This window comes from Zosterops lateralis, assembly GCF_965231275.1.
Source record: "Zosterops lateralis genome assembly, chromosome: W".
NCBI classification, from domain to species: Eukaryota; Metazoa; Chordata; class Aves; order Passeriformes; family Zosteropidae; genus Zosterops; species Zosterops lateralis.
This window is the reverse complement of record NC_139801.1, coordinates 31,345,602-31,417,690: the sequence shown is the minus strand read 5'-3', so window position 1 is coordinate 31,417,690 and position 72,089 is coordinate 31,345,602. Positions and strand designations below refer to the sequence as shown.

General features: G+C 44.4%; 1 protein-coding gene across 1 annotated transcript; it reads right to left on the bottom strand.

Annotated features, from left to right (window-relative positions):
* Window positions 1-14,709: 14,709 nt before the first annotated feature.
* LOC310922022 (transmembrane emp24 domain-containing protein 7-like) lies at window positions 14,710-25,293 on the bottom strand. Its single transcript, XM_083882309.1, has 3 exons — window positions 24,942-25,293; window positions 23,587-23,832; window positions 14,710-22,053 (listed from the first exon to the last, which is right to left on the bottom strand). The coding sequence occupies exons 1-3, from the start codon at window positions 25,110-25,112 to the stop codon at window positions 21,817-21,819; spliced, it is 654 nt and encodes a 217-aa protein (XP_083738435.1). The 5' UTR covers window positions 25,113-25,293; the 3' UTR covers window positions 14,710-21,816.
* Window positions 25,294-72,089: the final 46,796 nt, after the last annotated feature.

The window sequence follows — 72,089 nt, the reverse complement described above, 5'->3', positions numbered from 1 at the left end:
CTCATGAAAAATTGACCGCTTTCAAAGATTTAGTTAATGAGCAGCTGGCACAAAATCATATTGAACCATCACAGAGTTCTTGGAACACTCCAGTATTTGTGATCAAAAAGAAGTCTGGTAAGTGGAGACTCTTATGTTATCTCTGCTGGGTTAATGAAGTAATGGAAAGTATGGGAGGATTGCAGCAAAGTATGCCTTCTCCCACCATGATTCCAGCTACTTGGGATGTTTGTATTGTTGATCTGAAGGATTGTTTCTTTTACTATATCCTTGCACCCAGATGATGCTCCCAAGTTTGCTTTTACTGTCCCCTCTGTAAATAATTGTTACCCCATGCCTTTAGAGGGGCAACACGTTGTGACGTGGGAGCGGACCTTCACAGAGGACAGCAGGCAGCAGCTTGGTGAACCATGGAAAGCTCTTTATTATCTGACTCCAAAGGCTTATATACATTTTGTACAGAGGGCCAAGATTGGCCCAAGGAGGTTACAACCTCCTGACTCCATTGGTCAATATGACCATCAGTCAAGTTCTCTCTCAGAGAACAAGAATGCAAAACATAGAGATAAATTCTAAGAATACAATATTATTTACATGAAGCAGCGTGAGAACCTGCTGCAAAGACTCAAACACTTGAAACCAAGAAATTGAGGGACGACAAATAATAGTGAGCCTGGAAAAAGATACCACTGGACCATATTACCTCAATGAATGAAGAACAGCCCTACCATTTGTCAGTGGTATGTGATACAAGCATTATCACAGGTTAGGAAACAATTTCCACAGGTTTATTGCTATCACTATATGGACGATATCTTAGTCGCTGCACCAACTGTAGAACAGCTCAATGTGGTAATGCCTGTAATGCAAGAGGCTTTAACAAGTTATGGTTTGTTTGTTGCTCCTGAGAAAGTACAGCAACAAGCTCCCTGGAAGTATTTGGGAATGGAAATCTTGGACCAAAATGTTGAACCTCAGATGCTGATCATTCAGCATTCTGTACAAACATTGAATGTCTTGCAAAAATTGCTAGGCACAATTAATTGGATCAGACCATTGTTGGGATTATCAAATGTGCTGTTGGCACCACTTTTTGATTTATTAAAAGGTGATCCCTTGTGGTGGCTAACAGCAGGCCTGTATAGGCCTTACAGTCCTAATTCTGATTTGTCTGACATAGCCGTGAGAAAGCTAACAGGTCTTCATGAAAAAAGAAGCCTGCAATGGCGAAAAACAACTTGTTTCCTAGCAAAAGAATTCTACAGATTAGGACTGTTTTCTTGCATCTGTTTCAACAATCCCAAGTGTCTCAGCAAAGAATGAAAACAATATCTCAAAAACAACCCTTTCTTGCATGTAGACACCTTGTCCAAGACTGACCAATTACCACAGCTTGTTACTGACCAATAGGGGATAGACACAGGAGGGTTTATAAAACTCTATGTAAAGGGATGTATACAATAAAGTTTAGCTTTTTTCATTCCTTGAAAGAATGTGTCTTGTGTCTCTGAAACAAGGTCAACAGCAACAATCCCTCCTTGTTATCTTCCAGGAGCTTGTCACCAGAAGCACTTGCTGCACTGAAGCAAGTAGAATTAGCAATGCAAAGGAAAAAAGCTTGGAGAGTGGTTACCACCATACCTCTCAGTGTATATATTTTGCTATCTCAGGACCATCCTGTGGGCCTCATAGCCCAATGGCATAGCAGTTGGCAAGATCCTTTGCATTTCTTAGAATGGGTATTTCTATTATATCCACGCAGGAAGACAGTTACCACTCACTTAGAATTGGTTGCTCATGTAATTTGTAAAGCCAGACAACGATGTGTCCAGTTGTCAGAGCGAGAGGCAGATATCATGATTGTGCCCTTGACCTCTGACTATTGGGACTGGTGTATGGCAAATAGCTCTGTTTTACAAATGGCCATGGTAGACTTTCTGGGAGAAGTATTATTCCACCACCCTGCACATAATTTTTTGCACCTACATCTCAAATTGCAAATTGTGGAATCATCACTGTATTCCTTGACCCCTTTACAGGGGTGCATGGTTTTTACTGATGGATCAGAGCAGACAGGAAAAGCAGTTGTTGCCTGAATGGAGGGAGACCAGTGGCGTGATCTTATAAGCCACCAAGGCAGATCCCCTCAGTTAGCAGAATTTAGAGCAATCATAATGGCTTTCGAAGCCTGGCCTTATGAGAATTTAAATGTTGTATCTTATTCTCAATATGTATGCATTATAGTTTGTCAATTAGATCATGCTGTTCTGAAAGAGGTAAATAGTAAGGAATTGTTTCATTTGTTAAAAGCATTACAGCATACTTTACATCAACAAACTGCACCATTTTATATTCTTCATGTTCGTAGTCATACTAACTTGCCTGGGTTCATAGTGGAAGGAAATGCCCGTGCAGATAAGCTGACAGCCCTGGCTTAGGCCACCCCAGTACTGGATACTTTACAACAAGCACTTCAGTCACATCAATTTTTCCATAAAAAGGCTCATGCTCTGCAACGTCAGTTCCATCTTACATCTGCAGCAGCATGTGATATCATTGCCTCATGCTCTAATTGTCAGCAATATGTCACTATGACTCAGGATGAAAGGAACCCTAGAGGGCTACAGACTCTTCAGCTATGGCAGTCTGATGTTACTCATATTTTGGAGTTTGGTCACCTTAAATATGTACATTTCTGTGGACACTTATTCTAAGGCCTATTGGGCTTCTGTACATGCAGGTGAGAAGGCAAGGGATGTGATCTTGCATTGGTGTGGTGTCTTCACAGCCTTACGTGTACCACGTGTTGTCAAGACTGATAATGGACCTGGTTATGTAGCTCAGTGTACCCAACAATTCTCGCAGTTTTGGGGTGTTCAGCATGTCACTGGTATTTCGCATTCTTCAACTGATCCAGCTATTATAGAATGTTTTCATTCTATACTTAAAGCCATTCTTCAAAAATAAAAAGGGGGAATAAGTGAAACTCCACAGGCAAGAGTTTGGAAAGCTGTGTTTACATTGAATCATCTTACTATTCCTCCCTTGTGTACAATACCTGTTATTCTAACGCACTTTTTGTCATTACAGTCACCAAGTGACAGGACCCATGGCCCTGCTCCAGTCTGGGTTCATAATTTGCAAACACAAGCCTGGGAGGGCCCATGGGATCTTGTTACCTAGGGACCTGGATATCCCTGCATCTCAACAGATACTGGAGTTCGGTGGGTACCTGCTCGTTGCATTCAACCTTTTTTGGATAATGCTCCTCAAAGCAACAAACCTGGCTGTGGCTCACCTGACTCCTTGGAATAAGCAAAAATGTGTGGGTGATGGGAACATATAGGCTCTATCTTATTACTGTATGTTACTTTATAAAGTTGTATAGTTATCGATGTTGTTAAAGTTGTATAGCTATTGATAGAATTATATAGCTGTTGATTTTCTTAATGTCCTAATATATAGACTTTAGCTTATTCTTCTATGTTGCTTTATAAAGTTGTACAGCTATTGATATTGTCAATATTCTATAAGTGTAGGTATAAGGATTTTTGATATGTGATGTAAGTTTGGGGAATGAATCAAGGTCAGTGCATGGATGTATTCCAGAGTTAGTGGAACCTACAAAAAGATACTTGTACCATGTTTGCTATTTCTTCTGCAAGGGCCGTGTAGAAGGATTGTAAGCACGGCATTTATTTAAAATAAAAAATAGGCAATTCTAGGCACACAGTTTGTGGTGATTGGGAATGGGGCTGTGGCCGAGCCTCATCCCTAATGGGCTACAACTGTGTAGGACAGGTGAACAGTATTGAAGGCAAGGAAACATGAAATGCTGAGGTGTACTGACCAATCACAAAAGGGTAGAGAAGGCACACAGGTGTAATGCATGTAAGATGAAGGGTATAAAAGGCTATACTGAAAGACAATAAAATGCTGATGCTTGAATCCTTCTTCAGCATCAGTTGTCCTTCCATCATCACCCTTAGACCTTGTGGAAGGACACAAGGTCCCTGTGTTACACATAGGGAAGTGGCTGGGGAAGTCAGTGTGGATTTCTTCCCCCATGGGAAAAGGCAAACCCATTTGTGGGAGTGTCTTTGCCCAAGGACCTGGGTGTACTTGGTGGGTGATGCCAGAGGATGGAGAGACCTGGTGTATACCTCAAGGAGATTTAACCTTGGGGTAAGAATAACCTATAGTGTAAGTTGTATGTTACAGGAGGTAAAGTAGCAGAAGGGACATGAGCTGACCAAGAATGAATTGTGGTGGAGCAAGAAAAAGGCAATGATGAACAGGGACAGTGTCAGTGCTCAACCATCAAGCATACTTTCTCCTGTCCTGACCCCATATACTGCTGGAATGAAAATCACCTGGAGGGATGTGAAAGGACAGGTGATAGTAGTTAATAAAATGTATGTTTGGTACAGAGAAGGCTTAAGGATTCTGGTAATGAGAGTATGTAGATTATATGGGATCCAAGCATGATGCAAATGGTATGGAATAAGGGGTGGAGATTGTATTGGGTCTGACCAAGGTAAAGTTCACAGCCCTTACAGTGCTGTGCTTTGTATTGGTAGCTGGAAGAGTGTTGATAACAAACCTGTGTTTTGGTTACTGCTGGACAGCACTGTCGCTCTGACATTCCTTCCTCCACCAAAGGCGATGGGAGTGGGTAAGACCCTGGGAGGGGATACAACCAGGCCAACTGACCCAAATTAGCCAAAGGGATATTCCATACCATCTGACATCAGCTCATATATATAAGCTAAGGGACAGAGGAGGAAGTGGGGGGCATTCATGAGTTTTCAGTGTTTGCCTTCTGGAGGAACCAATACGCGTGCTGAAGCCCTGCTTCCCAGGAAATGTCTGAACATCACCACTGATGGGAAGTAGAGACTGACTTTTTTTCCCCTTTAGCTTTTGCGCACACAGATCTCCACTTATTTCTTTCTTGTACTATAATAAAACTGCTTTATCTCACCCTGCTGGTTGTTCTTAATCTTATTCTCTCCCTTGTCCCAGTGGGAAAGGGAGTGATAGAGCAACTGAGTGGGCACCTGGCACCCAGCCAGGGTCAACTTGCTACAGTCATTTAGGGGTGGAAAGTATTGGTTTTGCATAACCTGGTTTTTGGGAGCAGGGGGGGCCAGAAAGATGGCTCCTGTGGGAAGCTGCTGGAAGCTTGCACCATGTCCAGAAGAGCCAATACTTGATGGCTCTGAAGATGGACATACTGCTGGCAAAAACTAGGCCAATGAGAGAGGTTGGTAACACCTCTGTGGTAACATATGCAAGAAGAAAATCAAAAGGGGATACAGTTTCTTCCTAGCCAGAGAAGAGGAGGAGGTGAGAACATGTGGGGATACAGCTAGAGAGCCGAGCTGGGAGCACTGCTCAGCTCATGACAGAAATGGACATGTTAGCATTGGTAGGCTGCAAGCCTTGGCAACCGAAAGCGTAAGTTTGAGAGAGGAATGTAAGAGACAGCGATGTGCTTGGCACGATACGTGCTTAGCATGCAGAACTGAGATAAGACAGTACATACCTGTGTTAGTTAGTACGAGGCATGTCTTAAGCAATGTACTTGGCAATATTACTTGTTATATAATGGAAAAGTATATAAACTCAGCTAAGTGTATCAATAAACGAGCTTTTGGCTTCATGCATGCAACCTAAGAAGTTCACGTCTCTCTGTCAATTGTCGTCAAATGGTGCCCCGTATGAGAAGCGACAATCGCCTAGCTGAGTGATGGAGGACGAGCCCTGCAGAACAAAGTGCTGCTGAAAAAAGCAGGAACGCCGACCAGCAAAAGGAACCCCTCCGGGAAATAGGAGGTGAGCTAACACTCAGGGATTTTGGAGGTTAGCCGCTGCAGGGGAAGATGGGTCAGGGAATGTCTGCCCAGGAAAAGAGCGTTTTTGAGCTTATGTAGAGGCTGTTGTGACAGCATGGTAAAACTTTGCCTTCGCATGATTTAAAAGCTTTATTACATTGAGTAGCGGTGGAGATTCTGGGAGTCACCGAGTCCATGATCTTTACATCAGATCTGTGGGACAAAGCAGGAGTTAAGCTATGGGATCTTGCTACCAAGGGAAATAAAGTGGCTGCAGAAATGTTACCCTCGTGGAGAGTGACTTTTGAGACCTTAAAGGCTCAAGAAAACTCCCAAGATACAGGGAATTCCTGTTCTTCTACAGCAGATTCTCAATGCTCTTTAAGAACTGAAGAGACTGCTGCTAAAGTTAAACAAACTGCTGCTTCTCCCTCCTGTGCTGTGGAATCTGAATCTAATAAATCCTTAACTGAAGAGACTGTATCTCCATCTCCCACGCTGCAGCAAACACTATCCATAGCCCCAGCACCAGCTATTGCGGAGACAGGGGAGGGGGGCCCTCCACGCTCTATGAGGGTTTTCGCTGCCAACTATGATAGCAAGGAAAGTGATCAAGATGGTCTGAAGGAGGATCCCTTTGATCCTGGACCTATTGATCCTGACAAAGAACCTGATTTATATTCCCCCAACCCTCATGACAACTGGGTGCGGTTAAAACGACAAGCACTAAAAGAGGGAGACTTTGAAATTGCTGAAAGAATCGTAGCTCCAGTGATATACAAGAGATCACGAGGGCAAAATGCACAGTGGGAACAGCTGTCCTTCTTGGAAATTAAAGAGCTCCGGCAAGCAGCTACAGAGCGTGGTATTGGCTCGCCACATTTTGTAAGCTTGCTGGACTCTGTGTTTGCTGCACACACAATGACTCCATATAATTTAAAAACTCTTGCCCGGCTGCTGCTATCTCCTATGCAATACAGCTTATGGGAGAAAGAATGGGAAAGAGGTTTGCAAAACCTGCTTTTAACTTACATAGGCCACGCTGATCAAGCCCTAGCCACCCTCATAATCAGGCAGCTTATAGGAACGGGACCGTATACAGATCCTGCTGTGCAAGCGCAAGAGTGCCCAAAAGAAGCCCTTGATGGAGCTCAAAATGCAGCTCGACAAGCCTTTTCTAAAGTCCCAGATGCCAAAACACCCGAGAAAGCATTTACAACCATTGTCCAGGGGCCTCAGGAGCCCTATATGCAATTTGTTGATAGCCTTAAACAAGCATTAGAGTGCCAAATTGATAATGCAGATGCCTGTGAAATTTTGGAAGTGCAGCAGTTTGCTATAGCTGTGGCAAGCCAGGCCACATTAAAAAAGACTGCCTTGCTCAGAAGAAAGCTAAGCTGAAAGCCCCTGATATATGTCCACGGTGTCACAAAAGTCGTCATTTTGCTAATCAGTGTCGATCTAAGTATGATTCTGAAGGTTGTCCGATCGAGGAAAACCGGAGTCAGAGCATGGGATGGCGCAGCGCCCCGACACAAATTCCTCAGCCGCCAATGCAGATACAGCCACCGCAGCTGCCAGCCCCACAAGTGCAGCCACTGAGAATGGCCAGCAGAGGACAGCCTCAAGTCTTCACCCAGCAACTGCAGAGAGCGCCGGACTGGACCTGACAACCTCAATCACAGTAACATTGCTTGACTCTTCTGTTCATTTACTTCTCACAAGAATTTTTGGCCCACTAGGGCCCCAGATAAGTACCCTACTGATAGGGAGGTCTTTGACTATCCTTTCAGGGCTTTTTCTTTTACCAGGAGTTATAGACTCAGACTCTATTGGGGAAATAAAAATTATGGCTTGGACTCCCTTTTCTCCCTGCACTGTTCCTCAAAGTACACACATTGCACAATTGGTTCCCTTTTCACACCATTTGTCACCCCTTTCTGCAGAGTGTGATACAAAGGTGGGAAGATTTGGTTCCACAGGAACCCCACAAATATTATGAGTGCAAAAAACTTCTGAAAAACGTCCCATTTGCAAGTGTACCCTGTCACTACAAGAACAACAGATGACACTCACTTGTATCTTAGACACGGGAGCGGGCATCAGTGTTGTCTCTCAAGCCAAGTGGCCCCCCACTTGGCCCCTCACAGAGGTACCCCAAACAATCACTGAGATTGGGAGGAGCTGTCGCAGTTACCAAAGTCTCCATCTAATTCAATTGATAGGACCTGAAAGTCACATAGCCTCTGTGAAGCCATTTGTTTTGCCTGTGCCCATGGTGTTGTGGGGACGAGATGTGCTTTCTCAATGGAGACTCAAAGTTCAAACTAATTTTTAATTGGGGCCATTGTGGCACATGACGCCCTAAAACTAACCTAGAAAACTGAAACACCTTGCTGAGTGGATCAATGGCCCCTTCCATTGCCTAAATTACGCGCATTTACTGAGCTTGTTCAGGGACAATTTCAAAAGGGACGTATAGTCCCCTCTACCAGTCCCTGGAATTCACCTGTGTTTGTTGTTAAAAAACAAACTGGCAAGTATCGCTTGCTCCAGGATCTCTGAAAAATTAATGATGTCATTGAAGACATGGGAGCCCTGCAGCCTGGTCTCCCCTCCCCCACTATGATTCCTTGAGATTGGCATTTGACAGTCATTGACTTAAAAGACTGCTTTTTTGACATTCCATTGCATCCTGAGGATGCACCTAAATTTGCCTTCTCTGTCCCTAGCATCAACATGCAAGCACCCTTGTAAAGATATCACCGGGTGGTGCTCCTCCGGGGGATGAAATGCTCGCCATCGATTTGCCAGTGGTTTGTTGCGAGGGTCCTCAGCCCCATTCACCAGAAAATGCCTGCTGCCTTGTTATATCACTACATGGATGACATTCTTGTTGCAGCAGAAAAACAGGAGATGATGAAGGAAGTCCTAGCCCTTGTCAGTGATGCTGTAACCCAATCTGGGCTTTGTATTTCTCCTGAAAAAATCCAGTCTCAACCTCCTTGGAAATACCTTGGCTGGCGCATTAAGACCCAAAGTATTCCTCCTCAGTCTTTGCAGATTCACACAGAAATTCGTACTTTGCATGATGCTCAAAAACTTTTGGGTTCAATTAATTAGGTCCATTCCTTGTTGGGAATTTCAAACGCTGACCTGAGCCCTTTGTTTGATCTGCTAAAAGGGGAACCAGATCTGCTATCACCTCGCCAACTCACACCAGAAGCCTGCCAGGCATTGCAACTAGTAGCTGATGCTATCTCAAACCAGCAGGCAGCCCGATGGGCCCCTGAGTTACCCTTTTCCTTAATCATCCTAAATCCGGCTAGGCAATCTCATGCTTTGATAATCCAGTGGGGTCCTAAAGCACCTGACCCCTTGCTAATCATTGAGTAGATTTTTTTGCCACATCAGATGTCTAAAACTGTAAGCACACAGCATGAAATGTTTGCTATGCTCATTGTAAAAGCTAAACAGAGACTTACCACACTTGCAGATGTGGATTTTTCTTTAATCTGTTTGCCTGTTACTACCTTTTATTTACAGTGGCTGTTAAAGCAATTTAAAGATTTTCAAATTGCCCTTACTGACTTTTCTGGACAGCTGTCTACACATCCCCTGAAGCACAAGCTTGTGGCAACCAGCTTTAATCTTCTGACAAGACCCAAAAGAAGTGAAGTCCCATTGCAAGCTTTGACTGTTTTTACAGATAGATCCAGTCGCACCCACAAGTCACTACTGCTTTGGTAGAACATCGATCTCAACCAATAGGACTCGAATGTCACTACTGTATGAAGTTCACCTCAAATTGTTGAATTAGCAGCTGTTGTCCGAGCTTTTCAGCTATTTGTAACCCCTTTTAACTTGATAAAAAATTCTGCTTATGTTGCAAGACTTGTAGAGAGAGCTGAAACTGCAGTACTAAAGGAAGTGCCCAATAAAAAGCTGTTTCAGTGGTTACAACAACTTGTTTTTCTTTTAGATACTAGAGAGCATCCTTACTTTGTGATGCATGTCAAGTCTCACACCACTCTACCTGGTTTTATTGCAGAGAGGAACCGCCAAGCTGACTTACCTTATCTGTTCAACTTCCAGACCGCCTTTGCCAGGCCAAACTCAGTCACTCATTTTTTCACCAGAATGCTGCTGCGCTTGCCCGCGCCTTTGACTTGACCACACACCAAGCTGCTAGTATTGTGGCTGTGTGCCCAGACTGCCAGAGACACTCCTTCCCCTCCCTTTCCGGAGGTGTTAACCCTAAAGGGCTCGAGAGCCTTCAAATTTAGCAAACAGATGTTACTCATTTCCCTGAGTTTGGCAGACTTAAGTACATTCATTCTTCTATTGATACTTTTTCAAGTGCCTTGTTTGCATCCTGTCACACAAGAGAATCAGCAAAAGACGTTTGCTGTCACTTTGCAAGTGCTTTTGTGGTCCTGGAAATCCCCTCACAAATCAAAACTGATAATGGCTCAGCATACATTTCCCAGAGGGTCAAAAATTTCCTCGCCCTCCTGGGGGAAACCCACAAAACGGGGATTCCTCACTCCCCCACAAGTCAAGCTATAATGGAAAGAGCTCATGCGTCACTGAAGCGTCTTTTGTTGCAACAGAAAGGGGGAATGTGGAATGCCACTCCGGCAGAGAGTTTGCAGACAGCACTGTATGTTTTTAACTTTCTAAATTGCTCACTTACAGATCCTAATCCTCCAATTGTGAGGCACTTTGGCAACAACTCCAAGTTGGAGGTTAAACAGAAAGCCCCGGTCCTTATCAAGGACCCAGAAACAGGTAAAATTATGGGACCCTATCCCCTTGTCACATGGGGAAGAAGATTTTCTTGTGTCTCAACAGAAATTGGCCCGAGGTGGATTCCAGCCAAGAATGTGAGACCATTCAGAGAACCCTTGGACACCTCACCTGAGGATCCTGGTCACCCGGACACTTCACCTGCTTCACCCTCACCTCTGCTCTCTCAGACTGCTGAATCCAGAACCAGAGAGCCCGCAGCCACCTGAACCAGCCTCTGCCTGACCAGGGAGGACTCATTGGCCTCTCGCCAACTCGTGAACTGCAAAATCAACTCTAACCTGAAACAGCTGGTTTGGCCCTTCTTACAGCAAGCTGGAAGACCCAGAAGCAACCAGAAGACAAGTTTAGAGGACTAGCAGAGCACTTAACCTGTCGCTGCCACAGTACAGTGGTAACAATGTTGATGATATAACACAAGCATTGCAATATACACGTATCCAGGAACAAAGTAATTTAGAAAGAATAGCACAGTGTCAGTCACATAATTTTAGCTGTCTCCCAGTAGTGACATTTGTTTGCTTACGTTGTAAGGTACAAACTACTCGTAAAATTGTACATGCCTAGGCATTTTATGTTATCGTTGCTTTTGTGAGATTCACAGGTCATTTACTCCATTTGCATTTATTAAAAAGCAATTAGGGCCCAAGGTTCTCCAACAGCATCTTTCTGGTCCTCCAGAAAATCGGTATTTTGATTTACCAAGATTTTTGAGGAGAATAGAATCCACAGACACACGTATTTTAGCTAGTGTATAGATAGCTTGATTGTTAAACTGTAGAATCGGCAAGCTATAATTAAAACAAGATGTGGAAAATTCAAATACTAGCCCTTCTATGGCTGTAGATACTTGGCAAAGGAAAGGTGGCAGCGATGCCACCCCTCCCAGAACGTAATGTGTGACTTACACTTGCTCAAGCCTTAAATGAATCTACATTGTGCTTGTCTATAACTTCCCCTGGTGATCCTTTCCAGACTTGTTTAATTGCCATACCTTTGGGAAAAAGTGAATGGGATGCCTTATATAATAAAACAATGCACATGGATTGTGTTGCTCCAGGTCGAATTGAGCCGCTATAGTGGTGCAATGATGCATATCGCAAAAAGAATAACAAGCCAGCTGAGTAGTACTTTGCTAACAATAGATGGTTATAAGTAAGTAAAGTTTCTAACTTTTTTACCCTTTCCCTACCGCCCCAAAAATTGGACATTTTTGGATCCATGCAGGCCTTTGCATGCTTCTTTTTTAATCATACCACTAAGCCTTTTGCTAACCAAAAATTTAGTCTTGATGTTTCAGGCACAGAAATTTATGCCAATGCTTCTGCCTGGTGTAATCATACCATGCCTCAGCCCATTACACCTAAAATTGTTTCTATTAGTTTGATGGACACTATATTTTTGATATGTGGAAATAGAGCCTGGAAGGGAATACCAAGAAGGGCTATAAGAAGCCCTTGTACTTTTGCCTGACTAACCATGTTTCACTCCTTTCGGGGCAGCTTGTCATCTCTGCACAAGGTAGCCTGAGCAAAACGTAGCACACACACATATAGCCCAGATTGTGATGACAATGTTGAATCCTAGAACCTCGAAGCCCGAGTGTTTGCCTCAATTATTCCATCTATAGGAACGGCACATGCATTAAAAACTTTGAATAACCTTGGCTGTTGGCTTGCAAAACAAACTAATGCTACTAGCTCTGCTTTAACAAGTTTACTAACAGATGTTGATAGTGTAAGGCATGCCACCCTCCAGAACAGGGCCACGATTGATTTCTTGCTTCTAGCTCATGGACATGGCTGTGAGGATTTTAAAGGCTTGTGCTGCATAAACCTTTCTGACAACTCTTTGTCCATTCATGCTAACATACAGGCCCTTAGAGACAGTGTAGCCAAACTGAAAGTGGTGGATAATAATGATTGGCTTGGACATATGCTTGGAGAATGGGGGCTTACTGGCTGGCTTAAGCATTTAGTTAAAACAAAATTTATATTTTGACCGTACTGTTGCTTATAATGATGTGCTTGCCTTGTGTTTTGCAATGTGTGCAAAGACTAATTAATAAGTCTACAAAGAGAATCCTAATGGTGGAACAGAAAGGGGGAGATGTGGGAATACAGCTAGAGAGCTGTGCTGGGAGCACTGCTCAGCTCATGACAGAAATGGACATGTTAGCATTGGTAGGCCGCAAGCCTTGGCAACCGAAAGCGTAAGTTTGAGAAAGGAATGTAAGAGACAGCGATGTGCTTGGCACGATACGTGCTTAGCATGCAGAACTGAGATAAGACAGTACATACCTGTGTTAGTTAGTACGAGGCATGTCTTAAGCAATGTACTTGGCAATATTACTTGTTATATAATGGAAAAGTATATAAACTCAGCTAAGCGTATCAATAAACGAGCTTTAGGCTTCATGCATGCAACCTATGAAGTTCATGTCTCTCTGTCAATCGTCATCAAGAACATGTGAGGGAAAACGACATGGTGACACCAAGGTCATTGGAGAAGGAGGGGGAGGAGGTGCTCCAGGTGCTGGAGTCGAGATTCCTCTGCAGACCGTGGTGAAGACCATGGTAAAGCAGGCTGCCCCCCTGCAGCCCAGGGGTCCACAGGAGATGCAGAGATCCACCCACAGCCTGTGGGGCAGGTGCCCATGCCAGAGCGGGTGGATGCCTGGAGGAGGCTGTTATCCAGTGGGAGACCTGGTGGAGAGAGGGGGCCCTTGCTTCCAGGCTGGAGCAGCCTGTCCTTGGAAGACTGCCCCTCGTGGAGGAGTGACCCATGCTGCAGAAGTTTTGGGAGGACTGTCTTCCTGTGGGGGGAAATCATGTTGCAGCAGTTTTGGGGGGACTGCTGCTCATGAGATTGGACCCATGTTGGAGAGGTTCATGGAGAACTGTCTCCTGTGGGAAGGGACCCAACGGTCTCACAGGGGAACAACAACTCTCATTGCACAGCAGAAGAAAACCTCGGGTGATGAACTGACGAAAACCTCCACCCCCTTGTCTTCCTGCACTGTTTGTGGGAAGGAGAGAGGGGTTGGGGGAAGAAAAGGTGTTTCTTAAGGGCTTATTTTACTTCTTATTATCCTCCTCTGCTTTTGTTAGTAATAAATTCACTTTGTATCTCTAAGATGAGTCTGTTTTACCCTTGGAGTGTTTTCTCAAGATCCTTATCTCAACTCATGAACCCTTTGTTTAAATTTTTCTCTCCCCTGCCCAGCTGTGGCAGGGGAGGGCAAGTGAGCAGCTTTCGTGTGTGCCCGGCATTTGGCCCGTGTCAAACCACAACAGGGGTGGACAGCATCTTGTGCCTCTAAGCAGGCACAGTGACATTCATGTCGTGATGTACAGAATGTGTTCAGCAGAACTTAATGCAACTTGGCAGAGAACTTCACAATCAGTTTTGTCAAAATAAGATATTTCCTTCCTTTATAAAATAAGAGCAAAGAATATGACTTTTGCTAATTCTAATAATCATCTGTTCTCACAGCTTTTTTCACCATTACAAGCACTCTAGTTCCTCTCTCTGTACCTCTTGCTGCTGCCTACATGTAGACTCCTGGAAATTTTTCTCCACTTGTTTTGCAGAGTCATGACTGTCTTCTTCCAGCATGGTAATAGCCTTCAAGGCAAAGGGAATCTTCTCCCAGAGAAGTGAGTTATTCAGCAGTCTCAGAGGTATCACAGAGTTGTATTTGTGCTGTTGGTTAAGTGGATTGACAGGGGAGGTGTAAGAGAGACTCATATCAAGGTTCATTCGGAATTTTTTTCCTGTCAATAACATAGTATCACATACTGAGCCATTCACAGCATCACTTAAGTTTTCCGAGACTTGTTTACCACAAGGCATGTCTGCAAAGATTATTCCAGGTTTAATAGAAATTTTATTCTGCAGCAGGTTCTGGATCCAGATAACATATACATCATTTTCAGTGTGCAGAATCACAAACCTACAGAAAATGTCCTCAGTCTTCTCATTTCTACTGCAAAGTCCCAGAGCTGTGCTTGCAGGCTCCCTGATTTCAGCAGAGGCTGCATAATTCATTTATTTGTTTGGAGTCTCTCTGACCTGTACTCATGCTGTTAGCCTTTTTGCTACTATCTGGTGAAGGAGTTTGTTTGGAGTTATTACTGCCCATTACAACAAACACATGTTCAAAAACGATTTGCCAATGTAATTATTTTTGAAATAACACAACCTCATTTGACTGAGGGAACCTATTATTCATGCTAATGGAAGAAGGCAGAAATGCTGAAAGAAAAGCTAATAGTTGTTTTTATAGAAGCTTATAATTAGGATAGCACATTAAAAAAACCTTGCCAAAACCCAAACACATGATTTTTAGCTTTATGCAGAAAGACCATGCAAGTACAACTTTCATGAGTGCTTAGAGTATTATGCATACCTCCAAACTAGAAAGATGCCACTAAATTACATCACAGTCAGGAAAAAAGCAAAAAATAATATATAACAAAGTGTGGTCTTTTAAATGGACAAATCAAAAATATACCAAATCCTGCAAAATATAGAATATAAATATGACTTAACAAATACAAAGCCATAGATAAACATATGCTTTATCAAAGTTCAAAATGCATTCTACAAATGAGTTGGAGAAACGTGGACATATGGCAGAAGTGGGATCAGACCTAAAGAAATTAAAATATTTTAAGTAGTTTAAATGGTAACCAGAGTAAGCCTATATGCTGAAAGTATTATTATGCATGTGGTCTGTGAGAACAATGATTGATGAACTCTAAGAACTTGCCTCTAATTGAGATATTTAATTAATTTGCACAATGAGAGAGTTGTAATGCCATACGAGTACAGCGAGAAAAGGAAAATCAGGGAAAAGTGAAGTAACTTAGGGTACCAAACTTTCGTTAAAATTTTTGTTTACTTCAAACTCAGGATTCCTTCATTGTTTTAACAAACAGAAACTAATTTTAACAGACCAGGATGTGGTTTGATGGTAGACATTATGAGACTGATACAGCTGGAAAAATTAAACAAGTTTTTGGGTGTACAAACTTGGAAATCAGTCTTGATTGCCTGCAAGTTTGGTCATTTCTTACCATACCAGATATTTAATAAAATATATTACTTTTTCCAGCAACCCATGTCTCATCTTTGTCCTTTAGACCATCATGGCTATGACAAAATACCATCCTGACAAAGGCATGAAGCAAGAAAATAATTTAATAATAATGCAACACTTCATTTTACTAATCAGATTAGCCATTACCCTGTTAGATGTTTGCTTTGGAATATAGCATCAAGAAAATGAGCTCACCAAGAACAAAACTGGCTCCAGTCCTATCAACTGACATTTATAAACTAAAATTCAAAATGGTATTTTCTATATAATTTAAGTGCTCCCGGTTTATGAACATACTCAAGAAACTTATAACTCTTTTTTGTTCCTCTTTTTTGTTCCTTGGTAATTTGCTTCCCTTCCACACCATACCCAGGGTCTGTTAAACATGTGTTTGGTGCTAATTTGAAATATCTCTTTTTAAGAGGAATGCATATAGGCTGTACAGATACAATCCACAAAAAGAACTACAGTATCTGACTTATCATCTATGACATAATTAAAAGATAGCTGAACTGCTCTTGTTCATCTGAAAGCCTGTAGGTACATGTAGACATGCATACATACGCACACTAATACATTTGTACAGTGGTAAGAATCTCTTTTTCTTAGTAATACTGTGTGGGGATGCTGGAATTGTTTTATAGGTTTTAGTTATAAGTTTAGTATAGTTTTAATTGTAACTTTAGTGTAGTTCTTTAGCCACCTTAAGTGGGCCCCTATCCTGGAATGTGTTCTTGTCAGAAGTTGATAAGAGTTTCCAAGACAATCCAGGTCTCTGCCCAAAGACTGTCTTCCATTGGTCCCTCCCTGGGATGAATCCCTACCCATTCTTTCCAATGTATCTTCCCCTCCTCTGTCCATCAATTATCTCCAAGGTCTGAAGGTTCGGCCAGTGGTTGGTGGATCCCGCAGGGACCCCTCCCCAATTTACCTTGATTTGTTAGTGTTTATGTAATTCAGTTGGCACTTGCCACCTTGCTTTGTTTTATTGGTTTACAACTTGTATTCCACACCCTGAATTGTTTTGGACAAAAACTCCCTGCAGCCCAGGTTCGGGGTCTCTCTCCTGAGGCACCGGGCCTGGGGCCAGGGGCTTCCCTGTGACCCCCGAATAAAACCTTTGTTTCCCGAGCCTCGAGAGTTTCCCCTCTTTCAAACCACGGCCGTGACAGCAAAGGTAAAGGTGTGGCAGAGCCAAGAACCCACACAACGGTTCTGTTGAGGCGTATCAGAGCTAGCAGGTGGTCCAGCCGAACACCGGGCGGACCAGAGAAAGATACGCGCCCCAACAATACTGGAACAGATTTCACTTTGGTTAAATAGCATGGCCTTGTGACATATATATGCAGTACTCTAATTATATGCCTTCCTATTTATACTATAAAACTAATGTAGAGCTACCGAGATTTGTTCTGTTCCCATAAGCAGTAGTTCTCCTCTCAAATAATTCTGTTCACATTTACTTCAGGCTTACTCTATTATATTTGCAGTCACATCTGAAACATGGACAATTCATCCAATGATCAGTCAGTCCCTGAAACTATTGGCCCAGGAATGTAAATCTAACTCCAAATTCTGGTTTGTTTTGGAAGGACTGCTCCTGTCATTACAGATATAATGCTGATGGCCTAATTCTTATATGGTTAAAAATGGATCAGAAGTTAGACTAATGTCTTCCTTGCTGGGGCCAAGGAGGTATACAGAAGCAATGCAACCCATATGTGTCATATGAGATGATGCCAGAAGGTGTTTGAAGTTTAAGAAATGATGCCAGCACAGGCTTAAAGCATTATACAGGAAGACTAAACATAAGCTTGTAAATAAAAAGAAAAAGTAGGAAAAAAAATTGGTAAATCTTTATCATTATCTCTTGGGGAGACAATGATTTTGTCCAAGATCCAAAATGAAGTTTTATATTATTATAATCTGCTCTTTAGGAGATATATTTTTGCAGGCACAACACAATAATGAACCTAGGTCATGTCTTATCAGGAGCTAACGGTGCCAGCCTGAGCTGTGACTAAACAAAACTACAACTGCTACAGCTGTTCTGCACATACACCTGATGCTATAAATATCCATAGCCTCCTTGAGCCCATTGAGCTCTCCTGTATGGCAGCAGGCTGCATGGTGGTAATCTCTCCCTTAACAGGGATGACTCAAGGTTAGTCCTTGGGTTTGAGAGACCTCTTACTCAGCATTAATTATCTAGAAAAAGGTAAGCAACATTTTACATTCAGCCTAAAAGTATATTGTATGCTAGTGATGTCTATATATACAGCTATAGATTAATTATTAGGAGTGTACTAAGTAGTAGGGTGTTTGACCACCATCTAATTATCGGTTAAATAATAATTTAAATTACTGTTTAATTACCATTCAATTATTGCTTAATCACCATTTGATTATCATTTCATTTTCATTCAATCATTAATTATCATTTGATCATCGCTTAATCATTAATAAAACCCTTTTAGTTAACCCCATAACAATGACTTCTCTTAATAATTTACCTACGACACTCAGAAGCATTATTCTTCCAAAAAGCAAATCAGATCTCATTCATATATTATATGAATGTGAATATATATTATACCCAAGGAACTACAGGCTGGTCAGTCTCACCTCAGTGTCTGGCAAAATCATGGAGCAGATCCTTCTAGAATCTATGCTAAGGCACATGGAAATTAAGGAGGGGATTGGTGACAGCCAGCCTGGCTTCACTAAAGGCAAATCATGCCTGACAAATTTGGTGGTCTTCTATGAGGGGTTTACAGCAGTGGTAGATGAGGAAAGGACAACAGACATCATCAACCTGGACTCGTGCAAAGCAATTGACACCGTCCTGCACAGCATCCTTGTTTCTAAACTGGAGAGACATGGATTAGATGGATGGACCACTTGATGGATAAAAACTTAGCTGGATGGTTGCACTCAAAGAATTGTGGTCAATGGCTCAATGTTCAAGTGGAAAGCAGTGACGTGATGCATTGGGACCGGCACAATTTAACATCTTTGTTGGTGACATGGACAACGGGATTGAATGCACCCTCAGCAAGTTTGCTGACAACACCTAGCTGTGTGGTGCAGTCAACACACAGGAGGGAAGGGATGGCATCCAGAGGAACCTGGACAGGTTTGAAAGGTGGGCCTATGTGAATCTTGTGAAGTTCAACAAGGCCAAGTGCAAGATCCTGCACCTGGGTTAGGGCAGTCCCAAGCACAAGTACAGGCTGGGTGGAGAATGGAGCAAGACTAGCCTCTGGGAGGACTTCTGGTTGTTTGTGGACAAAAAGCTCAACATATCTCAGCAATGTGCACTTGCAGCCCAGAAAGCCAACTGTATCCTGGACTGCATTAAAAGAAGTGTGATAAGCAGGTTGAAGGAGCTGATTTTCCCCCTCTGCTCTACTCTGGTGAGACCCCACCCTGGAGTGCTGCATCCAGCTCTGAGGCCCTTAACACAAGAAAGATGTTGACCTGTTGGAATGGGTTCAGAGGAGGCCACTAAGTTCATCACAGTGCTGGAAAACGTCTCCTATGAAGACAGGCTGAGAGAGTTGGAGCTGTTCAGCCTGGAGAAGAGAAGGCTTCAGGGTGACCTTATGGCAACTTCCAGTACCTAAAGGGGGCCTACAAGAAAGCTGGAGAGGGACTTTTTATAAGGGCATGGAGGGAATATTATTATTATCTCTTTTTATAAGGTAATGGCTTCAAACTGAAAGATGGCAGGTTTAGATTAGGTATTAGGAAGAAATTCTTTACTGTAAGGCTGGTGAGGCACTGGAACAGGTTGCCCAGAGAGGTTGTGGACTCCCCATCCCTGGAAGTGTTCAAGGCCAAACTGGATGGGGCTCTAGGTAACCCGGTCTAGTGGAAGGTTCCCTGCCCATGGTGGGGGGGTGGGAACTAGATGAGCTTTAAGGTCCCTTCCAACCTAAGCCATTCTATGATTAATTTGTATTTCCCCCACACAATATTCACAGGTTCTTTTTGTCCTATTCAGACTTCCCCTCCCTTCAAACTAAAACAACAATGAACATTTCAGGACATAAAAACACATTATGCAAACAGAAAGCATCAAAGGAATAGTTGAAACCTTTCACAACTTCAAACAGTTCTTTCATTTAACCCAGGGTCATTTAGTTGCATCTCACACCACTAACCAAATTATTATTTTCATATATGCAGCTTTAACAAAGCAATAATAATAATAATAATAAAAGATAAATGCATTGTGATTTTTTTCACCTAGTGTTGAAGTGGTAGCATGTGTTCTATTGTATCCTATCCAATCACTTATTTAAAAATATATATACAGTTTTCAAATGTGTAATATAAAAAGAAAGCACTTGTTACAATTTCAGGTAAGCTGGTACCTCAAAAATGGAACTGCAATATTGCAAGTTCAATACAAGATAGAAAGACATTATACATAATTCTGAATACAATATTAAACTTTTTAATATCCCTGTTACCTTTTAACTAATTTTTGAAGTGTTAAAGTTTTTTTTCTTCAGTTGTGAGAGTGTAGTTTATAAGTTTAGAATAGAGACAAGGAGATTTTTTTTTTAATTACCACACCATTTTAAAGGCATCTTAGGTCATCTTAGATCGATTATTTGGTATCTGAGTGCACATGTAAATCCTGTCAATTTTTTCCTGGAAAATAATACAGGCAAGTAATGAGAATTTACCATTCTTTCTCTGCTTGCTGAAAACTAGTTTAAGTGGAATATTATTGAATTAGAGTTAGTAACTCAGTTTTTTTATCTTAGTTTTGTTTGTGTGCACTTAAAAACTGGTCCAAGTTAATTTATTCCTCCAGAACCATCTGAAGAAGTCTTTCCTTATTTTGACTGGCTCAGTTAAAGGTACTTGTATGTACATACATTTACTATCTTCTACATCCAAATAAACCAAGATTTTTTTACAATACATAAACTAAAGATATGATCAGTGGAAGCAATGCAGCTACAAATCTACCAAAAAGATATCACAAAACATTTAAAACATTTTGACCGCTAACAGAAGAGTAGCAATTACATGCACAAGGTCATAATGTATCAGTGCACTGAACAGGGAAATAAAGCACACAGCACTCACACAATGTAGTATTAGCATTAAATGGGCTTCTTAATAGGAAAACAATTTAATTAAAAGCTTTGCACGTTCCTAATGGATGCAATATAACTGCTGCTGGTGCTGAACTGCTTGATAAAAACCAAACTATCTCTAGTCTTAAATGTGACAAGCAGCAGCACTGGTAGAAATTGCATAGCTTCAGTAACAAAGTTACAATATTCCCCATTTTATTGCATTTTTAAAAACAACTTGGAGATTTAAAATTTTTGACTAGAAAAAGCATGTTTCTCAAGTAGTCTCATTTTAGTTGTTTAGTAAAACATTGTAAAAGAAGAAATGCATTATATTTTAATGTAGAAAAGTGTGTGTTTAGACAAATACACTCAAGTATAAAATTTAGTAGTTTTTGAAGGTAGAGATTTACCAGGCAGGTGGAGACTTTGCACCAATATGTAGTATCAAGCTTGCAACAATTTTACAGATAAGCAAAGGATATAACTGGATTTTTTTTTTTTTTTTGTTACAGCAAATCAAAACAGTGCAATACATCTCACAACTACAGTTAATCACATTAGCTTGTTTATAATCCAACACATTTAGCCTGAAAATTCAAGTCAAATCAAATTTTCATGAGTATTGTCTTTCACGTCAGACACTAGATTGTCAGGTTCTTTTAAAGCATTATAACACAGATGGGCAATCATATCAGTAAAGTCAAACTTAATTTGGATTAAAATCAGCAAAACCAGAGAGGCTGGTCATTGCCAGATATTTAATACAAGTATCAGAAAACACTAAGTTTATATTTCAAATTGGGTGTCCCTTTCATAACTTGTGGGTTATGTTTTGTGATTTTTAATAAATGAGGAGGGGTAGACATTTAGATGTTTTATATATTTAGTTCTTTGTACTTACAATTATATGGAGAACGGTAATTTCGCATGTGACTAACACAATGACCTGAAGCATTATCACTACCAGTTATGATGCAACACGGGTTGTTGTGGTTCTTTTATCTGAGAAGAAGCTTTTGAGGAGAAATACCTGCCCAATACTAACTACAAGAAGAATGATTGCCTCCCCTATTGACCAATAGGCTACTCTTGTGTTTAAATCCTCTGCTCTGCTGCGGCCTTGTGCTTCTCTCAACCGGAAATGAGTCTGATAATCAATGACAGACTTGAGAGCTTCATGAATTGAAACACACGCAGACTCCATCTAGAGAAGCAAATAAATACACATGCTCAATTAAGAACTCTTCTAATGCTTGTTTTGTGAAGTTCTGTAGTTTGATATTTAAAATTAGGATTCACATAGCTTTACAAATGAAGGATTATCTCAGTCCACTGTTAGACTGAAATACTATAATTGTAACATATTAATCAAATTTTAGACACAGGAATGTGACTGACTTAAGTACCAAAGTGTGCAATACTGCAGATGTAATACAAAGTGATGCACTCTAAGAGCCAGAAACTGAATATTAAAATTCATGCATGTTTGGGTTCAAAAGTAAATATAAACACTGTATTGAAATATGCCAGTGATCCAACATTTGCTAATTCCACGTTCCAGTAAAACAAGCAGTCTTTCTTGAGATTTGGATAGCTAATAAGCTTCTTATATCATTAAGATTTGCATAGTAGATATTAAAACACTTTTAAATTTCAGAAGTATGTGATTCTTCATCGCATAATACCCAAACTTCAGTTTCCCAAAAGCCTGAAATCTAGATTGCTGACCTCAACATGTTCTTTTGTCAGGAGATCCTTATATTAGTCACATATGTAAAAAGTGATTAGATAAAGGACAACTGTTATTTTTCAGTGTTCCTGGATGCTCCCTACCATATTCATATAATAAACACTCAAGACCAAATTGCCCAACTAAATGTGTCATCTTTCATAAAAATCACATTCCTTTCTCTAACATGAAAAATCTTAAACCTCTTCAATAGACATACTACAGGTTTTCCAAGACCTAGATCTTTTTTACACATAAGCCTCTACCATTATCTGTTTATCTTCTGAAAGTGAGTCAGTACCCCATGATTGTTTAAAATGAAATTTGGTAACAACTATAGTGTAAGAATGTTAGAATTCATGAAGTTACTGTTCCAAGTGAAGTTGGTTGATTAGTTTAGGCAGAAGTGGCATAAAGTTAAAATTATGAAGAAAGAAAAAAAATTAGGAAAAAAGTCTGAAGCAAGAATATTTTTTTTGCCACTTAAGTGTCTTATAAATTACATATCTAAAAGCCAGTTAAGTATGACTGATTTTGTTCATTTGCTTATTTTGCTAGAATTCTTTTCCAATTTTAAAAGTGACAGTTACATAAGATATAAATCATTCAAGCCTTTGCCTCAAAAGACTCTAAACTATTTTAATATAAAACCAAATTGTTCTCAAAATTTCTCCAAAGTTCAGGAATTTTGAAAACCTCGATCCATTGATATTTTACACTTTATGAAATCGACACTTCCACAGACATAGAATCATGGCATAAAAAAGTTCCCTTAAACTCTAGGCCACTGTATATTTTCCCTAATTTATGCTTAATCACTTGGTAATTCCTCCTCAGCTCTGCATTCTATAAATCCTAATTTTCAGAAAAGGATCACGTTTAGTAAAAGGGTTTATTTTAAAGAAGCTCTGACCTATTCATTTTCAACAACGATATAGATATCTAATGCAGTTGAATTTGAAAAACATTTCCTCCACCTAACAGTTACTGTCAAACACAATATTTTACCTGAGTAAGTGCAGTTGCTCTGTTCTCACTAGGAAAAAGTGGTGGATCTTCTCCAACCTGGAAATCAAAGTACACAGTTTTGTGTGTGAAAGTAGAGAACTCATTGCTGAAGCAGAATTTGTATGTTCCATTTCTGGATGCAGTAAATGTGAAACTATCATATTGTTTCTTCATCTCTTTGTATAATACAGAACTATCAGGACCTTCCAACTGACAGTCCACATCATAATGACCTCCAGTGATCACCTGAAAAAAACCCAAGAAATTGTCTTAAGCAAAACAGACATTCAGCTAGCGTTGCAAATTGTTTGATCTGACAAATGTTTTAAAATGCATTAATTTATAACTCTATCGAGTTTGAAAAAAATCATCATCTTATGAAGGACTCACAGAACAATTCAAAATAAGTTTTTTTTTTAATTGAGGATATGTAATGTCAACTATGATTTCTAACAGTTTATGAAGGAAACTTTAGTTACTTTGTTTTGAGATACTAGTACTATAGCAAAGGCTAGAGTAGATTAAATTTGATGGGGCAAAGACATTACTGCAATAAATCAGTAATTTATTATATCCACAAGCCCATCCATACAATTTATTCAGCAAGTTGAGACTGCAAAAATCAATAAACCAGCTCTTATGTATGACCTAAACTGTCTAACTAGCCTATTAGGTCAAGCTGCTTTATGTTGCAGGAATGGCATATGCTCAGTAGAACAGGTATTACAGCCTGACTTATCACATCAACAGAGCAGTGTTCTGGAGGTTATGCTTCCTTACTCCTGCACAACAAATGACAGTAATTTTTTCCAACACCAGCATGTTCAACTTATATCTACAAGCAACTCAAAACTTCATATGATCGTCTTGAGAATTGTCAGTCTTTGATTATTGTTGGTCCATAGCATGTTCTTCTGTAGAATCACACTAGCTATCCTATTTCCACTACAACAGCAACTGGCAGTTTAGGTATTCATAGCTTACTATTCTGTAATGTGATTCTGATAGGTCTCAGACTGGTAGTTAAATTTAATCCTTGCTTCAAACTTCTTGCCTTTGAGATAAAGCATCCTAAAGGATGAAGAAACTTCTATCAAATAGCGCATCCTTTTTATATGCATACAGAAGCTTTTAAAAATAATAGACATATTATTTGAAATATGTAGATATCTATTCAATAACATGCTATAAAGATTTGTTCAGAGGCACCAAGCAGCAGAAGCAACATTTCAGTAGGCTGTTTGCATAACATAGTTTTAGTGCCCATCAATTTATATCAGTATTAAATTCCTAATACTAACGGCAAAAGTGAAATAACAAGAGACTCCCCGGGGGTCGAGGAAAGCACGGAGTACCTGAAATTCGAGGGTGCACTTTGTGCCCTGGACAATCTCCTCGTAAAAACATTGTTTGGCATTGTCAGGCAGCTCGAAAGTGATTTCGGAGGCCCATGCCACGCAAGCTACCAGGAGCAGCGTCAGCCATCCCCACGGTCCAGCAGTTCCGTAGCCCCGTAAAAGCATCATTCAGTGTGCAGTGCGAACTAATAATAACAGTTTGAGCCGGGCAGAAAGAGGGCAGCCCTGCATCGGAGGCCAGCAGGCACAGAGCCCGGAGGAAGATGTCTGCGGCGCCAACCGATCACAATGGAGAAACCTAACTGAGGAAAAACGCTGCGCTCTCAAGAGCAACCACGGCGCCTAGCACCGCCCTTACAGAAGCTCTTCCGGGTGAGCCCTCATAGTTTTATAGACGTGTTGTTCATTATAGAAGGGAGTGCTCCCTGCCTCTCCCAGGCGCACTTGCGCGTTTGCTGCCTGGCAACGGTTATCAGGGAGCATGACAGTTCGACATCGTCTTGGGCACTAGGCCCGGTCTGGGCCGTGACACCAGCGAGCTGAGATGGTCTCCACGTTCACAGGGACGACCGCTCGGCACCAGAGGTACCATAGGCGCACGCGCGAGGCCCACTCATCCCGGCTTTGTGCTGAGGGGTATTCAGATTATATAGCTAATTTAATTTTTATTTTAATTCCTCTCTGTCATACGTGCACCACACAGTCCAGGTTCCCCAATACATCAAAACTTTTGTCTCTATGTCCATTGTATGCAACTATCCAGGGGCTAAAATGTTTTCAAATTCCCATAAGACATGATTTAGAGATTAAATAGTGGCCTCTCTTCTCTAAATGCAAGTGAAAAGTATCTTAAGTACTGTCTCTCTATATCTTCAAGTTACTGAATATACAGGGTTGAATTTCAGAGTTGGAGTCACAGCTTTCTTTGTAATTTAACATTAATTACTTCAGAGAGATTGTCCTGGTTTCAGCTGGGATAGTTAATTTTCTTCTTAGTAGCTGGTAGAGTGCTGTGTTTTGCATTCAGTATGTGAAAAACGAGGTTCACTTTTTGGTAAATTTTTGAGAAATATGTTTAATTAAAAAATTAAGACAATTAGGAGATAAAAAAGCAAAGTACGGCTGGCTGGGTGACTTGGCCTTCAGCCAAGTCCACCCCCTGCTATATCAGAGACATTCGTTAAATACCCTTTCTATTGCATCAGTTTGTGAATATTCATATTTTTTCATAAACTAGTTTGTATATTTTAGGAACTGTTTTGTATGGTCCTTCTTTGGGTTCACCTTTTTAGAGTATGCGTGTTTCGTGGCTGTGTCTTCGTTATCACTTTTAGCTTGGGCTTTGGTTTATGCTTTTTTCAGGTGGTAGATGCTGATAGTTGGTATATCAATAGCAGGGTCTTCTTTATATGTTCACTGGATGTTATTTTGACTAAACAGACAGTTTAAGCATATTACATTAGTTACTACCACTATGCCTAATTTTCTAAAAGCAGAAATAAAAAACTTATATTCTATATCCTTACCACAACATTATTAATCATATAGCACACATTTTGCAAAAAGCCAACTTTATAATATATATATAACAAGTATGAGAATAATATTGATAACACACTGATGGTTTGGCTGTTGTTTAGTAGTGCTTATTGAAGAACTTTTCAGTGTGTCATGCTCTGCGAGTGAGCAGGTGCCCAAGAAGCGAGGAGGGAGCACAGCCAAGACAGCTGAGCTGAACTAGTCAAAGGGATATTCCATACCATAAAATGTCATGCTCAATATAAACGGGGGGGGGAAAGTTTTCTGGGGCTGCTGTTGCTTGGGTACTGATTGGACATAAGTCAACTGATGGTAAGTAATTGCAGGGGATTTTTGCATCACTTGTTTTTATTGGTTTTGGTTTTATTTGTTGGGGTTTTTTTCTTCCTTTTTTTTTTTTTTTTTGTTTTCTTATTATTAAACTGTCTTTATCTCAACTCATGAGTTTTTGCACTTTTATCCTTCCAATTATTCCCCCGTCCCACTGTGGGGAGAGTGAGCAAGCTGTTGTGTGGTGCTTAGATGCCCACCAGGTTTAAACTATAGCACCTGAATTGGCCTAGGCCTGTGCTCTGCTGTGCTGCATGTACATGTACAGCTTGACCTTCAGGCCTGCATTGTGCTGCTCAAACTCCTTGGCCTCAGGATAAACTTAGCCAGTTCATTGTAACAGAGGAGCCTGAAGGCAGCTCCCACTTGGTACCAGTGATTATGCCACCTGTGTGTCATTGCCATTATCTAAAAGTATATCAAGAAGTTCTCATGTGAACATCCTTTCTATTGAAAGAATGACCCTCCATCCCAATATTGACTACTGACCAACTGACATGGAGAGAGATGAGGCACTCAAGCCCCTGAACCTACCTCAGGCAGGGACTGAGGGAATGAAATCCTTCCCACCATAGGAGAAGACCAAGTTTGAGACCATCTGGGGAATCTGAATGTACACATGTCCATAGGACCTGACAAGATGCATTCCAGAGTCCTGAGGGAGTTGGCTGATGAAGCTGTAAAGCCACTCTCCATATTTGAGTGGTGTGGTTGACACACCTGAGGGATGGGATGCCATTCAGGACTAGGTGTTACAGGAAGAATGGGAGCTTCAGACAAAGTTTATTAGAGAAGGCTCACCTGCTGAGTCAAGAGGCACAAGAAAGGACCCCCTTGCTTTCTAAATTCATTCTCAGAGAGGAGTCTGGGTGTGGCTGGATCCAATTCTAGCCCCAGACTTAGTCAATGGTTCATGTCTATTCATGATATTCCTATCTATTCATTATAGTGAAGCTAGCAAAATAATTGTTAATCAGAGACTGATGTTCACCCATAGCAACAACCATAGGCAATCACTCAGCTTTGAGTTACCTTGAAGGCCATCCCCACTCAAGGGAGGAGCCTCCACACATATTCCAAGAAGGAATGTGTTAGAAAACTCTGCCATTAAAAAGTGGGACTGGGCTTTTAGAGTATAGTGATTTACTGTCAGTCATATGTCTCCAGGCCACCTGTGCCAGCTCAGCAGCTTTAGATAAATTATCGGTATTATCACTTCTTGGTTCCTTTATCACTTATTGGTTCCTTTATCAGGGACTTTGTCTGCCACACCCTCACAAGTGCCTGTTTCTGTCAGGAAACATTGTTCTTCCTCAGGATGTTTAACTTAGGGACTGATGAGTCAGACTTGTCTCACCATTGTTCAACATCAAAAGCAGAAAGGCGCCTGCCTTCTCCATCCATCACTGATAATGCTTGCAAACAGGGTAAAGTTTGAGTTGTTTTACCCCCACTTGAGCAGAGCATCTTGCTATACCAGGACAGACTTGAGAAGTGGGCCCATGTGAACCTCAGTGCAAGATGCTGCACCTGGGTTGAGGCAATCCACAGTATCAATACAGGCTGGGGGATGAAGGGATTGAGAGCAGCCCTGCAAAGAAGGATTTAGGGATACTGGTGGATGAAAACCTGGGCAGGAGCCAGCAATGTGCGTTTGCAGCCCAGAAAGCCAACTGTGTTCTGGGCTGCATCAAAAGCAGTGTGGGCAGCAGGTCAAGGGAGGTGATTCTGCCCTTCTACTCCACTCTCACAAGACCCCACTGTTAGGATCCGATTATTAAAAGATGCCTCTGCCCAAATTAAGGGGCAAACAAGACCATATGCCAAAGTCAACAGTATGGATTTTATTTAACAGTAAATGTGAGGTAGAGGAGGGAGGGAGAGAGAGACACAAAGTAGATAGTCACCAACATGTGGGTCCCTGCAGTGTCCCAACAGCCCTTCTTCTGGTCTGCTTAGTGATGGGGATCCCAGAGTGTTCTTCTGGAGGTACCACTTTTAGAGTCCAAGTTCCATGTATCCAGAGAGCATAGATGCTGTTCCCACAACTTGGACTGGCATGTGTAAGGACTTTTTACCTTTCTCACAGTTTGCCATGGTGGGAAGTTTTGTCTGCATAGGTTACCTAGATCTGTCTCACTGGGCCTGGCATCTTCCTGTTGTTGCCATCTGCGCTTATCACAAGTTCCCACAGTGGAATTTTGTCTGGTGTGCTAATTCCAAACCTTCACCTTTGTTTAGGCCTGGAATTAATGCCTTCCTGTTTGCCATCTGTGCCTGTTATGGTGGCTTATCTTATGAGAACTTCCTTCTTTGACAGTGTTTTGAGACTTTTCATTGCATTCTTTAAGTCCTGACATCCACCTGGAGCACTGCATCCAGCTCTGGAGGCCTCAGCACAACAAAGACATGGACCTGTTGAAGCGGTGTGACAGGAACTTTCACCCCTGAGACTTATCTACTTCCCCCATGCCTAAGCCAGGTTGGAATGGTTTGTCTTGTGGTGAATTATCTCAGCTGTAAACATCCTTAGCCAGTGATAAACATCCTGCCTTGAATGCATGGGAAAGGATTAGCAAAATTTTGTGACTGACAGACACAGCACTTTTACAAACTATAAAAGACCACTATAATTTTTATTAAAATCAGAAATCTCTTACATACTCTGAGTATGTGGAGCATTCTCCTCGAAAGTGGGGGCGTCCACCTTGAGTTACTCTTCTAGAAGTTGAGAGAAAGGAGATCTTTGCACACCATCATTTATTGGTAAGTGACATTGGCTCCTAATTTATACTATTTCTTCACTAGCTGTAACATAGGTACCTTTATTATCGTGCACTGTCTTATGAACCTACTAGTAGTGTTTCTTTTGTTTCATCCTGTTTAGTGAGAAGCCTGTTAAAGTCTTATGTCTGTTTTCCTTGTGTTTATTCATTGAAAAATTCATGTTATAGACCTGATAGGTCATTATAAAGAACTTGCGAGTGAGAGTGGGTTTTGGGGTGCTAGCCACCTCAATAAAGCTGCTGTCTACTGCCGCAAACCTGGGCAAAGGCAAGGACTTGTCTAAATTCTCTCCTCTCATTTGTAACAATTGGTGCAGTGAGCAGGGTCATGTCAAATGATCTGGAAACAGACTAAAGGCTTAGCAGAGTACTCACGGTGGCACAGTGATCATAACCCTTGGCCAGTACATAACTGGTTTAAATGGGAAAAAATTCAAGAGAAAATAAATGAACAGCGGGAATCACTGACAGATAAAAATGAAGAAAATATAATTTCTCATCTATTTGCCTTATGCTTAAAAACTGCTTGCCAATGGTAGGGACAAATGATAAGAGAAAATGACAAAACAAGAGCTAAAAGAATCCAAGGAAAAAACCAAAAAACCTTGGAAGAAAAATTGTAATTAACATAATTAAAAAACCCAAAATCTTTGGATGTTAAAGAAATTCCAAAGTTGGTAACATCACCTGAGGATGGGGATGGTAATATTCAGAAAAACTCTGATGAAATTAATAATTCAAATGTTGAATTAGATTCTGACACAAGCACAGGATCCCCAACTCTTAAGGAGGGAGAAATTCCAGAATTTAAATTGAAATCCATAATTAAAACTGAACTCTCTGAATGACACCAAGGTGGTCAGAGGAGGAATACCGTTAAAACTTTTCCATGGAATTCCCTGACATTGACAAACCTTCAAGAAAAATATGAACAAAAAGCAGGAGATACAGAAAGTATCTGCTGAGAATTTGTTTCACTGGGGAAAATGGAATATTATTGGATGGTTTAGAGAGTTTTGAATTCTGAGCTGTGAGTGTCCTGTTGCATTGTGAACCAGACCCTTCTGATGTAATAATTAGGAGAATTGCACATTGGGCAGGAAGAATAAATATGGAAAAAGTGGAACGTGCATCAACCCCTACACAGTCAGCTAAAAATATCTCTGCTGCTGCTACAAAACCCAACTGTTTGCAGGCAATATACAAACGTGCAGATGCAAATATCCCAGCCTCTGCAGAGATGAATCTTAATGTATTAAGAGCTTTGCTAAGAAAGATCCCAACTGTGCTAAAAGATTGTTTAGTGGGAAAACAAATACAAACTGTTGTCCGCCTGAGAAAAATGCATTACAGAGAACTGCCTCAGCTTTCAAATATCAAGAGCTGCTTTCTACGCAGTGGCAGGGGAAGGGGGGAGGGAAGGGGGAGGGGAAATGGTGAGCAATTCAAACACCTCAGAGAATTAAAAAAAAAAAAAAAGGCAAAAAAACCCAACACCGTTTACCACACAGCAAGGTAAGGAAACAAATGCTTAAGCTCTGGGTGAACTTCTAGCCTCCCCCAACATATTCCTGCATTTCAGTAGCTTTTTGATATGCCCTATTATTCATCTTGCTGTAAGAAAAGAAAAGACAAGCTTTGAAATTTACAATTGACACTGAAACTTGAAATCTTTTTGAGTACTCCTACAGAAGCTAAAAAGCTAAACTTAAGTTTTAAAAATAAAAATTGAAATTGTTTTACTGGCTTTAATGAACTGCTAAAAATCTGTTTTGATGTAATTAAGCATTTAGAACAAAAGCATTATATTTAGAATGCATTCTCCTTACCACTCTTCTGTTTGAAAAAAGGGGCAAACAGTAACTGATGTTTAACAATTAATTGTGAAAGCTCGATACTGATATGGAATGTTTCACTGCTACACTGCAAGCATTTACACATTAAAAAATGGCAGTTTGCATATGTTATAAATACATATAATATTGGCTTTTCACAAATATTAAAATGGATGCTATATGCATAATGTTAAAGTAACTTTGCTATAAAGATATAGTTTTTATTTCTGCTATTAACTAAACTTAGACATAGTAGTAAAATAGCTGATATAGTTATGCTTGTAATTGAACTGCCTGCTTCGTTGGGATAACATCCAATGAACATATGATGAAGACCCCTGCCACTGATATGCCAACTATCAGCACCTGCCGTCTGAAGAAAGTATGGACCAAAACCCAAGCTGGAGGTGATAATAAGAATGGACTAAAACCACAGCCAAGAAATGTGCATGCTCTAAAAAGGTGGACCCAAGGAGGGGCCATGCTAAACGGTTCTTGGAACACGTAAACTAGTTTGGGGAAAAGTTTAAATATGCATAACTGTTTATGAATATGCAATAGGCTGATGCAATACAAAAGGTATATAACGGGTGTCTCCAAAATAGCAGGTGTGCTCTTGGCTGAATGCCAAGCACCCAGCCGTTAAAAACTTTGCTTTATTGTCTTTGTCTCCTATTGTCCTTTATTAAACTTTTAAATTTTACCAGGAGAGTGAATCTCGTTTTTCATACATATTAGCTGCCTTCAGCTAAATACCAAATTCCCTTTAAAAAGGTGAAGTTCCTGGGAACTAATCCTAAAAGGGAAAACCCAAAATTGGGGATGGCTTGAAAGTCACAAAACAGGGTTTGCTCAGGTGCTTTGAATGTTTTTAGAATGTATGTGTGCATGCAAATTGTGTTGAATAAAATTCATTTACTAGAAGAGTATTAAAACGTAACTTTCGAATGTCTGTTGGGTTTTAGTGTGTACTATCAAGTATAGCTTTGGAGTTTTTGTGTCAAATTAACACTGCTGAAGGAAAGACTGGACAATATACCAGAATCCTCTTGCCTGGGGGAGAGATTAGACTGGTTTCCTCTCAACCCCTAAACTCCGCCTGCTTGCAAAGATGAAATTTACATACGAAAGGCAAAGCCAATACTGGTGATATCTCACTCTGCAACAGAACTGGTTATGTTTCGAGAAAACCAACAAACAGGAAATATAAAAACTTCCAAGGTGGGGAGGGAACACACACTAATAAGGAAAAAAAAAAAATCCCAAAATTTGGAATGGCTTGGCAGCCACAGACTTTGCAAATGCTGATAAAAGAATTGGAAAAGGGATTATTATCTCTGACTCGAATTCTTAAACAAATAAAACATTCAACAGCAGCAACCTGTAAAAATCCAAGAACCTTTCAATTTGCTAGCTAGCATTAAGAAAAGTGGTGCTTCCCCAGAGGGAATAGAGTTCACAAACAGTATGCATATAACTCAGGGGTCACAAATCAGATTAATGTTACAGATAACTGTGACTCCAAACATATTACAAAATCTAACCCTACATTGGATAAACAATAAAAAGAATGGAAAGTGCATGGGTAAGAAAGTTAAAAGGCTATGTTATTGGCAGTAAAGAAAGAAGCAAAGACAGTGTATGTTAATTCTTATACAATCTGGTCTGGTGCCACATGATGATTGCGTCAGTGGAAGAATTAATGACAAGTAAATGGAGAGGTTTGACAGGAGGATTTGAATGGTTGTTTTTACAGGCTCAGTCCTGATAAATCCATATAGGATGGGTTAAAACTCATGCGAAAAAACAGACATTACAAACATATTGTAACAACAAAGTGGATTAGCTGACAAAAAAAATCAGAAAGATAAAAATTAATCCACAACACTGATATCAATTTGTTGAATGATTACATTGTAAATTAAGGTATACTGAAAATTCTATTTTTGCAGCACTAAGTAGAGACTGACTATTAACCAGGAAAATGTGTAAAGGTATTCTCACACAGTGTTCCCAGTGCTTGGACAAAGCCATCCAGACTTGGCATCACGTTTACATATCAAAAGTAACAAAACACTAGTCAACTTGACAAATAAATTATATTAAACCTCTAAAACATCTAACAGTTACAAATACATACTAACAGTTGCAAAAGTGGTATCTGAACTGCTAGTTGCCACTAGAAGCAGGCATGTTGATGCAAAAACTACTATTTCAAAATTCAATGACTGGTTTTCCAGTCTCCCTGTCTCAAGCTCTATACAATGACACTGTTGTCTCTGTACAAGTTTGGGTTTGCTCTGAAACAAAACAAGTTTCCCAATGAAACCTTGCAAACCGCTCCTACACTGCCCCTGTCTGGCAGCAGTGAGTATAGCACTGTGTTTACAACTAGAGGCCAGAGATGCAACCTGTATTGACAGGACAAAGGACAAGGGTTTTAAACTGAGAGAGGGTAAGTTAAGACTGGACATAAAGAAGATTTTTTCTTTAATGATGAGGATATTGGGACACTGGAACAAGTTGCCCAGAGAAGTACCAATAGGATAACTGAGTCTTACTTCAAAGAGTCAGACAGGCATCTTCAGTGAGAGTCCATGATCTCAAAGAAAGCTCCTGTGGACAGTTCAACCTGATTAAGAAAGGAAGAGTACATGAAGCATGAGAAGTTCTTAGAGAAAGACATTCCATTTTGGATTAAAATTAAGCCCTTTTTAAATCATAGAGGCATAAGAGGTTGTAGGACACGAGTGTTTCGAGTAGCAAATGCTGTTAATTTTGATTTTTCATCTGTAAAAGACAATAGATTATGATGTTTTCAGTTCTTTTAGACCTTTTATTTCCAGACTGTTTCCACTTTTTCAGGTGATATATGTACCAACCAGCAACAGATATGAAGTCTTGACAGTGGACAAAACATGAGCAAGAGTCACTGGGAAAAACTGCATCAACAGAACATAATAAATGCTGCAAAGGGAAGCAGCAAGTGCTCATAGTGAGTGACTGCTGAGGGACACTGAGGCCCCCATCTGCCAGCTTGATATACAGTCAAGGGAGATTTTCCCCTTGCCAGGAGCCAAGAACTAGGATGTCCCAGAGAGACCATTACAACTCGTTAAAAGCACAGGCTACTATTCCTTATTTCTTTTCCATATGGGCATCAATAACACAGTAAAAGCATAGCATGGAGCATGGGCAAGATCAAGCAGGACTTAAGAGCCCTGGGGGGCCCAAGCGAAGGGGTCAGGGGCTCAAGTGATCTCCTCTATCTTGCTAGTCAGGGATAGAGGTGTGAGCAGAAGTCAATGCAACATGCAGATCAGCACTTGTGTGATGGATGCATTCCTGCTGTTTTAACTAACTGAACTTTGGTCCAGACAGATACTCAGCAAGTAGGCCAAAGCAAAGTTAATCCTATTGTGTGAGGTCATCAGTGAGAACCCATCAGCAAAACAAAACAAACAGTTTGTCAGGACACTGAGCTGATAAGTGACCAAAACTGCATGAAAACAGAAAAAAAACTGACTAAAAAATCAACCTCAACACTACAAATATCTGCAGCCATCAGGGTCTGTTGAGGTCTCCTTCCATAGCAGTTACATACTGCGATATATTTAATATTCTGCATGCCATAGCTACCTTCTTTGTTACTTTCTAAGCACTACCCATGCTTGTTGTGCTCTGTAAAGCACAAATATAAATCTAATACCCACCCAACTTGGAACTGCAGTGCTGCCACCAATTGGGTCCAGCTGGGCCAAAAAAAAAAGCAGGGAAACTGATACTGCGGGTCCAGAGGTGGCCCAGTAAAAGCCAGCACCCCCATCTGCTACCAGAACTACTTAGGAAGCTTCTACCTTCCTAGTTTTTTGTTCCAGAGGAAGGTTGAGCTGAGTGGGGTTTCTCCACCATATTGTCTTTGTCTTCTAGTCCATGCAGTTTGCTACAGAGGCTGCCATCTTCTACACCATCTTGTTTTCTTTAAAAATGTCATGTAGATGCACATGCATCTAAGACTCAGGTGAATGAAGAGCATTGCAACAACAGATAGGTAGATCAAGCTGCCAAGAATAAAGTGTCTCAGGTCGAACTGGACTGGCAACACAAGGGAGAGTTATTTCTGACACGATGGGCCCATGACAGCTCAGGTCATCAGGGAAGAGATGTGACATACCAATGGGCTCGTAATCAAGGGGTACACTTAACCATGGACACTATCTCCCAGGTTATCCATAATGTGAAACACAAACTGCAATCAAGCAGGCCAAGTGGGTAAAGCCCCTGTGGTATGGTATCATTACGATTCAGGACAGCTCATGTAACGACACATAGAACATTGATTTCTTCGGAGGGCATTATAGCAATATTTTATTGAAAGACAAATTCTTTTTATACAGTGTTTCGGTACAATGAATAGGATTGTTCCTTTAGAGCACCACCTTCTTGTAAACATCTTTACCAGTAAACAAATTCAAAAAACACGAGGTGTCAGGAGGAGGCTATCTACAGGGATTATTTTGGGTTCCTCTTCACGATTTCCCAGGCCAGAAGGAGAATGTTAGGTTCCCAGCTTTCTCACAGGCTTCAAGCCATTGCCTGGAGCCTAAAATCTATTTTCTGACCAGTCAGTTCCCACAGTATGGAGGGCAATGGTTGAAATAAAAATATAGGGAGGCCTGGCAGATCTATTACATCACACTGCCACAAACCCACCAAGGCAAGTGCTACATCCTTACAATGGTAGAGACAACCACTGGATGTCTGGAGATGTACGCTGTGCCTCATACCACTGCTCAGAACACTATCTTGACCTTGAAAAGCAAGTCCTGTGGCAACATGGCACCCCAGAAATAATTGAGTCAGACAACAGGACCCATTTCTGAAACAGGCTCATAGACACCTGGGCCAGAGAGCACGGGATTGAGTGGGTATATTGAAACATAAACATCACTTGGCACAAGCTCCTTAGCATAGGTATAAGTTAGCAAAAGAATTAAGGTATAAAAAGAATTAAGGTATAAGTAAGTAAAAGAATTAAGTGTGACTGCTGCACATAACTTTAACTGCTTCTGCAAATAGAGACCTAGCCCTAAGTGGGCTAAGGAGATGAGAAGGTGTACTGGTCTGAAGGCAAACCAGTGGGAGGAATTAACTCCACACAAATATGCTGCGAGAGATTCCAAGTCAGAACTGAAATTTAATAGGAAAAAATTACAATAAAGGAATAGTACAAAAACACTGGCTTAAACTTACAAAGTCAGAATACAACCTGACACCTTGTTGGTCAGGGTGGTGGCAGCAGTTCGACTGGAGTGATGGATGTGGTCTTGTCAAAGCAGTGATCCTGTAGAAAGGTTCTGGTCCTTCTCTGGGGGTCCAGTGGTGGTTGTCTGTTACAGTTCTGCCTGCTTTATCTCGGCTGAGGTCAGGATGAAAGACACAGGAAATGCAGAGTTCGGTCTTGGTGGTTTATTATATCTTATCTATTTACAGTATTAACAGCTTGAGCTCCAACTTGCCAGTTAAAGAAACGAGACAAAATAGAGCCCTTCTAACTCTTACCAAGGCTATTTAAGAGATAATTACCCAATACCAAAGTGACACCTACATTATTTATGCCTTTGACCCAATAATGACCACCCAAGATTCGCAATGCAGACATCCTTCACCCAATTAGAGAAAGCCACCCAAATCCATTAAGAGGAAGAACTCCTCCATCTTGGCCCACACACATCACTATATACCAAAACCCCAAACCTAAGTTTTCACCCTGTGAGATCACACAACACTACTCTAACTATACACTTACAACCCCTGTGCCATCACAAAATCTCGGAAGCCTGTTCCAAGGCCTCAAGTCAAATGCGGTGCCTGCCTGAGGGTCAGCACCCCTCAGCTCAGAAAGCCTGAAATTTTCAGCCTCTGGGGTTCCAACAGTTGTCAAGAGCTCGTCCTCTGGGTACCCAGTGGTCGTGGTATCAGGTGGCCCAATACTCATATTATATACAGGTAGGAATGATCAGTTCCTCCCCCCAGGGCGGGACATCTCACAATGGGATGATGTAATTCCATGAGTCAGTCTGGGAGACCTTGATGGCCAATTAGCAGAGGTGGCCTATAATGATGCACCCCACACCCCCAGCAAGTGTTTCCAAATAGGAAAAGAGGTTGTTGTGGTTTGAAAACAAAACGAGTGAGAGGCTCCAAGTCAGAGATATAATTTAATGAGAAGAAAGGTAAAAAGGTAAAAATAAAATAAAATAAATGCAATAACACAAAGAATCACTGACAGGGTCAGAATACAACCTGAGCAGGATGGTGGAAGCAGTCCAGGTGAAGTGCTCTTCCTGAAGCAGTGATCCTGTAGAAAGGTCTGGGAGCTCTGGTCCTCTGGGAATCCAGTGGGTAAGTGCCAAATGCACTGTCCCAAATCCCAGCTTATATCCAGGTGAGAATGCTTGGCTCCTCCCCCTGGGCGGAGCATCTCACAATAGCATGAGAAGTGTGAAATGGGTCCTTGATGGCCCATTAACAGAGATAACCCCTGGAGGGAGTTACCTGTGACTCATGGGTCATTAGCAGAAGACACCCCAAAAGTCATTAGCAGAAAACACCCCAAAGGCGTTAATGGGCCATTAGCAGAAAAGGCAGGGGGCTTGGGAAAACACTAGCCCACCTGGTTTCAACAGTTCATGAAGATGGTGATAGAATAAATACTTTGTGTACAGCCTACACTGCAACCCAGGACAGAGGTTCAGTTTACCTTTAGACATATTAGGAAGTTGTATTGGTTTAGCACAGATGCTGAGGTGCAATTGGTGGTTTCCTTTGAACTGACAACCAAAATAGCCAATTGCATGCAGGGATACATGTTGCAGTGTGCATTTTGGGTTTTCTAAAATCTCTGTAATTTTGCATAACTAGTTTCTGTAAATGTTCATCCACCCCCATCCCCCTTTCCCAGATACCTGTAGTTAAGTCACATAAAGGGTTCCCCCTTTCCACAGTATGTCCCTTAATGGCCCTGGCCCCCTCCATTGTATGTCTTTTAATAGCCTTGGCTTAGCCCATTGTATAACGTTGTATCTTATCTGTGAACACACCCAAGGTTCTTGATAGCCCTGGCAGGCCTGATGGCCCAGCCAAAGCTTCAAGTTCTTCCCACCCCTTTCACCCCTAAATGTCCATGTCACATCCTCTCTGATTCTGTAACTCCCCTCCATTTCCATGAGTACCACCCCTGTTCATAAGAGCAGGAGAGACCCAAAATCGCTCTCTCTGCGTTCACTCTCACACACACACTCAAGCCTGGAACACCTGGGCATCTGCCCTGAATAAACACCTTCTTTACCGTTGTTATAAATGCAATGGCAAATATCGGATTAATAAAAGACAATTTATTAATAACAGAATATCGAACACCAGAAAGATGAGAAAACCACGAAAATAGGAGAATGTCAGCGCCGCGCTGGGTGGATAGGGGTCCGCACACCGATGTACAAGACGCCCAAATCCATGCCTGTGCAGCTTTCAGTCCACCATTTTATAGGATTTTTCTGCCCTTAGGCAGTCCAGGTGTCCAGGGTGGGCTGAATAGTCCGAATTTCTTTTCGATGGCCTTCCCGGATCTTGTCAAGCCCCGTTGTTCCATTCTGGGAAGGTTCTTTTCTTATGTCAATTTCACAGGTCAGTCTTATGCTGATTTCATTTTGCTTGTCGTGCCAGGGAGTTGATGAAATCTGCATCGTCGTCAAGAAGGAATTTCTCCTTGCATTGGCGAGGAAGTGATTCTTATCAAGGTTGGCCAGAGTCTTTGTCTAGTCTGATGATTCTTGTCCTGTCTTCGCAACTGAAATTGGCAGGCTGGGGGGGAAACGATTTGCCTCCTACTGGATTTTACATTTTATTAACATTGTTCTTATTACACATCGGATTATTATTTCATACACGAATTTTTACCCTAAATTTATCACAGTCCCCCACCTAATAATTCATCAAATTAAAAATTCGTCTCTTTTATTTGTTTCAACCTTAATTCCAGTTAAGATCACACTCTTCCCAATCCTCCTGAGAGGATTCATCACCTTGTTGGAGTTTCCGCCCCTCTTCGAATCTCCTTAGGGCTTCTGCGGCCCTCCCTTTACCCTTTTCTTCCTCAAGCTTCATTATTTTGGACACAGTTTTCCCTTGGGCTGCCTCTGGATCCATGGGAGGGGAGGCTATTTGCATCCCCTGGACGACTGAATGGATCAGTCGAATGCAACAAAGGATCAGACACGGGAGGAAAATGATGCCCGCGATGGAGCATGTTATAAAAAACACTACCTTCTTCTACCATTCCCCCTGTCCGAATAGCTGGTCCCACCATGAGGCCTGAAGGATTGAATTCCATTTCTGGACCGGCACATGGGCCACCTTTTTAATTTCCTGGGCTAGCCCTTTGATAGTTTCCCCGTAGTCATCGATCTCAATGCAGCATTCCGATTCATTGAATCTGCCGCAGACCCCTCCTTCCTCTGCCAACAGGTAGTGTAGGGCAAGCCGATTTTGGTACACAAAACCCCTCATCTGCGAATGCTGTTTTGCCAGGAGTTCCAAGGCATCTGAGGTGTGGTTTGAAACCACCTCTACCACTGCTTGCAGCCGAATCAACCTATTCAAGAGGTAAATGGGCGTTCGATATCCCTAACTACCATCGTTCGCCCAGGTGGCTGGCCCATAATACTCAATGATTCTTTCCGTGGGCCACTCCTCCTCTCCCCATCTTTGGTTGCCTCCGGCCTTATCTCCCTTCTTTGTCTGTTCAATGTTTCAAAGAGAGGTGCTCCTAGCAAATTGCTTTCGGCCCTGGGCAAGGTGAAGAAAAAGGGTCTTATCATGCCTAGGGTACAGGACCCCTTCCATTTCCGGGGAAGTGCGCTGTAAGCTTTCTTTCCGCAAATCCAATATATCCCGTCTGGAGCTTTCCAGCCTACATTGGTTCTGCCTGGCTCGTCCCAGTACTCTCTCAGTCCCACTAATGCCTGAAACGGATTAGCCCCAGGACTTTTATGCCAACAAAGTCCCATGGTCTCAAGCCATTCACAATCCGTCTCTCGAATTCTGCTCCAATATCCGGAGGGTGGTTCGGGTTGCCAGACCCTTGTCTTGTCATTCACCGTTAAGGTGTTTATGCAAGGAGTATAACCTACCAGATCAGTAAACTCCTTCCCTTCCCGGCTAATGCAGATAGTGCCGACTATCCTTTTTTCCAAAATCCATCCCTCCGGTCTTTTTACGATTTTTGATATTTTTGAACTCTCCCATTTTAGAAGTTGTTCCGGGGCTAATCCTTCTCCTTTCCAGGGCCACCTTTCGGCTGACTTTAATCCCCCACAGATCCAGCAATCCGTCAGTCCCAACTCAGTGGCTATCTCCTGCATTAGTTCTACAAAGAGGTTTTGGTTAGGAGCCGGAAATCCCCCGTCCCCATATTGTTTCTCCAATTGCTCATATTGTTCACTGAGCGATTTCAATCTTTCTTGCTCAAGCCTCCTCTTTCTGGCCTCAGCTTCCTGTCTCCTTAGTTCCAACGTTACCTGTTTCATTTTACTTTCAGGGTCCATCCCTTCCTCGTCCCTTGAAAAACAAAAGGCCTGGTCAAACTGTAAACACACACGATTATCACCCGGAGGCAATAAATCAAAAATGATGGGTTCAGTATCAAAGGAACCTATTTCCTCGTGTTTGAGATTCTTCCCTTCCCAATACAATTTTCCACCCATGTTACATATTTTCAGTTTCGTTTTGTCGTAACACAGGTGATTCACCTTGTAGTAGGCAAGGAAAGTAGATTGCCTTTTTCCTCCCACCCATACAGTTTTGTTACATTGCTGACATGTTTGTACTGGGTAAGGAATTTCGAGTTCGTGTCTCTGTCTAACGAGTGAGTGAGCAGGATCCCTGAACAGCCCGCCCTTAGGACTTGCCCCTGAGCGTTGGCACCGGATCCTTTCTTCCAATTCACAAAGGTGAAATCGAGTGCCATTAGCCCAACAATCACCCAACTGCCTTTCCAGAGGACAATCCATTATCTGCCCAGTTTCTGGAGCTGTTAAGCACCATTCACACTTCGCGGGAGGATTCTCCCCCAGGAGCGCCCCTGGAAGGGCCCCCTTGATCCAGCACACGGCTAAACTCAGGACTGTCAGGATTCCCCACCGAAATACCCCTCTGCCTTGCCCTTCGCCCGTATGTGAACATACGGCGGGGTAAACCATCTTCTCGGCAGCAAGGGTGTGCTTCAGGGGCCCGTGTGGTCCTGATGGCAAACCTTCTCTTGTAGGTTGCCCACCGGGATAATTTGATTGTATCCCCTCGGCAAGGTACTTTGATGGTCCTCCAGCACTCGACTGCTAAAGCCTCTGCTTTAGCGTCCAATTTTCCCCTTAATCCCTTTTTGTAAACTTTGTACCACTCAGGAGAGTCTAGTTCCAAAAGTCCAGCCTGAGTGGCAAGTATTAAGAAACGGCCTGTGTTCTCCTGCTTCTCGTCTAGACAGTTAGTACACAAACCCCTAGGTCGATTCCCTCCCCAACAATGGGTGACCCAAACCTGTTTACAGTATACACACTCAAAAATGAATGAAAGGAAAACATTCACAATCTGGGGTATTGCAACTTATCTGACTGGTTATTTAGGTTGACACCTGAGCTTGATTTTGAGTTCTCCGGGAGGAGTGGTGACCTTCCAGTCCGAGGCTTTTGGGTCCTCGATCTTTTTCACCCTTGACGAATGAGTCCAACCCTTTTCGGTGGTTCGAACTGCGGTGTCAGTGGTGAGCAGCACCAGGAACGGTCCTTCCCACTGCGGGGCGAGAGGGATTTCTTTCCAAGTTCTGATCAACACTTTGTCTCCCGGCTGAATCTGATGGATTGCAAATCCGAGAGGGGCACTTTGGGGAATGAGTCCACGCCTTCGAAGCTCCTGTAAATTTTTGTTTATAGTGATGAGATAAGGTTGCAATTGCACATCCTCAACTCGGGGATGTCCCACCAGCATTCCGTGTTTGTATGGCATCCCATACAACATTTCAAAGGGGGACAGCCCCGTATCGGAGTGTGGCATGGTTCTCACATTCAACAAAGAAAGGGGAAGGCATTTCACCCAACACATTTTCGTTTCCAGCATGAGTTTTGCCAGTTGTGATTTTAGAGTCTGATTCATTCTCTCTACTTGTCCTGAACTTTGAGGGTGCCAGGGGGTGTGATATTGCCATCTGATTCCCAAAGCCTCGGTTAATTGTTTTATGATTTTTGAGGTGAAATAAGTCCCCTGGTCTGAATCTATGCAATCCACGATTCCATACCTGGGGACTATTTCTTCCAGTAACACTTTGGAAACTGTTTGAGCCGTGGCTTTTGCCCTTGGGCATGCCTCTACCCAATGCGTCAATTTGTCCACTATGACCAATAAGTACCTATATCTTCCGACCTTTGGTAAATCAGTGAAATCCACCTGGATCCTTTCAAACGGCCGGTACGAAAGAGGATGACCTCCCCAAGCCGCTTGTCTGGATCTGGACCGGTTCACTTTCTGGCAAGTCACGCACCCCTGTACCTCTTGTTTTGCCAATTCAAAGATTCCCTTGCACCCAAAGAACTTCAGAAACTGGTCAGCCAATGCCCGTGTTCCCCAGTGAGTCTGTTCGTGCAGACGTCTCAGGATCCCTCTGGCCGCACTTTTCGGGACCAATTCCCTCCCGTCCGGCAATTTCCATTTCCCCCTCTCCAATGCCCCTCCCATCTCCTTGAATCCTTCAATGTCCTTTTCTGAGGGACATATTTGGATTTCGGAGTCCTCCTCCCCGACCACCTCGGGGACGCTCACCGTGAGCAACGCTGCCCTTTTTGCTTCCTGATCAGCCAGATTATTGCCACGCGTTTGAAATTGCAATCCGGTCTGATGCCCTTTCACATGCACCACCGCAATCTCTTTGGGTTCCCTGATTACCTCCAAGATTTGTCGAATCATTTCCCCGTGGACCGAACCTTTCCCCTTCGTGTTTATCAAACCTCTCTCTTCCCAAATCTTCCCGAAAGTGTGAACCACCCCAAACGCATACTGAGAATCAGTGAATATGGTCCCCCTTTTTCCCTTCAACCTTCTGAGAGCCCTCAGGAGAGCATAAAGCTCGCAAGCCTGGGCCGACCATTCGGGTCTCAGGGGGCCCGATTCCACCACTTTTCCCGTTCTGCCGTCCACCACTGCGTACCACGATTTTCTTTTCCCTTCCACTACTCTCGCCGACCCATCCACAAACCATTTTTCTCCCCCTTCCAATTCCTGGTCCTCCAAATCTGGTCTTACTTTTGTCTGGAGTTCCGCGATCTCAGCACAATCATGCAGCAGTTCCTCGGAGGGGTCTCCAAACATGAACTGTGCAGGGTTCTGTGCCGAGGTGGTTTTTAACTCCAATCCCGGGGAGCTGATCAGAATGGCTTCATATTTCAGAAGCCTGGAGTCGGTCAACCACTTTTCTGCCTTTTGTTGTAGAATGTTTCTCACATTGTGAGGGGTGTAAACTATCAGAGAGGCTCCGAAGGTGATTTTCCTCGCCTCTTCCACCAGGAGTGCCACCGTGACTATGGCCTGCAAGAATGTAGGCCATCCCCGACTCACAGGATCCAGGATTTTAGATAAAAATCCTATGGGTTTCCTTTTGCTGGCCCATTCCTGAGTCAGGACTCCCTGTGCAGTTTGCTCACTGACATCTACAAACAATTGGAACTCCTTATTCACATCTGGAAGGGTCAGTACTGGGGCCGTCATGAGGACCTCTTTCAATTTTTGGAAATCCAATTCATCCTGCTCAGTCCACTTCACCCTGTCGGTGTTCAACCTTTCATACAGAAATTTCACCTTTTCACTGAAACCTTCAATCCATTGTCTGCAGTATCCCAGGAGCCCTAACACTTGGCGTATTTGCCTTTTAGTTTTTGGAGCGGGCAATGCTATGATTCCCGCGACCCTCTCAGGGTCCAATTTCTTTTTCCCTTGGGACAGCCAATGACCCAAATATTTCACTTCGGGCTCCGTGAACTGCAGTTTGGATTTTGAAACTTTCAGACCCTTAGCTCCAATGAAATTCAGCAATTCCACAGTACATTCCCTCACACCTTCCTCAGAAGATCCAGCTATTAGCAGATCATCCACATACTGCAACAGTTTTGTCCCTGCCTTCGGGGTAAATTGAGTCAAGAGGTGCTCCAGAGCCTGCCCGAACAGATTAGGGGATTCCACAAATCCTTGGGGAAGCACTGTCCATCTCAACTGCTGTTTTCTGTTGGTATCGGGGTCCTCCCACTGAAAAGCAAAGTAATCTCTGCTTCTCTCATCCAAGGGGCAAGTCCAAAATGCATCCTTCAGGTCAATCCCACTATACCACACATCCTCGGGCGTGAGCCGATTCAATAAAGTATATGGATTGGCCACTACCGGAAATCTAGTCCTGGTTCGAGCGTTCACTGCCCTCAAATCCTGAACTAGCCGATAACTTCCATCTGCCTTTTTCACAGCCAGTATAGGGGTGTTATGGGGGGACATGCATGGCTCTATTGTTCCTCCCTTCAAAAGGTCATCGATTACCCGTTTCAATCCCTTTCTCCCTTCCAGGGGAATGGGATACTGTTTGACTCGTATAGGGTCCTCGGGATTCTCGATTATGATGTGAATGGGGTCTATTTCTAGCTTCCCCACCTCCCCTTTTGAGTGTCATACCTCCGGATTGATGTCTGCCTCGTCCTTCTCGGTGAGCCTAAACATTTTCACCACTAGATCGGAACTTTTTACAACTATGCTAATTCCAAGGGCGATAATCATATCTCTCCCTAGCAAGTTGTAATCAGCTTCCTCCACCAACAACAAATTCCCCAAGCAGACTTTATTTTCTGATTCAATTTCCACGCTTTCTATCACTGGTACTCTAAAAGGATCCCCTTTTGCACCCACCACCACAACTTTCTCCTCACTGACCGTGCACCCCTTTGGTAAATGCTGCAAAGTACTCCTTTCTGCCCCGGTATCCACCAGAAAAACGGTCTCTTGGCGCTGGGGACCTACTTTCAATTTTACCAGGGGCTCGTTAGATGTCCTGGTCCCCAAGGTGAAGAGCCCCTGACACCCCTAATCCTCCTGAAACATCTTTTCATCTTTCATCCTTTTCTTGCAATCTCTCCGAAGGTGTCCTGCTTTCTTGCAATAGTAGCACTCAGGCAGTTCCCTTCTCGTGTCTGGGGTCGCTTTGCGGGGGCCTTGGGGCTTTCGGGGTAAGGTTTTATACTTCCCCGAAGCCTGCTCCTGTCTCTGGACCTCCCTCACTGCTGCTACCAAGACCTTAGCTTGAACTTTCTGTTTTTCGTCCTCCCTCCTCATATACACTTTCTGGGCTTCCCTCAGCAATTCTTGCAAGCTTTTGTCTTGCCAGCCATCTATCTTCTCCAACTTTCTTCGAATGTCCTCCCAGGATTTCGCTACAAACTGTGTTTTGAGCAGCACTTCCCCCACAGGGGAATTAGGGTCCGTCCCAGAATATATCTGCAGACTTCGCCTCAATCGCTCAATCCATTCAGTGGGGGACTCCTCTTTCCCCTGACATTCATTGAAAGCTTTACTGATGTTCTGACCCCTTGGGACAGCTTCCCGAATGCCTTGGATTATGATATTTCTCAGGTCTATCATGCTCCTTCTTCCGTCCTCTGTCTGTGCATTCCAACTCGGGCTAGAGCTGGGCCACTTTTGATCCCCGGGTGTCCCTTGTGGGTTTCTCCTGTCCCAGTCTCTGATACCCGCCTGTTTTATCATCTCTCTTTCCTCGTTGTTGAACAGAGACCTCAGGATTGCCATCAGATCTTCATATGTATAAATGCTGCTCCTTAAGAACTCATCCAACCTATCTGCCACACCAAAAGGATCATCCAACAATCGCCCCATTTCCTTTTTGAATGCTCTCACATCTCCTGTGTTGAGAGGTACATTCACAAACCCAATGACCCCGGGGGCCGTTGGTACCTCCCTCAGTGGAAATAAATTGTGTCCCTCATTCTCATTCTCTCCCCATTCATCACCCATCATCCTTGCTTTCAAGCAGGTTCTGCTAGCAGGGGGAGAACTGGTAGCAGTGGGTTGTTTCCCTTTCCCGGACTGTGGGGGCGGAACTGCCGCCTGTGCGGCAGAGGGGAGTCTCTCCTCCGCTCGGACCAACCCTGGTTTCAGCGGAAAGAGTGAACGAGAGTGCTCCCATGCTTGCGCAGACGGGATCTCAGAGGGGGCTCCCGCGGCCATGGCATCTATCGACGGGGGCGCCGCCGACGGACCCAGGCCGGACAGAAGAGGCAAGAGAGGGGGTGGCAGGAAGGGAACTGCCAGTGGGGACAATGGATGGGAGGCATGGCTCCCCACTTGGGATGCCTGTGCCCCCAAAAGCTGGTTTTGAGGGTCCGAAGGAGCCGTGGGCACCACTTGCTCTGGAGAGGGTGGGGAATTCAGCCCATTGTAGGGAGGTGGGAGGTGATCCAGGGGTTCCCAGGGCTCGGTCCCAGTTCCGGGCCGCCCTTTCTGTTTCATCGGGAACAAACCCGCTCGGGTGTTTAGCCAAAGCCGGGCGTATTCCCTCTCCTCGGAGTCCGAGAGGCTCTTGTTTTCCACATAGCGATTCAACTCACTACATGTCCAACTTTCAAATGATCCCATTACTGGCCACGTAAGGTGGTTCCTCAATTCTTCACCACCCCACACATCCATGCAATAGTAAATCATTTTTTCCTTAGATTTCTCTTTTCTCTGTGGACAATCTCCCCAATGTTCCAACATCCACCGCAAGGGACTGTTTCAAGGGATTTTCATGGTTCCCTTTCCCTTACCGGAGGGGAGTTTTTCTGAGGTCTTTTTCTGGGGCTTACTCTTTCTCTGTCCCATGTTTCGCGAATTTCCTTACCAAATCTTCAAAATTCCCTGCAAGTAGACTTTTCTGCCTGTGCGTTGTGTCTTTGGTTCTTTCTCAGGGGATGGGGGCTTTTCCAATCACTCACCCCTCCAGTGAGCTGTGCCGGGGGTTCCTGATCGGTTCTCAATCCTTTTGGATTCTCTTTGGACCCTTACCTTGGTCCGCTGGCAAAAAGGGTTTACCAATTCCCGAGCTCAACAGGACGTACCCTTCCCCTTTTTGCCCACTCCGTGATCGGTCCCTGAGACTTCCCTAGTCCCAGTTTTGACGAGCGATATGAGAGAGTTTTCACACGAAATCGCTTCCTTCGCGGCCGACCGTTCCCCTCGCGGGAAGATGGAAATGCAACCTTGAAGTCCACACTCACTTCGTGATCAGATCACGTCTCACACACTCGCCCGATCACCCGCTCAACCAGCAGTACTTACAGCTCCTTTTCCTGCGTGGATGTCTTTGTGCACTTAGACGTTTTACGAGCAATTGTAAGCCGCGGCTTTTCCGAAGGCCCTTTGCCTTCCCGAGCTCTCTTTGCCCCCGGATCCGTCCTTTCCCCTGTCCTATTTTGTGGTTTTCTCGTTCCTAAATTTGGTTCAGAGGTTCGGATGGAGCCGAGGGGTCTCCTCACTCACCAGGCCACCGAAATCGGCAGGGGTACCCTCCTGGATCACAGGTCCCCGCAGCTTCCTCCGAATCCGAGTCACGGCACCAAATCTGTTATAAATGCAATGGCAAATATCGGATTAATAAAAGACAATTTATTAATAACAGAATATCGAACACCAGAAAGATGAGAAAACCACGAAAATAGGAGAATGTCAGCGCCGCGCTGGGTGGATAGGGGTCCGCACACCGATGTACAAGATGCCCAAATCCATGCCTGTGCAGCTTTCAGTCCACCATTTTATAGGATTTTTCTGCCCTTAGGCAGTCCAGGTGTCCAGGGTGGGCTGAATAGTCCGAATTTCTTTTCGATGGCCTTCCCGGATCTTGTTCCATTCCGGGAAGGTTCTTTTCTTATGTCAATTTCACAGGTCAGTCTTATGCTGATTTCATTTTGCTTGTCGTGCCAGGGAGTTGATGAAATCTGCATCGTCGTCAAGAAGGAATTTCTCCTTGCATTGGCGAGGAAGTGATTCTTATCAAGGTTGGCCAGAGTCTTTGTCTAGTCTGATGATTCTTGTCCTGTCTTCGCAACTGAAATTGGCAGGTTGGGGGGGAAACGATTTACCTCCTACTGGATTTTACATTTTATTAACATTGTTCTTATTACACATCGGATTATTATTTCATACACGAATTTTTACCCTAAATTTATCACACCATCAAGTGTGAGTCGCTCCTTTCTGCAAAGTAAGTACGCTTCTGCCTGGGGTCCGGACCTGCCTAAAACTTCACCATATCACAATGGAGCCCAGCTAGCCGGTGGCCAGCTCTGAGGACCATGATAGATACACCTCTGGGAAACATACAGCCTTAAAAGTTAGAAAGAAGCCTGGGATCACTCTCTCTGTCTTCCGCTTTCACAAGAGGTAAGGCTGGCCTGGCTCTCTCCTTTGGAGGGGGCCAGGGCAGCCCGGCCTGCCCGGATCTGGGCCTTCACATGAGGCCCGCCTGGCCTGGTGACTCCCAGGCCAGGGGAGGGGATGTTGTGCCCCCATGCCGGCCAGGATCGGGTTTTTTTTAGCAGCTGGAAACACCCTGCTGCTTCCCCTATGGGGGGGAAGCTGACCCAAGACCTGACCGTGGGCCTGAGCCCTTTCCCAAGCAGGGGGAGAGGAGCCTGCAGTCTGCGGCAGCTCCAAGCTGGGCCCACCCTGGAGGAGACAGAGGGGTGGGGGCAAGGAGCTTTTCATCAGCTGGGCTGCTCCGAAATCTGCCTGAGTGTCCTGGGTTGACAGTGCTCTCTATCCCATAATCCCATATCGTGGACTCCCTTGTTATGTCTAAGAGGTGTTCCGTCCCCTTTAGGGGGGGCGGGCACTGGCCTGCTGGCTTGCTCCGCTGCTTTGCTTTGGCTTTGGCTTTGGCTTTCTGCTTCTAGGCGCTTGCTGTCTCGCAATTTTTCTGCTAGTTTCTTGCCCTTTCGTTCTTTTGTTTTTTTTCTTCCTTTCTTTCTGCCGCCTCTGTGCTCTGTTTGTTTTTTTTTCCCTTTTCCTCTTCTCCCTTTCCCCCCCCCCCCCCCCCCCCCCTTTTAAGATTTAGGACCGGCACCCAGAGCTGATCTGGCTGGAGGAGTCCGTAGAGGATCGCCGGGGCTTGTAAAGGAAGCTGCGCGCCCTCCCCCTCACAGTAACCTGAGCTTTTTCTGTTCTTTTTTTTTCCCTTGTGTCGGGGGGTGTTTATTCATTTGTTAATAAACCGGTTTTTTCCACTTTGTGTTCAAGAGATTCTTTCCCAAACCCAGGGTTGGGGGGAGGGGTGGTAGAGGTTTTGTTATTAGGGGATTCCTTGAAGGTTTTCCCCTAATTCAACCCAAACCAGAACATATTTTGGTGCGTTGGCCCGGGAACCCGAGTCAAAGAAAGTGGAAAAAACCTTAATAATAATACTGGTGATTCTAATTGTTTGGTGGGTGTATCAGGATGCTTTTTTCTGGACTCGTAATGGCAGTCGGGGTGAAAGCCTGTCAATATTTCTGGTCCCTAGGGTTTTTTGAGGTTTTATTACCTCTGTGGTGTCTAGGGTTATTTCCTTACCCGGAGATAGCTTTAGCATTTCTTCTTATACGTAACTTATGTTGCCGTGGGGCACTAACCAGAATATTGACCGGGCTCGGACTGTTTGTGATTGTTTACAAGAAGGTTGTAAATATGTTTGATGATTCGTTGTTATGGTTGGGCACTCAGTTTGTTAGGGGAGAAGCAGGGGAAGAGGATTTTCAGCCTCTGTTTTCCCTCTTCTCCTTTGAATTGTTTATATCTTTATTAGGAAATGTTCAGTTTCCCCTGAGTGTCAAAGAGACCATCTTTCTGACATTTAATTTAATAAGCATTCTCTATATTGTCTGCAGTTTATATAAATTGAAAGCTGAGATTTCCAAAGGGGCTAATGAGACTTCTGAGTTACCAGCAAACCCAAGTAGGAGAAATCTTGAGTGGAGTGGGAAATGGGAAGATATGGGCCAAATTTTAAAGGAATTTTCCGACCCTATAGCCTGGGACTTTCCATCTGAACAAATTCAGAACCCAGCCGAGGTGGCTAAGTATTTGAAAGAGAGGTGCCAGGGTAATACCAAGGAGAAAAGGATTATTACAGTGAGCTGGGCCCTGGCATATGTTTATCGCACTCTCTTAGATACTGAAGGGCAGCAGACAGAAAACAGGGAACAGGGAGATAAGCTAGTTACTATCCCAATTACTCAGGCTGCAGCTAGTATCCCAGGCTCCAGGCCAGTAGTCGAATCAGACAGCAGGGCTCAACCGAGGGCTGTTGCTGCTAATAGAAGAGGCGGAAAGTGTACAACTAAGACAGATCGCAAGGTGGAGGATGATGATGATAATCCAGGAGAAGGACCTTCACCAAAATCAGAAACTACATCGAGGGGTGTAGATTCTGGAGCCAATATTGATTCATTTTCCCTAAAGGACCTTCGAGGCCTGAGAAAAGATTACAGACGACAACCTGATGAATCTATAATAAGTTGGTTAGTCCGCCTTTGGGATGCTGCAGGGGAGGCTACAGTTCTGGATGGCACTGAAGCGAGGCATTTGGGATCTCTGTCGCTAGACCCTGTTATTGATCAGGGCATGATGAGGGAGGCTAGCCCTCACAGCCTCTGGGAACGGATTCTGGACGGTGTAGCACAAAGATACCTGTGTGCAGATGACCTTTATTTGCAGCAGACACAGTGGAGGACCATAGAACAGGGGATCCAACGTCTGAGAGAGATGGCAGTAGCAGAGCTTATTTTTTCAGATGACGTAACAACTAGGAATCCAGACCTGGTAGCATGTACCCCTGTAATGTGGAGGAAACTTGTGCGACTTGGGCCATCTGAATACGCCTCTGCCCTAGCAATAATGAAGCGAGAGGAGACAGATGAGACTGTGCTCGATATGGCGAAAAAGCTTCGAGCATATGCTGATGCTGTACGTGGCCCAACTCATGCCAGAATTGCAGCTGTGGAAACACGACTGCAGAAATTAGAGGACAAAATAGAGGAGAATCATAGGAAACTCAGGGAAGAGATTAAGGAGGACTTCCTCCAAATCTCGGCTGTGCAAATTAGAGGCCCTGGTATCCAATGCAGGCGCTCCTTTGATGGGGAGAGAAGGTACACCCCACGAGCTGAGTTGTGGTTCTTCTTGCGTGAATCTGGAGAGAACATGAGGAGATGGGATGGAAAGCCCACTGCTGCTCTGGCACAACGGGTACGTAATTTGAAGGAAGGTAGGATTCAAAGAGGAAGTCTCAATAAACAGAGAGCAGCTCCAGTTATTCGCAGCCAGGATGTTAAGTATGATGTCGATGATGACATGTCCGATCCCCTTGAAGGAACCTCTAAGACATATACCCCAGGGAAGAAGGATAACCATGCTTAGAGGGGCCCTGCCTCTAGCCAGGTAGAGGTTAGGGAAAATCGTGTGTTTTGGACTGTGTGGGTTCGTTGGCCTGGCACATTGAAGCCACAAGACTATAAGGCTTTGGTTGACACTGGCTCGCAGTGTACCTTGATCCCCTCGAGATGTGTAGGGGCAGAATCGATTTCTATTGCTGGTGTGACTGGGGGATCACAGGACTATACATTGGTGGAGGCAGATGTGAGCCTGACTAAGAATGAGTGGAAGAAACACCCTATTGCGACCGGCCCAGAGGCCCCATGCATCTTGGGCATAGATTACCTCCGGAGTGGGTATTTTAAAGACCCGAAAGGGTTCAGGTGGGCCTTTGGAGTAGCGACTGTGATGGCAGAAAGTATTCGACAGTTGAACACCTTGCCTGGACTGTCCGAGAACCCGATCACCGTAGGACTTATGAAGGGAGAAGAACAAGTAGTACCAATTGCCACTTCAATAGTGCATTGGCGGCAATATAGAACCACTCGAGATGCTGTGATCCCCATCCATAAGATGATTCGAGAGCTGGAAAGCCAAGGGGTGGTCAGCAAAACCCACTCACCCTTTAATAGCCCCATCTGGCCGGTGCGGAAATCTGATGGAGAATGGAGATTGACTGTGGATTATCGTGCCTTGAATGAAGTGACCCCACCTCTGAGTGCAGCCGTACCAGACATGCTGGAACTGCAGTACGAGCTGGAGTCCAAGGCAGCGAAGTGGTACGCCACTATCGATATTGCAAACGCATTCTTCTCTATTCCTCTGGCAGCCGAATGCCGGCCTCAGTTCGCCTTCACATGGAGGGGAGTGCAGTACACCTGGAACAGACTGCCCCAGGGGTGGAAACACAGCCCCACCATCTGCCATGGGCTGATCCAGGCCACACTAGAAAAGGATAAGGCCCCAGAACATCTACAATATATTGATGATATCATTGTGTGGGGAGACACAGCAACAGAGGTGTTCGAAAAGGGAGAGAAAATCATCCAAATTCTCCTGGAAGCCGGCTTTGCTGTTAAGAAAAGTAAAGTTAAGGGACCTGCTTGAGAGATCCAGTTCCTAGGAGTGAAGTGGCAAGATGGACGGCGTCAGATTCCTACGGATGTTATTAACAAAATTACAGCTATGTCCCCTCCAACGGATAAGAAGGAAACACAAGCTTTCTTAGGTGCTATAGGTTTCTGGAGGATGCACATTCCGGAATACAGTCAGATTGTGAGGCCCCTTCATCTGGTTACCCGCAAGAAGAACGATTTCTATTGGGGTCCTGAGCAGCAGCAAGCTTTCACCCAGATCAAGCAGGAGATTGCTCATGCTGTAGCCCTCAGCCCAGTCAGAACGGGACCAGATGTGAAGAATGTGCTCTACTCTGCAGCTGGGAGTCATGGTCTGTCCTGGAGCCTTTGGCAAAAGGTACCTGGTGAGACCCGAGGCCGACCACTGGGATTTTGGAGTCGGAGCTACAGGGGGTCTGAAGATAACTACACCCCAACGGAAAAGGAAATCTTGGCCGCCTATGAGGGAATCCAAGCTGCTTCAGAGGTGATCGGTACGGAAGCACCACTGCTCCTGGCACCCCGACTACCAGTGCTAGGGTGGATGTTTAGAGGAAAGGTTCCCTCCACCCACCATGCCACCAGTGCTACCTGGAACAAGTGGATTGCCCTCATTACGCAACGCGCCCGAGTTGGGAAACTGAATCGCCCTGGAATTTTGGAAGTAATCACGAACTGGCCCGAAGGTGAAAGTTTCAGCGTCACAGATGAAGAACAAGAACCAGTGACTCGGGTTGAGGAAGCTCCGCCATACAACCAGCTGCCGGCAGAGGAAGCATGTTATGCTTTATTCACCGATGGTTCCTGCCGCGTCATAGGGATGAGTCGGAGGTGGAAAGCAGCTGTCTGGAGCCCCACACGACTGGTCGCAGAGGCCACTGAAGGAGAGGGTGGATCCAGTCAATTTGCTGAACTCAAAGCCATTCAACTGGCCCTAGATATTGCAGAAAGAGAGAAATGGCCAAGGCTCTATCTGTATACTGATTCTTGGATGGTAGCCAACGCTCTGTGGGGATGGCTGAAGAAATGGAAAGAGGCCAACTGGCAGCGTAGAGGAAAACCCATTTGGGCTGCTGAAGAGTGGAAAGATATTGCTGCCCGGTTAGAGAAACTACCGGTGAAGATTCGCCATGTAGATGCCCATGTCCCCAGAAGTAAAGCTAATGAGGAGCAGCAAAACAATCAGCGGGTAGATCAAGCTGCAAAAATAGGAGAGTTGAAGATAGACCTAGACTGGGAGCACAAGGGAGAGTTGTTCCTAGCACGATGGGCCCATGATGCCTCAGGTCACCAAGGTAGGGATGCCACCTATAAGTGGGCACGAGACCGAGGGGTGGATCTAACCATGGACAGCATTTCTCAGGTTATCCATGACTGTGAGACGTGCGCTGCCATTAAACAAGCCAAGCGGATGAAGCCCCTCTGGTATGGAGGGCGGTGGTCTAAGTACAAGTATGGGGAGGCCTGGCAGATTGATTATATCACACTGCCTCAAACCCGCCAAGGCAAGCGCCATGTGCTAACCATGGTAGAAGCCACCACGGGATGGTTGGAAACCTACCCTGTGTCTCATGCTACAGCCCGCAATACTATTCTGGGCCTTGAAAAGCAGGTCCTTTGGAGGCACGGTACTCCCGAGAGAATTGAGTCAGACAACGGGACTCATTTTAAAAATAATCTTATTAAAACCTGGGCGAGGGAACATGGCATTGAATGGGTGTACCATATCCCCTACCATGCACCAGCTGCAGGTAAAGTGGAAAGGTACAATGGGTTGTTAAAAACCACCCTGAAAGCATTGGGTGGGGGGTCCTTAAAAAACTGGGAACAGCATTTAGCGAAGGCCACCTGGCTAGTTAACACCCGAGGTTCTACCAACCGAGCGGGTCCTGCTCAGTCCCAGCTCCTTGATATAGTAGATGGAGACAAAGCTCCAGTGGCCTATGTTAGAGGTTTGTTGGGAAAGACAGTATGGATCAACCCTGCCTCGAGTACAGACAAACCCATCCGTGGAATTGTCTCTGCTCAAGGACCAGGTTATACGTGGTGGATAATGCAGAAAGATGGAACAACACGATGTGTACCTCAGGGAGATCTGAATGTGGGGTGAAACAGAAGGAAACGTGTAAGTGTCAAAGGTTTGAGCAAGTAAGATGAATGGAAATGTGTGTCAAGGGTCTGAGTAAGTGAGATGGAAGTTTTTTTATTGTGTGTCCACGATATGGGATAAGGGGTGGAATGTCCTGGGTTGACAGTGCTCTCTATCCCATAATCCCATATCGTGGACTCCCTTGTTATGTCTAAGAGGTGTTCCGTCCCCTTTAGGGGGGGCGGGCACTGGCCTGCTGGCTTGCTCCGCTGCTTTGCTTTGGCTTTGGCTTTGGCTTTCTGCTTCTAGGCGCTTGCTGTCTCGCAATTTTTCTGCTAGTTTCTTGCCCTTTCGTTCTTTTGTTTTTTTTCTTCCTTTCTTTCTGCCGCCTCTGTGCTCTGTTTGTTTTTTTTTCCCTTTTCCTCTTCTCCCTTTCCCCCCCCCCCCCCCCCCCCCTTTTAAGATTTAGGACCGGCACCCAGAGCTGATCTGGCTGGAGGAGTCCGTAGAGGATCGCCGGGGCTTGTAAAGGAAGCTGCGCGCCCTCCCCCTCACAGTAACCTGAGCTTTTTCTGTTCTTTTTTTTTCCCTTGTGTCGGGGGGTGTTTATTCATTTGTTAATAAACCGGTTTTTTCCACTTTGTGTTCAAGAGATTCTTTCCCAAACCCAGGGTTGGGGGGAGGGGTGGTAGAGGTTTTGTTATTAGGGGATTCCTTGAAGGTTTTCCCCTAATTCAACCCAAACCAGAACACTGAGTTTTCCCCATTCCCACGGCTTTTGAAAATCCTGGCTGCTGCCCGGCAGACTTCACGTGACCATCACAGGCCTGGACAAGTTTCAACTCTTTCCTGCCAACATGAAGCTTTTAAGACTTAACTCTTCCCAGAGAGAGAGAGAAGAGAGACAGAGTAAACATAGAGAGGACCCAGTATACCAGTCAGATGGAGAGAGTGAGTGAAAGATTAATTAGAGGAAGGATGAAGGAGTTGCCTGCTGGCTGGACTTTCTTGTTTGAGCTATGGAACTGAACTCTGTTGGTAGATTGTCCTTTAAATCATGGGAAAAAAAATATGCATTTGGGGAGACGATTTGTGGATTTTTGAGCAAAGGTGTTTGTGATGGACTGTATGAGAGGCTCCCCCACCAGCGAAAGGAGTGAGAAGACATCTCTGTTCCTTGAGATGAGAAATCCTTTGCTTTGAAGTTGCTTATCTTTAAAAGGTGACACCCCAGATGCCTGAGTTCCACGACCCATAAGCAGCTTGGGAAACTGCTAATGGGAGGAGACCACATGGAAGAAAGTTTTCCCCAGGCGGCTGTTTCTGTGAGAGTTCTGACCCACAAAAGAACTTTTCTAGGTTGTCAGTGGGAGAATTCCATGGTAAACAAGAGACTCCTCTCCTGAAGAATTGATGAAAGACTATATTTAAATCGTCAAACTGACTGAATGTCACAGATTTTGTCTCTATGTTGTTTGTAAGAAAGTGAACATTATGGGGGGAGGAGGAGGGTTTTGAAAGTTTCTTTTTTTTTTCCTTATTTTCCTTACTGTGTGATAAACTATCTGTTTACTTTTAAGTTGAGCCTGTTTTGCCTTTTTCTCCCAAAATTCTATTTCGAGTTGGTAAATAAAATTCGACGAACATGAAACCACCACATTAAATGGTGCATTGGCCAGGAAATCAAATCTAAACCACAACCAAAGTTTACCTAGAACCTTCCATACCTTGCTGACAAAGATTAGCTCAGTGCCAGCACAGGGGCATGGATGGGCTCTGAGAGTGCAACTCAAAACCCCTTGGTGATCTTATTGGCTGCAAGCCAGGTTATCCCTCCTAAAACATTCAGTGTTTAAGAAAGAGCACAAAAGGAAATAAAGGCTTTTTGGAGGTGTCTTAGCAAGGTGCAAGAGGTTTTCTCAGGCACCTGTGCATGGCTTTTCATTTGTTTTCTGTAACATTTGTTATTTTGGTATTTTTACTTATTAAACCTTCTGATTTACAAAACACCTCCGAGGAACAGTCTTGCTCAAATTAATTATAGCTACTTTTCTACCAGGCTGGCCCTCAGAAGTGTGGGTCAAACCCATACGTGGCCCCCTCAGGGTAGCTGCTGCTTTCTTGGAGGGAGTTATAAGGGCTGAGTCATGGAGAAGATAAAAAACACTGCTCCACCCATTTTAACAGCTCATGTAGATGGCAGTAGAATACATAGTTTTAGTAACACCTTACACTGTAAACCAGGACAAAAGGGAAGGGCTTGAATGTAACTGCTGCTGCTTCTGCAAAACAGGGGTCCATCCTTGGTGGGTTAAGGAGATAGGAAGGAAGATGCTTAAGTGTAACTGCTGTGTTTAACTGTAACTTGTGTAAACAAGGGTCCAGCCCTGGTAAGTCAAGAAGGGGCAGTAGCACAAAAGAATAGAAAAATAAATTATGTTCTAATAGAATGACAGAATCAGAGAATCACTAGGTTGGAAGAGACCTTTAAGATAATCGAGTCCAACCCATGCCTTAACACTTCAACTAGACTATGGCACCGAGTGCCACATCCAATCTTTTTTTAAACACATCCAGAGATGGTGACTCCACCACCTCCTTGGACAGACAATTCCAGTACTTTATCACTCTTTCTGTAAAAAACTTTTTTCCTAATATCCAACCTATATTTCCTTTGTTGCAGCTTAAGACTGTGTCCTCTTGTTCTGTCAGTTGCTGCCTGGTGAAAGACACCAACCCCCACCTGACTACAACCACCTTTCAGGAAGCTGTAGAGAGTGATAAGATCAGCTCTGAGTATCCTTTTCTCCAGGCTAAACAACCCCAACTCCCTCAGCCGTTCCTCATAGGGCTTGTGTTCCAAGCCCCTCACCAGCCTTGTTGCCCTCCTCTGAACATCCTCAAGCATCTCAATGTCCTTCCTAAACTGAGGGGCCCAGAACTGGACACAGTGCTCAAGGTGCAGACTCACCAGTGCCAAGTACAGGGGAAGAATGACCTCCCTGATCTTGTTGGCCACACCATTCTTAATACAGGTCAGGATGCCATTGGCCTTCTTGGCCACCAGGGCACACTGCTAGCTCATGTTCAGTAAGCTGTCGACCAGTACCCCCTGGTCCCTTTCCGCTTGGGCACTGTCCAGCCACACCGCCCCCAGCCTAAAATGCTGCAGGGCAGGGGGTATTGTGGCCAAAATGTAGGACTCAGCATTTGGACATCTTAAACTTCATCTCATTGGACTCTGCCCATCCATCCAACTGTTCCAGGTCTCTCTGCAGAGTCCTCCTACCTTCCAACAGATCGACATGCTCCCAGCTTAGTGTCATCTGCAAATTTACTAGTGAAAGACTCAATACCCTCATCCATGTCTTCAATAAAAATACTGAACAGAACTGGCCCCAGCACAGGTCCCTGAGGGACACCACTAGTGACTGGCCACCAGCTGGATTCAGCACCATTCACCACCACTCTCTGGGCCCAGCCATCCAGCCAGTTCTTAACCCAGCAAAGAGTGTTTCTGTCTAAGCCATGGGCTGCCAGCTTTTCCAGGAGTATGCTGTGGGAGACTGTCAAAGGCCTTGCTGAAGTCCAAATAGACATCCACAGCCTTTCCTGCATCCACCAGGCAGGTCACCTGGTCATAAAAGGAGACCAGGTTGGTCAAACACAACCTACCCCTCTTAAACCCATGCTGGCTGGGTCTGATACCCTGGCCATCCTGTAAGTGCTGTGTGATGACACTCAACATAAACAGTTAGATTACATTACCGGGTACTGATGTCAGGCTAACTGGCCTATAATTACTGGGATCCTCCTTCCCATCTTTTTTGTGAATGGGAATCACATTGATCAGCTTCCAGTCATCTGGAATCTCACCAGTGAGCCAGGACTGTTGGTAAATGATGGAGAGCAGCTTTGCAAGCTCATCTGCCAGCTCCCTCATCACCCTGGGATGGATCCCATCTGGTCCCATAGATTTATGAACATCCAAGAAGCTCAGCAGTTTTCTGACTGCCTCCTCCTCAGTAACAGGAGCCCTCTGATACCATCTGTCAACCCAGGACAGTTGTCCTGAGGACAAGCCATCTTCCCACTAAAGACTGACGCAAAGAAGGCATTAAACACTTCTGCCTTCTCATCTGCAGTTACGAAGTTCCCTCTCACATCCAATAGAGAACAAAGGTTGGTCTTACCCTTCCTTTTACCATTAAGATATTTGTAAAAATACTTTTTATTATCCTTTACAAACATTGCTTGTGGGAACTGACAGTGGTCAGAACATGGATTCTTAGGCTCCAGGCAGTGGCTTGAAGCCTGTGGGAAAGCCAACTACAGAAGTCTCTCAGTCGGGCCTGGGAAATCAGAAGGAAGAACCCAAAACAATCCTTGTAGATACCGTCCTCCTGACACCTGGTGTTTTTCCAACTTGTTTACTGGTAGAGATGTTTACAAAAAGATGGGGCCCTAAAGGACCAATCCTATTCATTGTACCGAAACACTGTATAAAAAGAATCTGTCTTTCAATAAACTTTGCTATAATGCCCTTTGAAGAAATTGGACTTCCACATATTGTTACTTGGCCATCCTGAATCATATCGATACTTGGTGACCCTGACGTTTGTTCACTGTAGTCAAGAGCTGAAGAACAGGAGTCTACCCCCTCCTCCCCTTGAGAGGTAAGGGGCATAGTCCCCGGGACTTCCTGGAGAAGGCTGGATCTTTTTGATCACGGGGAAGAAGGACACGGCCTGTCAGCGGGTCTAGGACAGTACCTGACGAAGCTAGAGTCTCGATCCTGGGACAGACCACTGTGTTAGTGCTAGAAGCGGTTCCGCGGGCCGTCGGGAAGGATTCCTGAACTGAGGAACCTACCCTCTAGAGAGGACAGATTATGCCTTTTGTAAAGGCTCCGACCGACAGCTGGAATTCTCCACTGCCACAGCTTCCTTTGCCTCCCCCAGCTCCTCCATTTCCATCTGCCGGCCAGTGCAAGTGCCTGCACTGCTGCCCTCCCTGCCAGTGAGGACAGTGCTCATCTCGCCAGCAGCATCCGCCATTGATGCCTACCCTCGCCCCGGAGCCTCCAGCCCATCCAGACCTCTGAAGACATGGGACCCTGAATAGCTCTGGTGTGCTTCAGTTTCCCCTCGGGAGAACAAGCAGGCAGTGCAGGCCAGCCCATTCTTGCTTGATGAAGCTTTGCACAGAACACTGTTGCCTGAAGTTGAGAGGAAGTTGGACAGTGTATCTTGTAACAGAGGTTTCTCCCTGTGATCCTGCTCCACCCTCCCTTCAGTGCCCCCATGTGTTACAGATTTCCTCAGGAAAGGAGGGCATGATGTATATTTAGACCTCCTTGAACTACCCTAACTGAGGCCTAACCTGAGGCCTTGAAGCCTGTGACGCAGGAGAAAATTCTCAGTAAGCTGTGGTGCAGCTAGAATTAGATATTAAGGTGTTTGAGAAAGATAATAGGGTGTTGAAGGTCATTGAATAGAGTTGTTAGTAAGCACGTGTTAGCCACCTTAAGAGTAAACCAAATAATGTGTGTTTGCATTCTTTCCTCTGCTGTGTGCCAATGAAAAAGTTGTTACATGTATAAACTATGTAGAATGGTATATAAACTGCCGTGCTGCACGTAATAAACGGACTACGTAGAATTAACCATAGTGGTTGGATCGGCATCTGTCTCAGTCCAACTCTCTCTTATTATCGGTATCCCTGGCTTCATAATGGCGCCCGAGGACAGGGACCGCTTCCCTTAAATGCATTTGTTTGCATAAATGCAGAAATCTTCTAGACGTGTGTTGTGAGAACTCTGTTTTAATTGTGGTGAGATTTCTCGGGTGGATTCTGCCTTGCATGCAGGAAGCACCTGCAAGACTTCTAGCTTAGATGCAGTAAGAACTCATTAAGCCTCCTTGCTTGGACCTGAATCGGAACCGGCTTGGAAGCGGAGCGAGCCGAGACCAAACAGACTGAGCAGAAGGAGCAAAGAGTTGGAGCCACGAGGCTGGCCATTCGAAAAGCGTCAGCGCCATCCCGTGGCAGGAAGGTAAGCTGCAGTGGGGAAACAGCTCAAAGACAAAATGGATACTAACCTTGGCACGGCAGTGCGGCTGCTTTGTAATATCCTCTCTAAGAGAGGTGAAAAACTGAAGGAGAGTGAGTTAGAGCAGTTAGCCCTGTGGGCTCGGAAAAACGCGAAGTTAAATAAGCCGTCCTTGCTGTTCAGTGCCGCGGAATGGAAGGAGGTTGGAGATTTGCTTTGGGAAGCGACCATTGCTGGAGGGAAAGACGGAAAAATCGCCTGCGACCTTGGTGTTGTGTGGCAAAAAGTGCTTCATACCTTGCGAGTTGTCACAGCTGAGAAAAAAGCGGCTGCGGCAGCGATCGAGGCTTTAGAAGGGCCAGAGCAGGCAAATCCAGGAAATCCATCCGTTCCATCCCAAAAACCCGCCAGAGTTGCAAAACTTTTTGGCATTTGTAATTGTCCGATTCGCGGCTTGAGCGCACCCGTCAGCCCCACCCCGCAAGATGTTTTAGCTCAGGTGACTCAGACGGAGGACTTGTCTCCTCAGCCGCAGGACTTGTCTCCTCAGCCGCTGAGACGAACTGAGAATGAACCAGAAATAGCTCGGCTGCCCAACTCTGTGGGTGTGGAGACAGGCGGGGACTCAGGCGGGGCTGAGCACTGAGATGGGCAGTCCCAAGTGACGCGGCATGAAGGCGGAACGCAAGGCGGAGTGCGAGGCGGAGACCAGGGTGACGTGGCGGCGCAGGCAGAAAAAAAACCAGCGTCAGCATGCGCAGGTGCACACCGACCCGGAACAGAGACAAGACGTCACTCACCGGCGCGCGGCGGCGTGCAGCAATGCCGAACCCTCGCCCTCCCCCCCCGGGGGGGAGACGCAGGCTCCACAGCGCCTGGCAACCATGGCATCCATGGCAACAACAACAGCAGCGGCTGCACCTGCAGACACCAGCTGCCCCGATGTAACAAAATATTTTCTTCCTTCTGATTCTGATTCAGACTCAGAAGCTGCAGACAGTCAGGTTACTGCTTTTGCAGCTTGTGACAAACGGCGTGTCACTTTCACCCAACCCGAACAGCATTTGTCTGAATTGCATCAAACCATTTCTAGATGTGCTCAACTGTCACATCATCATGACAAACAGGAGCAACAGACAGCTGCAGACTCTCAAATTAAACCCCAGAAAGACCTTCCATCTCCACCAGCACCTGCTTCTTCAGTGTCAATGCCAGCTTTGACAACAAATCCCATTGATGAATGCCGAGCTGCTCTTGCCAAAGCACTCTGTGTCTGTCTCAGTCCAACTCTCTCTTATTATTGGTATCCCTGGCTTCACCCATGGGTCATAGCTGTTCCATTTACCCTCTGGGGGGGGGGGGGGGGGATGTCCTAACAGCCTGGGGAGGAGTGGAGGTGCCGCCAGCCCAACAGGGCTGTGGAAACCCGGGGTCCAACTTATAAGTGTTTTATGCCTTTAATTTTCCCTATATTTTCTTTAATGTTGGTTGTGTGTGAGTTTAGGGCTTGTTTGTTATTGTTATAAACATATATTATAAAGTTGGCTTTTCACAAGATATGTGCTATATGATTAATAACCTTGTGGTAAAGATATAAGTTTTTTATTTCTGCGATTAGTAAAGAAAATTAGGCATAGTAGTAGTAGTTGATACAGTATGCTTAAACTGTCTGGCCGGGATAACATCCAGTGAACATGTAAAGAAGACTCTGCTACTGATATACCAACTATCAGCATCTCCCATCTGAAGAAAGTATGGACCAAGGCCCAAGCTGGAGGTGATAATGAAGACACAGCCAAGAAACACACATGCTCTAAAAAGGCGGACCCAGGGAGGCACCCTGCAAAACAGATCCTGGAATATGGAAACTAGTTTATGGAAAAATATGAATATTCAACAGATTGATGTAGAGAGCCTGACTGAAGAATGGCTACGTGCCAAAGGACACCATACTATGCAGCTAGTAAAAGTTTAAAAGGTCAAAGTGTCCTTGAGGCAGATCTGGTTTAGTTAACAAAATGCAGAACTTCCTAAGGAATGAAGGAGTAAGCCATAAAGATAAGGATAACACTAACATTGGGATTAGTACTTAGCAACGTGTGCGTCATTGGCTAAGAGCCAATAAGGAGCTATACTTTTGCAATATGTATGAGCTAGTTATGAAGTGTATAAAAATGTAAGACAAATGAAATAAAGCGAGACTGGCTGACCATGATAGCATGAGGCTTTTCTTCCACAGCTCAAAAATCCCTTATAGATTGATACAATAGAAAGGGTATTTAAAGAATGTCTCTGATATAGCAGGGTGTGGACTTGGCTGAATGCCAAGTCACCTGGCCGTACTTTGCTTTTTTCTATCTCCTAATTTGTCTTATTTTCTATTAAACCTATTTCTTAAAATTTACATAGAAAGTGAACCTTGTTTTTCACATTATGTTTCTTTTTGTTTCTTCCCTCCGCGGGACTCTGGAGGCAGGGATAGACAGAAATGCAGCCTTGAGAGAGGCAGCCCACCCCCCTCTCCCCGCTCAGCCGCGGTGTTCAAACAGAGCAGCGGTGGGCAGAACATGCAAACCCCGGGGGGCGGGAGGAGACGGTGATGCTGCACCCGCGAGCAAGCTGGGTCGGTGTCTGTTCCACTGCTGCCGCTGGCCGTGACCGCTGCACCACAGGCTTTGTAGTTTTCCCTGTGGCGGCTGCGGCAGCGGCGGAAGGCCCGGGTTTTTCTCTCTCTGTGCTCGGTCCCCCTCCTCCACCATGGCGCCACCAAGCGCTGCAGGCAGAAATGCCGCCGCTGCCATGGCGGCGAACTGTATCGGGCTGTGGGTGGTGGCTGCCTGAGCCTTCTCTGCATTCTCTCTCCCTCCCCCCCCCCCCCCACCCCCCGCCCCCCAGCAGCTGTACGGGTGCTGCGGGTGGGGGCGCGGTCCGCTGTATCCCTCTGCCGCCCCACGCACTGCTGCCCAACGTGGGCGGAGGTTCCCTGCCGCTGCGGTGTTCGGAGAGGGGCGGGACGGCCAAGCCGGGCATGGAGGGCGGGGACCTAGCACCGCTGCTCCTAGGAGAGAGGCGGCAGGTGAGCAGCTGCAGGAGGGACGGAGGGGAATGACACCTTAGACATTTCTGTTTATATCTTATTAAAAATGTTTCTTTAGAGAGGGAATCCGGCTCAAGCCTCCCTGGTCCCTCACTGCCTCCTACCCTCCTGGAAGCCGCAAGGGGCAGGTGCCGCCAAGCTCTGCTTGAGAGACAGAGGCTGTGGGCAGGCATCTGCGGGGGGAAGGGTAGAGGGAATGTCTCGGGTTTCTCAGTCCAAGCCCCTCCCCTTCCCCAGCGCGGAGCTGTGGGCAATGTGGGTGGGGCCCGGGGCCCTTCTGCTGCAGTGCCAGCAGAAAGCAGAAGAGTTTTAAATGCTTGTTTGTAAATACAGGAATGTGAAGCTGTCCTGGATTGCAGTGTAGGATGTACACAAAGTATTTATTCTATCACCATCTTCATGAACTGTTGAAACCAGGTGGGCTACTGTTTTCCCAAGCCCCCTGCCTCTTCTGCTAATGGCCTTTGGGGTGTCTTCTGCTAATGGCCCATTAACGCCTGGCCTATGAGTCACAGGTAACTCCCTCCAGGGGTTATCTCTGTTTAATGGGCCATCAAGGACCCACTTCATGACTCATCATCCTATTGTGAGATGCTCTGCCCAGGGGGAGGAGCCAAGCATTCTCATCTGGATATAAGCTGGTATGTGGGACAGTGCATTTGGCACTTATCTACTGGATTCCCAGAAGAGCAGGGCTACCAGACCTTTCTACAGGATCACTGCTTCAGGAAGAGCACCTCACCTGGACTGCTTCCACCATCCTTCTCAGGTTGTATTCTGACCTTGTCAGTGATCCTTTGTGTTATTGCATTTATTTTATTTTACTTTTACCTTTTTACCTTTCTTCTTATTAAATTATATCTCTGACTTGGAGCCTCTCATTCATTTTGCTTTCAAACCACAACAGAAGCTTGTACCTTTTGCAGATAATAACATTAGAATTAGTGATAATTCTATATTATAGTTGCTATTGGTTGTAAGTTTTTTCACTGCTTTCCTGAGTTTCATTTTAAGGTCAGAAGCATGTCTGTCCAGACAAGTATTATCCCAGCTTTCTAAGATACTTGCTACTGATATATTGATTACATAATATGAATTTATAGGTTACAAAAAGTGTTGTTGATAAGTTATAGCTAGCTGTGGTTTTTAGTTCCTCATGTGTACTCATCTGTAAGACACGCGTCATTCAAGGATCTTTCCATTGTTTTCTACCTGTCAGTGCTGGTTTTGCACTGGCCTGTCAGTTTGATTTACTCTGTCTCATGGTCTTAAGTATTTTTCAAACTTCCAAGGAATGTTGTCTGAAATTTGAAGATTCCTTCTGCTCTGAAGGATTGGGATGCAGTTCCAGTTCTGGTCATAGAACCATTTCAATACTGCGCTGAATCTAAAGCATTTTCACTCTGACAGAATTTCAGAGGGAACCAGCTATTAGAGGGTTCAATTAATATTACGTCAAGATTCTTAGGAACCATTTCTCTCACAGGTTGAGCCTGGGCTCTGGCCAAGCCTTAAGCTCTTCCTGGATGGGAAAATTTGGTGATACCCAGACGTTTCTGCAGCCAAATTACGTACGAGTTATTTGACTCAACAATTTGACCTATAAGTGTGGCAGCTGAATCTGTTTTTCTAGAATGGGCTTGGAGTTCATGATCCGGACATGATCTCCCAAATTCATCATTCATTTAAACTGTTCAGCTGTTTGCAGTTTCTGGGCTGATGGAATTTATGTACAACATAAATTTGAATACTGTAACACTTAGAATTTTTGGAAATTAATTATCAAATCAGAAATTTTGATTTACTAACAACAGTAAAGCCTAATTAATTTATTAACTTAAGGAGAAGATATGCCTGTGTTTTATCATCAGCAGGTTCAAGCAGTCACATCAGACACCCATCACCTTCTAAGAGTGAAAAGGGACACATTGCATAGCCTTTGTGGCCAGAACAACAACAGAAGAGTGACTGCAAAAGAGAATTGTGTCTGGAAATTATACAGACACTGACGATGAAAGCCCTGTGTCAGCATCATGTTACTGTGCTTCTACTAATCTTCTTCAAGTTATTCCTTATTTTAGGATTGAAGAAGACATCCAGTGATGCCAAAGATCATCATCCTGGTGCTGATGGACCTTTCCCTGAGTTTCGTTTATTTGGACTTTAAAGCAAAATTATTTATCTTAATTTTCCTAAAAGGATGTAGTTGTACCCCATGTGATATCTCAAGTGCCTTTGGTGTGCTTTGCAGTTACTGAATGCTATGGTTTTACTTTGTGGTAATTTGGATCATGTAGATCCTTGAGAATCAGGTCCATCAAACAAATCTCTCCATTAATATTGCTATTTTTATCACTAATTCAGGTTTACATCCTACAGGTATCATTGGCCAATTGGGTGAACAATGGTCCGATCCTGCACATCCTCCAATGGGTCTCTCTGCCTCATCAAAATTTATACAAGCTACAAAGCCCATACGACTCACTCTGGTATTTTCACCACACTTCCTGCAACAGGAAGAAAGAGTAACTGCAAATACACAGATTTCCAAAAGCTCTGAGAGTGCTTTGGAGATTCAAAGTAGAAATACAAGACTTGATCTGTGCAGTCTTACACCCTTTATTAGAGTAGACTTTCTGCTCCTTTGGGAAGTAGGTAATCTTGTCAGCTGCTATCATGGCCATGGGCTGTCATTTCGGCCCTGACACACACCTTCACATGCTTTCACATCAAACAAACAAACAAACAAACAAAATAAACCAGCACACATGTTGTTTGAATTAATTGCTCATTTGATATTCAAATGCCGTTAACGGTGTTTACAATTAATGGCAGCAGATCTTATAAAAATTGTTCTTCCAATATAGCAGTCCCTCCGATTACGTTTCTGTCCATGCTTATAGGTCAGAGGCGGTAACAATTTTGGGCACAGATAGATATGGAATACAATAATATTTTGGGTTACCCAGGAGACCTGCATAAGGAAAGGAGTTGGACTTGATGATCCTGATGGATTCATTCCAACTCAGGACATTCTATAATTCTATGATAGGATCCTCCACGAGTGCCAGGGAAAGACACTGATTCAGATGGCAGTGTAAGCACAAATTTGCTGTGCTGCTAATCTCATCCTAGTGCTAGGATTTGGAGTGTGGGCCTCCTACTTCTGTAATGGTTGTGCTACATATGCACAGCATTCAGACTGCCTGGCAAAGCCAATAGGCAGATGTCTGAAGGGGTAAAGGGTTGAGAGGTATTTTTGAGACTGTAATTGTATGTTGAAGGGAAAGAAAAGAAAAGAAAAGAAAAGAAAAGAAAAGAAAAGAAAAGAAAAGAAAAGAGAAAAGAAAAGAAAAGAAAAGAAAGAAAGAAAGAAAGAAAGAAAGAAAGAAAGAAAGAAAGAAAGAAAGAAAGAAAGAGAGAGAGAGAAAGAAAGGTCTGTGCACCTTAAAGTGTCTGTGCACCTTAGCAAGTGTGTAAATGATACTAAGTTGAGTGGGAGTGTTGACCTGCTGGAGGGTAGGAAAGCTTTGCAGAAGGATCTGGACAGACTGGATTGATGGACCAAGGTTAGCACTATGAGGTTCAGTAAGGCTGCCCAGCAGAAAAGGACCTGGGAATGTTGGTCAACAGCCAGCTGAGTATGAGCTGGCAGTGCTCAGATGACCAAAAAGACCAATGGCATCATGGCTTGTATCAGAAATAGTGTAGCCAGCAGGACTAGGGAAGTTATTGTCCCTTTGTACTTAGCACAGATGAGACCTCACCTTGAATCCTGTGTTGTTTTGGGCCCCTCACAACAAGGACACCAAGGCACTGAAGTGTGTCCAAAGAAGAGCAAAAAAGCTGGTGAAAGGTCTGGAGTAGAAGTCTTATGAGGAGCAGCTGAAGGAGCTGGGGTTGTTTAGTCTGGAAAAAAGGAGGCTCAGGGGAGACCTTATCACTCTCTACAACCACCCAAAAGGAGGTTTTAGCAAGATGAGTGTTGGTCTCTTCTCCCAGTGAAAGGACAAGTTGAGCCAGGGGAAGTTTAGTTTGGATAATAAGAAAAATTTCTTCACTGAAAGAGTGGTCAGGCATTGGAACAAACTGCCTAGGGAAGTGATGGAATTACCATCCCTGAGGGTATTTAAAAAGACATGGAGCTATGGTGCTTTAATGGTGAATATAGCAGATTTAGGCTAACAGTTGATGTTCTTAAGGGTCTTTTTCAACCTAAATGATTCTATTATTCTATTAATATCTTGAAAAACTATTACCATGATAAAACAGCAAACGGAATTCCATGTTGATGAATGCCCCAACTTTCTGCATGTAATGGTGATTTGTGAACAGTATCTCACTTCCCACAAGAAGTCTTTGGAGTCACTGTGGATAGTTATCTGAGAACATCAGCTCAATGTTCAGCTGTAGCCAAAAAGGTAGATGTCATATTGGAAATAAAAAATAAACCAAAAAATGTTGATATGTATTCTTGTATATTTAGGTATAGAATCATGCTATGCATGCGTGACAATCCACTCCATGACTAAAGTCAACTTCTCTGGGCCTCTACAGCAAAGGCCTGGATGTGATACAGTAAAGGGCAATGAGGATGATTAAGGGACTAGAATAGCTTCTGTAAGGAGAGATTTAACAAGGAGTTCCCCTAGGAAAAGTAGGTAGTAGTGTTATAAATGTGTATTATAAAATTGGCTTTTTGCAAGATGTGTGCTATATGATTAATAACTTTAAGGATATAGGATATAAGTTTTTTATTTCTGCTATTAGTAAAAGAAGATTAAGCAGAGTGGTAGTAACTGATGTAGTATGCTTAAACTGTCTATTTGGTCGGGATAACATCCAGTGAACATGTAAAGAGGACCCTGCTATTGATACACCAACTATCAGCATCTACCACCTGAAGAAAGCACAGACCAAGGCCCAAGCTGGAGGTGATAATACAGACACAGCCACGAAACACACATGCTCTAAAAAGGTGGACCTGTTAAAAATGGGTGGAGATAATATTTTTCTCCTTAAAATGCCTTTATTAATCAGCTCTTACAAGGGTGGCTTGAGGGATCTTGCAACCGGGTTTGCCCTTGAGGAGGAGGGTCCTGGTCAGCTCTGCAGCAGGAAGTTTCAGCAGAGCTGGAGAACTCTTCCCTCACCGGGAGTCTCCAAGGAGTTCTGATTTCTGTTTGTTTGCCTCGGGGTCTCACCTTTCCTTTGGCATTTTTAGGTTACAGCGAGTTACAAAAATTGTATTAATTAGCTCTATTGATACTCTAGGGTATACATAGCTTAGTACTGGTTTTTGTGGGTTTAAATCTTACTTAGATTTATCTTTATAGGGGGTTTTTGGTGTTAAAAAGGGTCCCAGAATGCATTGGGATTTCTAATTTACATGTTTTACGGGGCTGCCCCGGGGGAGGGGGCAGGGGCTGCAGCAGCCTCATGGTGGACTGGAGTTATTTTGCAACTGGCAGCAGCGAGATGGCCGCGCTACACGGGGAGGGGGTGCCTCGGGGGGGTCCCGCGGTTTCGACGGGGGGGGGAAGGGGGGCGCGTATATGCTTTTGGCCGCTCAGCGGCGGGAGCGGTGTAGGAGCCGCGCGGGCCGGGATGGGGGCCGGCTGCCCCATCAGCAGAGCCATGCCGGGACGGGGCAGTGGTGGGAAGGCGCGGGCACGGGACGTTTCACTTGTGCTGCAGCGCGGGAGCAGTCTTTGGGAGCGCAGGGGTTCTCCGCGCCGGGCTCGGGCTGGTTCGGCAGCTCGTGCTGCGTGGCGGCAGTTTTAAGGGCTCTGGGAGCTGGGCCGCGCCGGCCCGAGGCAAGCAGATGCTCGGGGGGGGGAGCGGCACGCCGGCGGCTCGGCGGCTATCCGCTGTGGCTCGGAGAGCGGGTCCTTTTGGAGTGGGTTGAGTTGGGGGCGGGCTGCCCCGTCGGTGGAGCTGTGTCAGCGGCGGCGGCGGTGGTGGCGGCGGTCCAGCGGCGGTTTTATGGGCTCTGGGAGCCGGGCCGCGCCTGCCTGAGGCAAGCGGACGCTTGGGGGGGCAGGCGGCACGCTGGTGGCGGCGGCGGGCTGCCCCCATCGGCGGTGCTGCGCTGGGGATTGGGGCTGGGATGGCTTGCTTCGGTGTCTGTGCAGGTTTACTTAAGGTGGCGAGCAGCTCGTTCCGGCGTCGGGGGGGGGAGGGGGGGCTGCGGGCAGCCTCCAGCGACCAAGCAGCCCCCCCCCACTGCTCCTCTCAGGGGTACCACGGAGGTGGCTCCTTACTGCTACATTACAATTTAAAATTATTACATTTAAAATATTAATACACTTATTCCATGACAATTAAGGGTTTCAACTTTTCAAATTTTCAACATTCTAATTTTCATTTTTATCAGACCCAAGGACGAGCCATGCAAAGCAGTTCCTGGAATATGGAAACCAGTTTATGGAAGTATATGAATATTCATAAACTAATACAATAGAAAGTGTATTTAAAGAATGTCTCTGAGATAGCAAGGTGTGGACTTGGCTCAATGCCAAGTCACCCGGCCAGCCATACTTTGCTTTTTTTATCTTCTAATTGTCTTAATTTTTATTAAACATATTTTTTAGAATTTACCAAAAAGTGAACCTCATTTTTCACAGTAGGAAAGAGTAAAGGCATATAAAATAGTGTATAGTGGGGAGACATTGAGTAAGTGTCGTCCCTGAATTTCTTGGTTTCAAAGTGTTTGAGTCTTTGCAGCAGTTTCTCACACTGCTTCATGTAAACAATATAGTATTCTTAGAAATTATCTCTATGTTTTGCATTCTTGTTCTCTGAGAGAGAACTTGACTGATGGTCATATTGACCAATGGAGTCAGGAGGTTGTAACCTCCTTGGGCCAATCTTGGCCCTCTGTACAAAATGTATATAAGCCTTTGGAGTCAGATAATAAAGAGCTTTCCATGATTCACCAAGCTGCTGCCTGCTGTCCTCTGTCAAGGTCCACTCCCACGTCTCAACGTGTTGCCCCTCTAAAGGCAGGGGTAACAATTGGTGACCCCGAGTGTCTGGACTGCAGCTGGGTCACATCTGCTGACCCTTTGTGTCTGAACGGCACATCTGGACACTGTCCATGTCTGAACGGACTCCTGATGTGGGAGAACAGGTCACACCGGTGACTTCCGACTGTGAGAGAACTGCACGTCGGTGGACCTGTCTGCCCAGTGAGAGACTGTGCCTGCTCTGCCTGAGGAATCGTGGTAAGAGATAATGATCTCTAAAACCTCCTCAGACGAGGAAACCCTCATGGTGGACCTTTGCCTTGAGGTCCTGCGGAGACAAGAAGTCTCCTTTCCTGGAGATGCTCTCCTGAAATTGTTCTATTATGCTAGAACTCATGGGTTTTTTTGCAGCCTTGAAGAAGTTTTCTCTACAGCAGAGTGGAAGTCTTTGGGCGACTATCTGCTCCAGGTTTTCTTTGCAAATCGCAATGTGAAACTTTTGAAATTGATAGCCACCTGGAGCACGCTGGAGAAAGTGCTGCCTAAAGTGCAGCCTTCTAGCTCTGAGGACAGCTCCAGCCCCATCAGGCTGGGTGCCAGGGAAGACGGTGGAATCATTCCGCCTGTCCCAGCTCCGCGGAGACAGGTGGGACAGCCGACTCCCCTTCCTCGGAAACGCAGCAGCATGGCGGGAAGCCTGCCTGCACTCAGCACAGCTGCTGAGGCGGGCACGGGGTCTTCTGCAGAGCAGAACCCTTTCCCACCCACGCCTCATCGGCGATGGAGTGTGGAAAAACTCGGGGCTTCTGAGAGCCCCTCGGGATAGGCCCCCCCCTCCCAGCCCCGTGCCGCCGCT

Excerpts from the sequence above, each read along its gene's own strand:
- LOC310922022 (XM_083882309.1), bottom strand. The coding sequence starts at position 25,112 with ATGATGCTTTTACGGGGCTACGGAACTGCTGGACCGTGGGGATGGCTG. Across the intron at positions 23,833-24,941 it reads AGTGCACCCTCGAATTTCAG|GTGATCACTGGAGGTCATTA; the intron begins GTACTCCGTGCT and ends GGTTTTTTTCAG. Across the intron at positions 22,054-23,586 it reads GAGCAACTGCACTTACTCAG|ATGGAGTCTGCGTGTGTTTC; the intron begins GTAAAATATTGT and ends TTGCTTCTCTAG.